Source organism: Vombatus ursinus, unplaced genomic scaffold (assembly GCF_900497805.2).
Source record: "Vombatus ursinus unplaced genomic scaffold, bare-nosed wombat genome assembly UNPS02000580.1, whole genome shotgun sequence".
Taxonomy (NCBI): Eukaryota; Metazoa; Chordata; class Mammalia; order Diprotodontia; family Vombatidae; genus Vombatus; species Vombatus ursinus.
The window spans coordinates 28,316,578-28,388,666 of NW_020940358.1; the positions used below are offsets into that span (position 1 = coordinate 28,316,578).

At 42.8% G+C, this 72,089-nt stretch overlaps 2 protein-coding genes across 4 annotated transcripts in view; both read right to left on the bottom strand.

The window, feature by feature from the left end:
- Positions 1–26,316: 26,316 nt before the first annotated feature.
- On the bottom strand, positions 26,317–47,217 carry LOC114032600 (WAP four-disulfide core domain protein 12-like). Of its 3 annotated transcripts, XM_027847953.1 has the most exons (5): positions 47,059–47,217; positions 45,729–45,887; positions 30,265–30,423; positions 29,601–29,735; positions 26,317–27,066 (listed from the first exon to the last, which is right to left on the bottom strand). In XM_027847953.1, exons 1-5 carry the CDS (start codon positions 47,162–47,164, stop codon positions 27,062–27,064), a joined length of 564 nt encoding a protein of 187 aa, XP_027703754.1. In that variant the 5' UTR covers positions 47,165–47,217; the 3' UTR covers positions 26,317–27,061. The 3 variants fall into 3 exon arrangements, with proteins under 3 accessions (XP_027703754.1, XP_027703763.1, XP_027703773.1); XM_027847962.1 differs by lacking the exon at positions 29,601–29,735; XM_027847972.1 differs by lacking the exons at positions 45,729–45,887; positions 47,059–47,217 and adding an exon at positions 31,560–31,685.
- A 22,488-nt stretch (positions 47,218–69,705) lies between these two features.
- The window catches only part of LOC114032995, a 21,502-nt gene continuing 19,118 nt past the window's right edge, over positions 69,706–72,089 (bottom strand). The window contains exon 9 of the mRNA XM_027848442.1: positions 69,706–70,063. Within this exon, the coding sequence (XP_027704243.1) occupies positions 70,059–70,063 (5 nt within the window). The 3' untranslated portion in view covers positions 69,706–70,058. The remainder of the gene's footprint in view (positions 70,064–72,089) is intronic.

A 72,089-nucleotide genomic window follows, 5' to 3' on the forward strand; every position in this document is an offset into this window, starting at 1 on the left:
CTATGATCCCTATTTTATAGGTGAGGAAACTGAGGCAGACAGAGGTTAAGTGATTTGCCCAGGCACAGGTAGTAAGTGTCTGAGGATGGATTTGAACTCAGGTCTTCCTTCACTCCAGGCCCAGTGCTCTGAGAACACTGAGCTAGGAGTCAAATACTGATGACTTTGCTATGTGACCCTATTCAAGTCATTTAGTCTTACTGAGCCTCAATTTCCCTATCTCTAACAAGGAGAACAATAATCCTTATCGTTATCTAGTTCACAGGGTGGTTGTGAAGGCATAAAGGAGATCCCAGAATCATAGAATCATAGCACTCTAGAACTGAAAAAGACTTCAATCCACTCTAATCCTCTAATCTACTCCCTGCCTAACGTAGGAAATCTCTGCACAGAGTCCCTAAGAGGGAGTAATCCAGCCTTTATTTAAATATCTTCACTTATAGGGAACTCACTATCTTCCAAGGCAGCCCATTCCATTTTCACACAGATGACTGTTAAGAAGCTATTCCCTAGCTGTGTGACCCTGGGCAAGTCATTTAACCCCAATCACCTCACAAAAACAAACAAACAAAAGTTATTCCCTATATTAAACCCAAATCTGCCTTCCAGTGAAATTTTCTAGCTATTCTTAGTTCTATCCTCTGGGATCATAGAGATTTAACAAATATTTGTTGAATTAAGCAACAGGATCAGAAAGAAATCCCAAACTCATATAGCTTGTTAGTAGCAGGATCATACAATTAAAGATTTAGCACTGGAAAAGACTTTAGAAACCACTCAGCCCAACCCCCTCCTTTTACAGGAGGGAACTGAGAAGTCCAGAGAGGGGCAATGGTTGTCCAAGGATATCTAGGCAGTAAGTAGCGGAGCCAAGGCTATTTCAAGAAGTCTCTTCACCCAGCCCTCCTTGCCCATGGCCTGTTCTGTTTTGGCCACTCCTATCTCCAACCACCTTTCTCCTTATTCTTTTCTCATCTTCTCCTTGGAGAGTAGGGCTTTAAGCCTGGTTCCTCTCCATACTCCCTGCCTAAATCCCCCCTCTCCCTCACTAGGTCTTCACCTCAAGCAACCCTTCTTTTACCCAGGATAGCCTGAGTCATTTTGGCATTTGTCGAGGCATGGAGGTGGGATTAGGTATAAAACAGCATATGACAACATGAGGGCCAGTACCTGACTTCCAAGAAGTTAGGCTTTTGGGTTTAGGATGAACCTTGGGTGAAGAAGAAGAGATCTTGTTTGAACCAAGGGGCTTGGCTGGAGAAGGACTCTTAGATACAGGGTGAGGCTTGGTAGGGCTCTTCATGACTTGATTCTTGGATGCTTGATGATGATGCCCTTTAGAAGGGGTTATACCTTAAGGGAAAGAAATGTCCACATTAAGATTGCTGCCTTCACCTGCCAGTTGTTATTCCCCCATCCCATGCCAGTTACCTCCCACAGAGACACCCAAGTCCAGCCTGAGGGGCCTGGGGAGCAGGGAGGGAGAAAGATTATCACCAGCTGGGCCTGTTTGCAGCAGGTTAAGTCATAGACCTGAAGGGCTCAGTGACCTTCAGGGCAGGTCCTATTCTGAAAGGACTCAGGGTTAAGAGGCAGTTTAAGGTAATAGTAAAAGTCTAGGCAGGTTACAGTAATTAATGCAGTAGTCCAAAGACCTGGGTTCAAATTCCAACTCTGCCCCTTGCCATCCATGTGACCTTGAGTAAGTCATTTCCCTATTCTGAAGCTTTCATGGTTTTGCCTGCCCAGAGGAAGGAACTGAGAATCTGGCCTAGTAATGTGGGATAGTGGAAAGAGCATTAGTTTTGATGTCAGATGGTCTAGTTCTATTTCTTACTACCTGTTAGAGTTTGGTCAAATCACTTCCCCTCTCTGGGCCTCAGTTTCCTCAATTGCAAGGTCCCTTTCAGCTCTAAACGTCATGAAACCTCTCTGTCTCTCTGTCTGTCTGTCTCTATCTGTCTCTGCCTCTCTATGTCTCTGCCTCTCTCTCTCTCTCTCTCTCTCTCTCTCTCTCTCTCTCTCTCTCTCTGTCTCTGCCTCTCTCTCTCTCTTTCTGTCTGTCTCTTCTCCGCCCCCAATGCTCTGTCTCTAAACCAACTCTTTTGCCTCTCCCTAGCTTAACTTCCTGCATGAAGGCCATGGTGTAATAGAGCTGAAGTGTTATCCTTCCCCTCAGTCCCTGCCCTGTGATTTCTCCTTTGTACCTCCTGAATGGAGGAAACCATCTCTCTTCCTGGGCTCCTTTCTTTGAATCACCAATAAAGATACCGTATCTCCCCGCATTTCCATTCTGCATTTTGTGACTGGGGAGGGGGGATGTAGGAGATTCCCTGCCAGGCCCCCCGGTTAGGCTCAGTTGACTTCTCAGAACTCCTCCCCACCTCCTCACTATCCAGGTCTGCCTTCTCCCATGCCCACCACCATGACTAACCTTTTGAGGCCTCGGACACCAGGGTCCCAAGGACCAGGAGCAGCAGAAGGGAGAAGAGGCCACTGGAATGCATGATGCCAGAGAGAAGCTCCTGTGAGTGCTGAGGCTGGTTGGCTGTTTTATACCCACCTGATCAGGTGTGCCATGGGGTGGGGCCTCTGGCCTGGCCCAGCCCAGCCACAGGACCAGGTTCGTGCATCCCTGATGAAATCACTTTCTTAGCACTGCCCTTCGTGACAACAGTTTGCAACAGGAGGTTCACTAGGGTCAGCCCTTCCAAGGAGGCAGAGCAGGCTGGAATTTGCCTGGGTCCTGCTGGGGAAACTGGCATGTTTCCTTATCATGTAGTTTCTTCCGTCCTTTTCAGAGAGAATTTAGAATAGGAAGGAACTTTGTAATCAATTAATCTCACCTAGCCCAGCATGATGCATCAGAAGCATCAGAAAACTGGGGTTCAAGTCCACACGCTCTATTTACTAATCATAGGATCTTGGCCAAGGGGCTTGAGCTCTTTTTTTTAGCTTTAGTTCCATCATCTGTAAAAATGAGGGTAATAATGCTTGGTCTCACTGTCTTTCAGGTATATTGTGAGAGAAATGCTTCATAAACCCAAAAGCACCACAAACATGGGAATGGATTTTTAATTATTCATCTTCATAATGGACTTAGACCTGGAAGGGATGACCTCTGGTCTTCTAGTCCAGAACCCTCAAACTTGGGCCTGCGTGCCCTGCAAAAGTCTGCAGTACGGTATGAAACAAAGTAAAATGCAATTGGGAAATGTTTAACAAAATAAATCAAAATGCAACATAGATAATGATAGTTTTCAATGCGGTTTTCTAAGTCAGTACATACAGTCCAGGAACCTGTTTCTATTTGAGTCTGATCACCCTGATTGCCCACCTTAATTAGGAATCTCACCTCTGAGGAAAGGCCCTCTACTTGACAAGTATAAGTGACAGGGAGCTCAGGATGCACCACAAAGGTCTATCTCATTGATAGACATCTCTATACCCTAGGAAATGTTTTTTTATTGAGCAGAGATCTATCTCCCTGTAACTTTCACACACTTTCCCTGTCTCTTCCTTCTGGGGCCAAGAAAAACAAGTCTCATACCTTCTCACACAATGAGGGATGGTAACCATGACCTGCCTGTGTCTTCTCTCCTACATCATAAATGTGCCTCGTTTCATCAAAATTTTCTTACACAAATTGGTTTGGAGCAGTGGTGTCAAACAGGGAGGCGGGGAGTGGGGAACACACTAAATCATATATATAAGGAACACTTAAAGGCTACATATTGATTTAGAAAACCACATGTTAACATTATTTATGTTTTATTATATCTTTATGCATTTTGTTAAATATTTTCCAGTATCATTTTCATCTGGGGTTTAGTGCCTCTTCACCATCCTGGCCGTCTTCCTCTGGATATACTCCATGTGCCTCCCAGACAATATCATCTAATCCAACTCTGTCATTTAACAAATGAGGAAACTGAGGCCCAGAAAAGCTGTAGAGTGACTTGTCAAAAGGTCACATAGTGAATTGAGTGGCAAACCTGGGACTCATTTCCACATGTTCCTCCTACACGGTCATCCCACACCATACATATTTTTTCCTGGACAAAACTGCTCTCCCATTGGGAATGGGGTAAGAATTGCCTTGCCTTGCAGCGTGCAATAAGGGAAAAAGAATTGGCTTTGGAGCAGGCCGAATCCAAAGACCTGGGGTTTGCATTCCAGCTTAGTCACTGGAACCTAATCACATGGCTTTGAGCAAATGAGTCCTTTCCCCTTCTCCGAGTCTCAGTTTTCTCAGATGTCCTCTAAGATATGTTCCACATCTAAATCCATTCTTTGGGACTTCTGGGTCTGAGCCCTGGGGCTCTGACAGATGCATCCTCTGTGATTGACATCCTTCTGGCTCAGCCCATAAGGGGGAAGCAGGCAATTCCTATGTGACCCCTATCAGGGCAGCACGTGGATAAAATTAGAATTCAAGGAAGTTTGTCTTCAGTGTCTATAGAACTCCGGCCCTAAGCCTAAGAGTTTAGCTTCCCTAAGCCTGAGCTCAGAGGAAAGGGTTACCCTGAGAAGTTCCTGCAGAGGTTGGAAAACATGACACTTGGGGTGATATAAAGGAGATTCCTGCTTAGGTAGGAGCCTTCCATATGATTTAGAACTAACAAGGACACTTAGAGAGCTACTTATTGACAAGTTAGGAACCTGTTTTCCAGAGAGGAATGATGTCGACAACAGTGAACAACAGCTACAAGTAGCCTTGCCTTGTTTGGTTGTGTCCAGCTCTCCATGACCCCATTCAGGGTTTTCTTGGCAAAGACACTGGTGTGGTTTGCCATTTCCTTCCCAAGCTCACTTTACAGATGAGGCAACTAAGGCAAACAGGGTTTAGTGACTTGCCCAGGGTTACACCACTACTAAGTGTTTGAGGCCAGATTTGTACTCAGGAAGATGAGAGACTTCCTGATTCTAGGCCCAGAACTCTATCCACTTGGCCACCTAGCTGCCCGAGCACATCGCATTGCTAGAATTTGAACCTAATTCTTCCAATTCCAAATGTAGTGCCTGTGCCCTGCTGACTTTCCACTGGATATCCTCTGAGGTCCTTTCCAACTTGGAGGCTGGAATATTACAGGTTCATCTCAGATGAGTTTTCAGGAATGAGCAGGATTTTGCCTGGTAGAACTGCTTATTCTGGTAATGATTTAAATAATGGCTTCTGGAACCATAGGGATGAAGCTATGCCATAATGACAGGACCTTGGATTTTAAATCAGGGGGTCTGGGTTTGAATCTTGGCTCTGATACCCACTAACTGGGGACAAATCATTTAGGCTATTTGAATCTCATTTTCCCCATCTGTAAAGGGAATGAGTTGAACTGGATGACCTCTAAGTCCCCTCCAGCTCAAAATCTATAGTCCCACAGATAAAAGCTAACATTGATTTAGTTCTTTCCACATGCCAAGAACAGTGCTAAGTGCGTTATATTTACCATCTCACTTGATCCTCACAGCAACCCTAGGAGGAAGATACATCCTATAATCCAAGGCGAACTCTTACATTGTAGGTTGGGCATGTTCTGGCAGGAGTATTGATAGAGAAGGTGACCTCTGTACCAGTGCTTTGACTGACAGTGACCCTGAGCCCAGCTATCTGGACACTAAAAATGAGGGAAGTATTGCCACAAACACATCTTCCCCCACCCCCAACTAACCAGTCTTCTCTCAGAGCCTGCAAGGAAGTGGCCAAAGTGCGAAGTGAGCTTGGTACAAAAGGTTTTGAACAGTCTACCCTAAAGAGCCCTGGAGAACATTCAGAGGAAAGTAACCAGGATGGGGAAGGGTCTGAATATCATGTCACAGGACAATTGATTGCAAGAATTAGTTATGTTTAGTCTGGAGAAGAAAGTAGAATTGGGGAAAAGAAATAGGATTACACTTGTTCTCTTTGGCTCCAGAGGCAAATTTTAGCTCCCTATAGGAAAAAAAAAGTTTCCCAAGGATTACAGCTGTCCAGTAAAGGAAAGGATTGCTAAGGAAGAGAGAGAGTTCCCCATCCCTGGAAATGTTCCAGCAGACTCTGCATGGCCATTCTTCTGGGTTGTTGGAAAAGGGGATCCCTGAGGGGCCGCTAGGTGGTTCAGTGGATAGAGCACTTGCCCTGGAGTCAGGAGAACCTGAATTCAAATCTGGCCTCAGACATATAACACTCACTAGCTGTGTGACTCTGGGCAAGTCACTTAACCCCAATTGCCTCACCAAAAACAAACAAACAAAAAGGAGATCCCTGATTAGGTACTGGTTGAGCCAGATACCCCTCTAAGTTCTCTTGTTTTGATATTTCTTGATTCCCTGGAAGCTGAAAGCCAAAACAGCTGAGGTCAATCGCTGCCTACTCAGAGGATTTATGGCCCTTTGTGGCACCCGAGAGGGCCGGGCACCACATTCCACCAAAACAGAAAGAGAAAGGGATCAGAGCAGAGCCCAGACAGCCTGTCCCAGGTTATCCTGTCCCATGCCTGGCTCTGACGTCCCTTGGCATTGTTCTCTCCCTCCCCCCACTGGCCCTTTGAGACAAGCTGTGAGGGGAAACTGAGGTGGGTGATGTTGTATTCCAGGCAGTTGTCCAGCCACAGGCCAGAATGGGCACACGGATGAATGTCATGTGCTGTGTGATCTGTGAGTGAAGAACACCGCTGCTCTTTTGCCAGCCCTGGGATCTGATCCAGCTGGCACCCAGAAAAGAGGAAGCTGCCCTCAGATTGTCTCCTGCCCACCTCACGCAGTCACACTAATTGTCTCTGCATCATGCTTCACAGTTGTGCTTCAAGACAGCTCACTACTCAAACACCTAGAAGGTAGTGTTCTGTGCACCAGTGAGGATCTGAGTTTTGGAGGCTAGAAGGTATATCAGGTCAAAAAACATGGAATTGTGGAGCAGGAAGGGGACTTACAAAATAGAACATAGAATGTTAGAGCTGAAAGGAATTTAGAATGTACAACACAGAATGTTGGAACTGAAAAGAACCTTAGAACTTTAGAGCAGGAAAGGAATAAACATCTATATAGTATCTACTATATGCCAAGTACTTTTTACAAATCTTATCTCATTCGATCCTCACCTTGCTATTATTATCCCTATTTTATAGTTGAGGAGACTGAGGCAAATAGAAATTAAAGGATGGCACTAATGATTGGTAACAAGGTGATACAGTGGATAGAGCACCAGGCCAGGACTCTGGAAGCCCCGCATTCAAATCCAGCCTTAGACACTTACTAGCTGCGCAAATAACTTAAACTCTATTCACTTCAGTTTCCCCATACTTAAATTGGGGATGATAGTAGCACCTACCTCTCCCCACAGCCAGTTGTTTCGAGGATAATAATCATAAAGCATTTAGCACAGTACTGAGTACATAGTAAGTACTATGCAAATGTTAACTACCATTAAATGATTTGCCAGGGTCACATAGGTAGTAAATGTCTGAGACTGGATCCAAACTCAGGTCTTCCTGACTCCAGACCCAGTGCTCTATCCTCTGTACCACCAGCTGACTCAATATTAAGAAAGGGTCTCAGACATCATCTAGTCCAAGCCCCTTATTTTCTAGAGGTGGACAATGAACCCCAGAGAGGCTGAGTGACTTGTCAAGCATTGATCAGATTTCAGATTCAAACCAAAATCTTCTGACTCCAAAGCCAGAGTTTTTCCTGATAACACTAGGCTGCCGCTGTACATATGGGTTACTGTATGTATGTGTGTACATATGTATATATGGGTTATACTTCATTGTATCAGACAACCAAAATGCTGCCCCCTTGCCCCTCAAGAGTACTTCTAAGACCCTGGAGGGGAGTCCTGACATAGCGACACAATTCTTCTGTGAGAGTGGGAGCCAGGATAAGAATGCTTCAGAGCATCAAAGTGCTGCATCAATAGATTGGAGAAAGGAAAGAAGGAAAGCTGGGAGTTCAAAGGTTGTTACAATAGTACAGGTGGGATGTTGAAGTCCTGAGTCAAGGTGGTGTCCATGTTAGTGGAAAGAAAGGGAATAGATGAGAGGGATGTTGTGGAGGTAGAATCCATAAAACTTGGCAGCTGTTTGGAAATGTGGGGTGAGGGAGAAATTGTTGTCAGTGTATTTGGGGAGCCTTCTGCAATCGTCCTGATGAATTTCTGGCCACTAGGCCTAGGTGGCTCTGGAGGAGAAAGGGAGGCTGGTGACCTTGCACAGCCTTCCCTCTCATAAATCCAATTCACTTGCAAGTCATGTCATCGTCTCCCTGATGTCATGGTCCTCTTCGAGAACGGAGGTGAGGGAGAGTGAAGAGTTAAGAATGTCTCTAAGGCTGATAGGAATGGGAAGATGCTGGTCAAATCAACAGAAGTAAGGAAGTTAAAAAGGGTGGTGTGGTAGGAGAGGGGGCCTAGGGACTGCATTCTATTTTTGAACATGTTGAATTTGAGATTCCTAGGAGGCATCTAGATGGAAATGTTCAGAAGGTGGTGATATAGGCACAGAGTTCAGAGGAGAGAATAGGCCTGAATAGCAATGAAAATTAAACCCATGGGAGCAAATAAGATCACTGAGGGAGAAAATAGATCCAAGAGTGTATTTCTGTTTGTATACCCATGCATGTATTTATGTATGTGCACACAAATTGTATCTGTGATATATACACATATTGTATCCATGTGCAGCTTCCACCCCTGGTACCCAGTACAAGCTCTAGTATTACCTGAGTAGGGTCACACCTACCCTAAAACTTACCCCTAATTGGGCCCCAGGGGCCAGACATATAACCACAGTGCTTACTCAGTGGAAGCTGTGGGCAGCACCTACCTGGGGACATTATGTTATGGGACAAAAAAGGTCAAGGGCACCCAGAAGTGCTGCCCATGCACAATGCACCCTTATCTTGTATTTTTTCCTCGGGGAGTGGGAGGTTGTCAGGTCAGGTGTTTGGGGGAGCAGAGAGAAGAAGCTACACCTCCTGCATGGTGCCCAAGATCTCTTGTGAGTTTAGTTTCAGAATATGCCTGCAGTGTTGATTCCTAGACTCCTAGGGTAGTGGATGACCTGAGAGGTTGCTTAGTTCCATTTCTTCTACTTAATGAAAGAATCCTTTCTGCAAATAATTCCCTGCTACACAGGAATACTCTCACATATACAGATACTACATAGCTATATCACATACCAACTATTTCTATACCATATGTTATGTATCTATACCACAGAGATAGCACATATCTATATATAACTACATATAACATATATATATATAATTATATATATAACATAAAAAGCAATGCACAAACACAGATAGTTGAAAGAATCACCCATAATTTAATTTAATAAATATTTATTAAATGCAAATACAAAAATAAAGTATGATACAGATCCTGCCTCCAGGGAGTTTACAGTCTAATGGGGAAAAAGGACAGGTGTACAAATAACTATAATATTAAGGAGAGTGAAAAAAGGACAGAGAGATGCAGGCAGAGAATCAGGAGGAGGGAAGGAATGATTTTCACCCAGGAGATCAGAGATACTTTCATGGAAGAGGTAGCATCTGAGAGGAAATTTCAAAAAAGAAAGAAACGTAAGCAGATGCAGGTGGGAGTCCAATACAGACATGGGACAAAGGATAAGCAAAGGCATGGAGTTAGGAGAGGGTAGAATGGAAATGGACATATAGACAGGGCACAATCATATGCACTCGTCCCACTCATTGGGAATTAAGGTTTATGTGAATATGGTGTCCTAATTGAGTAAAGTTCAGAGTTGAGTGGTGTAACTTGGATCTTTCATATGAGTTGAAAGTACATTGAAACACCTATATGAATTGATACAAACGGAAGTAGGGAGGACCAGGAAAACAACATCCACAATGGCTATAACAATGGAAAAGGAAAGGATGACCACAGAACAATGGAGCAATTATAATGCCCAGGCTTGACCCCAAATCAAGGTCCTTCATTCCATTCTTGGAGCAGAATGTCAGGCTTTTTCAATGTGTTTGTTAGTTTTACTGAACTGTTTTTTTCCGGTTTTGTTTATAAGGAATGATCTCTGGGAGAGGGAGGAATGAAAGAATACATTGGGTAGCAAGAGATGGTGGTAAGACTTTATTTTAAAAAACAAGTTCATGGGGTAGTATTATTTCATGTATGTTTAAGAAATTCCCATACCTTGAAAGGAGGCATAGACCAGCATCTTACACCATATACCAAAATAAGGTCCAAATAGATACATGATTTAGACATAAAGGGTGATACTCTAAGCAAATTAGGAGAGCAAGGAATAGTTTACCTGTCAGATCTATGGAGAATGGAAGAATTTATGATCAAACAAGAGATGGAGAACATTATGAAATGCAAAATGGATGGTTTTTATTACATTAAGTTAAAAAAGGTTTTGCACAAACAAAGCCAATGCAACCAAGATTAGAAGGGAAACAGAAAGGTGGGGAACAATTTTTACAGAGAGTGTTTCTGATAAAGGTCTCATTTCTAAAATATATAGAAAACTGAGCCAAATTTATAAGACTACAAGTCATTCCTCAATTGATAAATGGTCAAAGGATATGAACAGGCAGTTTTCAGATGAAGAAATTAAAGCTATCTACAATCATATGAAAAATGCCCTAAATCCCTATTGGTTAGAGAAGTGCAAATTAAAACAACTCTAAGGTACCACATCACACCTATCAAGTTGGCTAACATGACAAAACAGGAAAATGATAAATGTTGGAGAAGATGTGGGAAAATTAGAACATTGATGCATTGTTGGTGGAGTTGTAACTGATCCAACCATTCTGGAGAGCAATTTGTAATTATGCCCAAAGGGCTATAAAACTGTACATACCCTTTGACCCAGCAATACCATTTCTAGGTCTGTATCCCAAAGAGATCATACAAATGGGAAAATGACTTGCATGTACAAAAATATTCATAGCAGCTCTTTTTGTGATGGCAAAGAATTGGAAAATAAGAGGATGCCCATCAATTGGGGAATGGCTGAACAAGTTGTGGTATATGAATGTAATGGAATACTATTGTTCCATAAGAAATGATGAGCAATGAACTGATGCTGAGTGAAGTGAGCAGAACCAAGAGAACATTGTATACAGTGCAAGCAATACTGTGTGATGATTGAGTTTAATAGACTTAGCTCTTCTAAGCAATACAAGGACCTAAGACAATTCCAAAAGACTCGTGATGGAAAATGCTATACACATCCAGAGAAAGAACTATGGAGTCTGAATGTAGATAGAAGAGTACTATTTTCTCTCTCTTTTTTTGTGTTTCTTCTTTCTCATGGTTTTCCCTTTGGTTCTAATTCTTCTTTACAGCATGACTAATGTGGAAATATGTTTAATACGATTGTACACATGTAGCCTATATCAGATTGCATGCCTCTTGGGGAGGAGGGAGCAGAGGAAAGGGAAGAAAATTTAGAACTCAAAATCTCATAGAAGTGAATGTTGAAAACTAAAAATAAATTAATTAATTAAATTAAAAATAAAAAAAAAGAAATTCCAGTGCCTCGCCTGATCTTATCTATAAGCATCCATTTACACTAAGGCTTCTGAAATAAGACCTACCTGAATATAAGAAATCAGCATTTGAAATCTCCTACAGGCCAGGAGATTTCCATTGAATATGAGGAGGCATTTTTCTAACAAGTGGAGAACTTCAGCAACAGAGGAAAGTAGGGAACTCCCCATGGCTAGAAAAGTTGAAGTGGAGGCTGGTATCCTAATAGGGCAGCTGGCATTCTTGTGAATAACCAGCCTCTGGCAATGGCTGGCATCTCATCCAATTCACTGCCCCTCATCAAGAGGGAAAAGCGACTACCCAACTGGCCTTGGGTAAGACAGCACAGCTGTCATCTCCAGGCCCAGAGAAGGGCATCTTCACATATGTTCTTACCTACCCAGAGTTGCCCCTTACTGTTGTTCAGTCATGTCTGACACTTTGTGACCCCATTTGTGACCTGTTTACCTCAATTTCCTCAAATGTAAAATGAGCTGGAGAAGGGAATGATGGCAAACCACTACAGTATCTTTGCTAAGATCTCTTGCTGAGGATGTTGTCATTATCATCACCATCACCATCCCGTATCTCAGTGAGTTTAAGGGAAGAAGGATTTCATGCTTTGCTTTGACCAGGAGAGCTAAGGGACTTTAGTCAGTATAAGGAGCCAGGCACAGAAGGAAGGCAGTCATTGCAGATGGATGTCTGCACCTACATTTTGTCTATTAAAGCAAACAGCGTAATAGACAAGGACTGGGGCTCATTTGACAGGCCATGGCAGGAAAGGGTTGGTAGGGCTAAAAGTCTGAAAGTAGATGCTAGAGACGAGATTCATTCACTTCAAACTCTGGCCAAGGGCCAGCCCAGAACCAAGAGTCATGGTTAGAATTATGATTATAGATTATTAGAGGTTGAAAGAACCTTAAAACATGGAATAGCAGATCTTCCAGAGCTACAAATGACTTTGTTATAGAGAACATAGAAAGTCAGTGCTAGAAAGGACCTAGAACATAGAACATGCAATGCTAGAGTTGGAAGGGCTCTTAGATCACAAAAGATTTAATGCCAATGATACAAAGGATCCTAAAATAGAGACCCAGAATGTTAGGACTTGAAGAGGCCTTGGGCCACAGAATACTGGAGTTGTTAAGGGATTCTGGGACTATCTAGTCAATCCTTTCATTGTATAGAAGAGGAAGCTAAGGGAAGGGAACCAGACCTTGAGGATGAGGCAATGAAGAGGACTGGTGAGGTTATTCCATTGGTGTGACAAAAGGCAGGAAGATAGGAATGAGCCAGTGGGAGAAAGGATGGGATCATAGGTGGGAAGGCCAGTGAGAACACCAGGCCAGAGTGTGTTAGTGTGGCTAAAGGTCAGAATGGAAATATAGAAAGCATTAGGTGAGTTGGGTCCTTGAAAGCCAGGCAGAGAAGTTTAGACTTGATGCTGTAGAAAATACAAGGGGAAGGGTGGTGTAGGGAGAGCAAGAGAGAGACAATAGCTGGAAACAATGTCATGCAAAGATCAGTTGAAAGTCTGGGGGTGTTTAGTCCAGGAAAGAGAAGACTTGGGTGTTGGCAAATATACAAAGCCCTATTACATGGGAAAAGGTGTAAGGTTGTTTTGTCTGGCCTCAGAGGGGAAAGTGTGGGGCCAAGATAGGGAGTAAACTTATAAGGAGGGAGATTTCAGTTCAATATAAAGAGGCTTCCTCCCCAAAAGAAAACACTTAGGAATATTGTAGCCAAATTCCATAATTCCCAGGTCAAGGAGAAAATATTGCAGGTAGCCAGAAAGAAACAATTCAAGTATTGTCAAACACAATCAGGATAACACAAGATTTAGCAGCTTCTACATTAAGGGTCTGGAGGGCATGGAGTATGATATTCTGGAGGCAAAGGAGATAGAACTACAACCAAGAATCACTTACCCAGTAAAACTGAGTATAATCCTTCAGGGTAAAAAATGGTCATTCAATGAAATAGGGGACTTTCAAATATTCTTGAGGAAAAGACCAGAGCTGAATAGAAAATTTGACTTTCAAACACAAGACTCAAGTGAAACATTGAAGAGGTAAACAGAAAAGAGAAATCGTAAGAGACTTATTAAGGTTGAACTGTTTACATTCCTGCAGGAAAAGATGATATTTGTAACTCATGAGTCCTTTGTCAGTATTAGGGTAGTGGGAGGGAAAAAATTATATGTATGGATAGCTAGATAAATAGAGGGTACAGGGTGAGTTGAAGAAGAAGGGGTGATATCTGGAAAATAAAATTAAGGGGCAAGAGAGGATTATACTGGGAGAAGGAAAAGGGAGAAGTAGAAGGGGGTAAAATATCTCACATGAAACAGACAAGAAAAGGCTTTTACAATGGAGGGGAAATGGGGGAAGGTGAGAGGGAATGAGTGAATCTTATTCTCATAGGATTTGGCTTAAGGAGGGAATAACATACACAATGGGGTATGGAAATCTGTCTTACTCTACAGGAAAATAAGGGGGGAAGGGGACAAGAGAGCAGGGGGTTGATAGAGGGGAGGGCAGATCGGGGGAGGGGATAATCAAAAGCAAACACTTCTGAGAAGGAACAGGGTCAAAAGAGAGAATAGAATAAATGGGGGGTAGGATAGGATGAAGGGAAATATACTTTGTTTTTTATAACATGATTACTATGGAAGTGTTTTGCATGACTATATATCTATAACCTGTATCAAGATGCTTGGCTTTTCAATGAGGGTGGGTGGGGAGGGAGGAAGGGAGAAAATTTGGAACCCAAAGTTTTAAAAACACATGTTAAAAATTTTAAAAAATTAAAAAAATAAAGATGGTACTTTTCCTATAATAATATATACATACTATATCTATATCTATATCTATATCTATCTGTCTGTCTATCTATCTATCTATCTATCTATCTATCTATATATATATATAAAGAGGCTTCCTTGATAGAGTGTTGTCCCCACAACCAAAAAGACCTGAGTTCATATCCCACATCTGACAGTAACTTGCTTTGTGAACAGAAGAAAATCACCTAACTTCTCTGAGGTTTGCTCACTATAAAACGGGAATAATAATACCTGTAATATCCACATCATTGGGTTGTGAGGCTCAAATGCAATAATGTAAGCCAAGTGATCTATAAACTTGGAGGTATTATATGAATTTTATAAACTATCTAATATTATCTATAGCTATTATCACCATCTTTGGGCAGCTAGGTGGTGAAGTGGATAGCCTGCTGGGCCTAGAATCAGGAAGACTCATCTTTGTGAGTTCAAATATGGCCTCAGACACTGGTTATTTGTGTGACCCTGAGCAAGTCACTTATCTCTGTTTGCCTCAGTTTCCTCATCTGTAAAATGAGCTGAAGAAGGAAATGGTAAACCACTCCAGTGTCTTTGCCAAGAAAACCAGTGATAGCGGTGATGGCAGATGGGTGTCTGCACCATTAAAATTTTGTCTATTAAAGCAAACAGCATAATAGACAGGGCCTGGGGCTCATGGGGTCAATGGTCATGAAGAGTTCGATACAACTTAAATGGCAAAACAGCAACAACATTATCATCTTTACTATTTCTAACAATTAAAACAGTTCAATCATGGAATGAGGATGTTTTAGGGAAAAGTAAGTTTCCCATCACTGAAAGTATCTGAACAGAAAGGTCTCCTATCAAGGATGCTGCAGAAGGGGTGAAGTTGGATCAGAGACCTGTGAGGTTCCTTTTAACTGTAAGATTTTAGAACTGGGGTCTAGGGAGTCATTCTACAGCAGGCTGTTTAGCAGGTGACATGATAACAGTTCCCTAGTGTCCTTCCTGTCCCCCTGAAGTCTTCTAGCTGGAAGCCAGAAGTTGGACTTAACTGGGAATGTGGTTAGCGCTCAGTGCAGTGGGATGGTTACCATAAGCCTGCCTTCCCAGCAGCATCCTGATATCCTTAGCTCTAATGGTACTTATCTGCCTTCTGTTAAGCTTATGGTCCACTCAGACCACACAGTTCCTCTTCTGGCCTCTGGTGGGGCCTCTTTGTCTGCTCACAGTACCTGAAACACCTTATGTCTTTGGCCTTTTCCTCCTTCTCCACCCTTGGCTAAGAGCCCTAGTCTTGCTGCCCTATATGGCCTCATGTGGGCTGTACTGAAGGTATGATCAGCATGGACATGCCCAGGCACTAGGGGCCAGGAGAGCCAACCTTTTGTCAATGGTATTAGGGATTTCCTCCTGAGCCCTCTCTGCTGTCTAATGGTTCCCTTCCTGCCTCTTATGAACATGCCCAAGTTTCTTCCATCCTCAAAAACTCTCTACTATCTGCTCAAACTATCATACTATCTTTCTCCTCCCTTTCATTGCCAAACTACTTCAAAAAGCTATCTACCCTTGTTCATTTCTCAACCCTTTGCAATCTGACTTCCAAACTCCTCACTCCATTCTCTTGCCTAAGGTCCCAGTAAGCTCTTACTTGCCCACACTCATGGCTTTTTCTCAGTGCTCATCCTTTATGACTCTCTGCATGATTTGACACTGCCCATTTTCACTTTAGGACTTGAAGAAGATTTAGAACCTAAATTGTTGGAGCTAGAAAGGACTGAGGGGTCACTTAGTGAACCCCTTCATTTTACAGAAGTGGAAAATAAGGCCTAGGAAGCTAATAGGTCGGTAGGTGGTACCACTGATAGAGCATTGGGCTTGGAGTCAGGAAGACCTGAGTTTGAATCTTGCCTCCCTAACTTGGAAATGATAGGTACATGAACTTTAACCTCTCTCAGCCTCAGTTTCTCCTACTGGATAACCTTTCCCTTCTAGTGCTTCATAAATCCTTCGTGATTGATTGATTTTAGCCCTGGTGATGTCATTGACTGGCCATGTTTCAGTTTCTTCTTCTGTAAAATGAAGGAGCAGGACTCAAGGAGCTCAAAGGTCCCTCTGAATTCTGACCTCCTGTCATGGTGACCATGACTCTTTTCAACTGGAAGGTTTTTGTAGAGGATTTAACTTCTCAGGACAGGGAGCAGGGTAAGAAGAATGGGAACTAAATATTACAGCGTCTGGCCCTTCCACTGATTCCAAAACAGAGTGCTAGATTTGGGGTCATTCTAGTCCATGGTTATAGGGATCATAATCCTCCCTTACATCCTCCAGTCTTTAACTATTCACAGAGCTTTCTTCTTCATTATTTAATAGTAATAATAACAATAATAGCTAGCATTTATAGTGTACCTACTATCATTCACATCCAGTTTTTAACTATTCACACAGCTTTCTCATTCCTTATCTAATAGAAATAATAATAGTAATAATAACAATAATAGCTAAAGCTTATATTGTACCTACTATGTGCCAGGCACTGTGCTAAGAGCTTTAAAAATATTTGATCCTTACAACAATCCTGGGGGGTAAGTGCTGTTATTATCCCCATTTTACAGATGGGGAAAGTAAGTTAGGAGTTAAGTAACATACTCAAGATCACACAGCTAGTTAAGTGTCCAAGGCTGGATTTGAATTCAGGTCTTCCTAACTCTAAGGCCAGTGCTCTATCCACTGTTCCACTTAGCTACCTCTTTCTATCCCAACCACAGCTTTGTGAGAGTAGCACAACAGATGGTATCATTGACATTTGACAGAGAAGGAGAAATGATTCATCTAAAGCCTCAAAGCAATTAGTAACAAAACTGGGTGGATCCTGACAGCAGAGTATTCTAACCTCCCCTCCTTGTGAGGATTCCCATCAGCTGTGGGAAGAGTGCCTGGGAAACTCCCATTCTGAGAACGCCAGTGCCCATCAAAGAAGAGCCGCTCTTGCATGACAGGCACAGGGAGACAGGGCAGGTGATACGATGAACAGTGCATCTCTCTATGGATGACAGCACAATTCTGAGATTGGCTCCAGGTTGGCTCAGGGCCTTTTTTTCCCCTTCAGTTGAGAGGCAGTGTGCCATAATGGAACATAAACTGGAGCTGGAGTCAGAGATCCTAAGTTTAACTCTGACTTTTCTACTTAATACTTGTGTGACCTCAGGCAGAATATTTCCTCTCTCTGGGCCTCAGTTTCTTTATCTTTAAAATGGAGGGGCTGGACTAGATGAGTCAGTCAATAAAATTATTAAATGCCTACTACATGCCAGACATGGTACTAAGCAGTGGGGATACAAAAAGAGGCAAAAGACAGTTTCTGCCTTCAAGGAGCTCACAAGCTAGTAGGGGAAACAGCAAACAAACAAATATGTACACACAAACTATAAACAGGATAAATGTTGTGTTTGTTCAGTTGTGTCAGTCGTATCCAACTCTTCATGACCCCATTTGGGGTTTTCTTGGCAGACACTGGAGTGGTTTGCCATTTCTATCTGCAGATCATTTTTACAGATGAGGAAACTGAGGCAGACGAGGTGAAGTGACTTGCCCAGGGTCACACAGTTAATAAGTATCCGAAGCTGGATTTCAGCTCTGGAAAAGGAGTCTTCCTGATTCCAGTGCTGACAATCTATCCACTGTACCACCTAGCTGTTCATGGGGTAAATAGGATATGATTAACAGTGGAAAGGCAATAGAATTAAGAGAGGGGAGGGAAGGCTTCTTGTAGAAGATGAGATTTTAGTTAGGACTTAAAGAAAGATGAGGAAACAAGCAGATGGAGATGAGGAGGGAGAGTTGCATGGGGAACAGCCAGTAAAAATGCCTACAGTGGGGAGATGGAGTGTCTTGTTTAAGGAATAGAAAGTTCTTTGAGGCCAATGTCACTGGATGGAAGATTACATGGCAGAGAGTAAGATATAAGAAGACTGGAAAGGTAGGAGGGGACTAGGTTATGAAGGATTTTGAACACCAAACAGAGTATTTTGTATTTGATTGTGAAGGCGATAAGGAGCCACTGAAGTTTATTGGGTGGGGGTGGGAGTGTTACATGGTCAGACTAGATGATCTCTAATGTCCTTTCTAGTTCTAAATTTTAGGGTCTCATCTATTATTTTGTGAAGTGGGAGAGCTAGATAGATGATGAGTATAATAGTGAGAGAGCCTCAGGCTTGGGGGAGGGCAGTCAAAGTTCAGAAGCCAAAGAGAGCTTTGTCTGGTCCCCCATTCCATTACATTAATCATCTAGTCAGTCACCTGTTCATTCATTCCATAAATATTTATTAAACACGTACTGTAATGGAATATTGTTGTGCTATAAGAAATGATGAGCAGGCAGACTTCAGAAAAACCTGGAAAGACTTAAATGAACTGATGCTGAGTGAGGGGAGCAGAACCAGCAGAACATTGTACACATTAACAGCCACATTGTTTGATAATTAATTTTGACAGACTCATCTCCTGTCAGCAATGCAAGGATCCAAGACAACTGCAAAAGACTCATGATGAAAAATACTGTCCACATCCAGAAAAAGAACAATGGAGTCTGAATGCAAATGAAAGCATACTATTTGCTCTCTTTATTTTCTTTTTCTTTTCTTTTTTGTTTGTTTCTTCTTTCTCGTGTTTTCTCCCATTGGTTCTAACTCTTCTTTACAACACGACTAATGTGAAAATAGGGTCAATATGAGTGTATATGTAGACTCCTGAAAAGCAATTGCCCAAGGTCACACAATCGTATGGTAGCAGTAAAATTTAGAGCAAAACCCAGATCTTCTGACTTCTAAGTCAGTGTTCTTTCTGGGAGCCATTAGAGTTTATTGAGCACGGAGAGGAGATAGGTGAGAAAGTTGGGACTAGAATCTAATTCTCCTATTTCCCAAGGCCAGTGGTCTCCAAAGTAGAGACCCATATCCCTTGAGGGGCTGTGGCATTAGAATGAAGGAGGCCTGGGGGCAGCTAGGTGGTGCAGTGGATAGAGCACTGGCTCTGAAATCAGGAGGACCTGAGTTCAAATATGGCCTCAGACCCAACACTTGACATGTACTAGCTGTGTGACCTTGGGCGAGTTACTTAACCCCAATTACCTCACTAAAAAAAAAAAAAAAAGGAGGCCTGAACTGACCCCTAGAGGTGTGTGATTAGCCATTTGGAGGGTACATGCCCAGGATGGGGGCTGGGAAAGAAAAGGGAAAGGAGAAAGGTAGAAGGTATAAGAAGACTGGAAGACTAGAAAGAAGAGACAGCAGGTTATGAAGGGCTTTGAACACCAAAGAGGGGATTTCATCTTTGATCCTGGAGATGATAGGAAGTCAGTGCAATTTATTAAATGGGGGTAGGGTGGGGTGGTGACATGGTCAGACCTGTGCTTTAGGAAGATCACATCAACAGCTGAGTAGAGGATGGACTGAAGTGGAAAGAGACTTGAGGCAGGCAGCCCCATCGTCAGGTTACTGCAATAGTTGGCATGAGATGGTGAGGGCCTGCACCAGAGTGATGGCGGTGTGAGAAAATAGAAGGACACATATGCAAGAGATGTTATGACAACAAAATCAACAAGTCTTGGAAACAGATTGGATATGGGGGTGTGGGGATTACCCTGTTATAATTTCTATTTATAATAACCTAGTCTTTTATTGCTATCATGAACCCCTCCATTTCTATAAAAATAATACACATAAATCAACTATTAGTTCAATCAATCTTTGTTGACGTATTAGTGGTTGTGTTCTTTGTCAACGTCATCCATCAAGGGGTTTTCCTTCTATTCTTGCATGTCAGCCCTTTCATAGACTTCATTCAGAGGGAAACCAATATTGGTCACCTTCCAAATATGTGTGTACCCATTGTCAACTTTTTCTTTGTGTAGTGCCGTTTGCTTCAGAAGTACCTCTGTGGATTTTTGAACTATTTATTATGTGACTTAAGAGCATTTATCAGTTTCCCTTCTGTATTTTGATGAGGAAGTTTTCATCAATAGCTACCTTGAGCTGATGGCACCTATTTTCTTATTCTCATTATTAATGCTATCTCATCATCACTATCATTATCCTGTGTCTCAGTGGGTTTACTTTAAGAAAAGAAAGTTTTCATCTTTTGCCTAGGCCAGTAGAGCTAAGGGCATTTAAGGTACCTCAGGGAGTCATTGAGGGAGTCAATGACGGGCATTTATGACGGAAGGGCTGCTCAAATAGTGATTTGAGATTTGATGAATGAAAATAGGTGTGTTAGAGCACACAGCAGCATTGAAGAGGGAACTCTCACCTGGGATATTTTTTGCCAGGTTCTTGAAGGAAAGGATTGGAAGTACAGGGCTCTGAAAGAGGGAGCTGGACATTATTTCTCCTACTTCAAACTCTTGCTAAGGCCCAGCCCAAGGCAGAGGCAGAGACAGAGACAGATTTATGGCTGTATAGTGTCAGAGGTGAAAAGGACCTTAGAAATCACCTCCTCATTGAGCAGAGAAGGAAACTGAGGCCCAGAGGAAACTGTGAAAGATTCAATGTGTGTATATTTAGTATATACATACCACTATTCTAATAATTATATACATTATAAAACAAAAAATTAGGAATTTAAGAAGAGTGAACTAAAGCTGAAATAATATTTTAGCATCAATAGGGAGCTATTAGAGTTTATTGAGTAAGAAGAGGAGATTGGTAAGGAGAGCTGGAACTGGAACCTAGATCTCCTGGTTCCCAAGGCCAGTGGTCTCCAAAGTATTTGCTGGGCTGTGACATTACACTGAAGGAGGCCTGGACTGACCTCTAGGGATGTGTGATTAGCCATTTGGAGAGTAGATTTTCTTCTTGTTCAGTTAAGTCAACTCTTCATGACCTCATTTGGGGTTTTCTTGGCAAAGATAATGGAGTGGTTTGCCATTTCCTTCTCCAGCACATTTTACAGATGAGGAAACTGAGACAAACAGGGTTAAATGACTTGCCCAGGGTCATATAACTAGTAAGTGTCTGAGGCCAGATTTGAACTCAGAAAGATGAGACTTTCTGACTTCAGGCCTAGCCCTCTATCCACTGAGCCACCTAGCTGGCCTTGGAAGGTAGAAAGTCAGGTCAAATCCAAGAGTACCTGCATTAGCCAACCGAAAGACAGTTATAGCAGTTATTACCAACATAATCCCATCTACCCTTATTCCCTAATACTCTTCCCCCTCCCTCTGCTGTCAAAGCTCCCTTTCTTCCCCTTCTGATCCTGCCATTAGCTCCTCGAGGTAGTTATCACCTAAAATAGTTGCTACTTATAGCAGCTGGGCAGCTGTCATTGGAAACATTCTACCTCTTCCCGTGTCCCAAAGATCACCTTGTGGCTACAGCAGGTACTCCTCAGAGGGCAGGCTCTGTGCTCTGGGGCAATGACTAGTGAGTGAGAGCCCTGTCTCTACCATCTTTTTTTTAATTTTGAGGGGTTCAGAGGGAATCACACAACATGAGCAGGCTAGGATGGACTATACTTTGCATTACAGACATTATTACATTATTTGTCCTCTGAAACCCACCCATCTTCCAAACTTCCTGTCACTGTAGAGGGCACAGTAGCCTTGCAGACATCCAATTTTTCATCACTTTGGTGACATCTTTAACTCCTCTCTCTCCATCTCACACATCAATCAGTTTCCAATCTTGCCAACCTCCACATCTCTCACATCTGTTCCCTTCTCTCCACCCTAATATCGGGAAGGAAGGAGATCATACATTGTTAAGGCTAGAAGAAGCCTTAGAACATGGAGTGTCAGAGCTTGAAGGAACTTAGGAATTATAAAATTCGGTCCTTTTATTTTACAGAGGAGAAAACTAAGACCCAGGGATGAAGAATGAGGAGGAAGAGAAGTTTGAGGAGGACATTACATGCATGGGAGCAATATGAGAAGGCAAGATTCAAGTCCCAAAGGGACAGTGAGGAGACCAGGCTGGTATGTGTTGGTATGTGGTAAAGGCCAGATTGAAGAGATAGAAGGAGTCAGATTGAAGCAGCTCTTTTATGGCCAGACAGAGAAATTTGGATTTGATGCTATAGAAAAGAGATGGGCCATCAGGGTAGAAAAGAGACTAGAAACCATGTTATCCAAGGATTAATCGAAGGTCCTGGGAATGTTCAGCCCAGAGAACAGAAGACTTGGGTGTTGCATGAGAGGATTGTCTTTAACTATATAAAGCTCTGTTAGATGGAAGATGCAGTTATTTTGTTTGGCCTCAAAGGGTGAAAATAAGGGCCAAGGCAGGGAGTAAAGTTAGAAGGAGGCAGATTTCAACTCAATATTATATTGTCTCTAACACAAGGACGACCTTGTAAGTTCATAGCCTACATCTGACATTAACTTGCTCTGTGACCATGGGCAAATTACCTAACCTCTCCGAGCCTCAGTTTTCTCACCTATAAAAATGGAGATAATAATATTTGTAATATCCACCTCATAGGGTTGTGAGACTCAAATAGGGTAAGGTAAGTCAAGGGATCTACAAACTTTAAGGCATTAGGTAAATGTCAGCTATTATCATTTTTGTTATGTCTAACTATTAGAACTATCCAATAATGGAATGGGCCTACCTTAGGAAAAAATGAATTCCCCATCACTAAAAGTATCCAAATAGAAGTTGCCTATCAGGTCTCCTATCATGGGTGATGCAGAAGGGATTCCTGCACTGAGAGAGAGTTGGACTAGAAATCTCTAACGTTCCTTTTAGCTATGAGATTTTAGGGTCAGAGGCTAAGGAGTCATTATATATAGCCCTTGCCTCCACATACTACATTTACATGTGTAGTATTCCTTTACTTTGTTTTGCTATACCATTATAATATTGATAATCAGGATAATAAGCAGATGAAGAAGAGAGTACAGATGCCTGCCTCTGAATAAGCTTATGGTCTACCCTGATCATCCAGCTCTTCATCTTACCTCTAGTGTGGCCCACAGTACCTGAAGCAGCACTTTTTTCTCCTTGACTTTGACTTCTCTGAACTAGACTGAGAACCCTAATCTTGCTGCCTAATATGACCTCATCAACATGGTCAACATGGTCATGGCCAGGCACTAAGTGCAGGGAGAGGCAGTCCTGTGTAAAAGGTGCCAGGGGATTTCCTTTGGAGTCTTCCACTGCTTGTGTTCTTGTCCTGATTCTGTCACTGACTTGCTGTGTGACCTCAATCATGTCACGTCCCCTCTCTGAACTTTGGTGTTCTCCTCTATAGGATTCTAAGGTCCCCATCAGTCTACATCTTATGACCATAATTATGTTCAAATAGGAACCTTATGTAGAGGGCCTATCCTCAGAACCTCAGGACAAAGAGTTGAGCATGAAGGAATGTCAAGGGTCAGAAATCTCATCCTACCTTTGAATTCCTGGAGTCAATGAGTCAGCTAGTATTTCTTAAGCACTTACTATGTGCCAGGCATTGTGCTAAGTGCTAGAGATACAAAGAAAGGTAAAAGACAGTGTCAGCCCTCAAGGAACTTACACTCTAATGAAGGAATTCTGGATATTCAAATGGAAAGGACCTTAGAACATAAAATGTCAGGGCTGGCAAAGATACAAAGGACTTCAGAACCTTTGGTCATAATTCTCCCTCACACTCCATTCCAGTTTTCAACTTCTTATGGAGCATCCCCATATATTATCTCATTTTATGCTACCCACAGCACTGTAAGGGAAGGACAAGGGATGGTATTATTAATACCCTTTTTTTTTAAAGGCAATCAGAGTTAAGTGACTTGCCTAGGGTCACACAGCTATTAAGTGTCTAAGGTAGAATTTGAACCCAGGTCCTCCTGACTCCAGGGCCAGTGCTCTATCTACCAAGCCACTTAGCCACCCCATTATTAATATCTTTTGAGAGAGGAGACAAATGAGGTTCAGAGAATGGAAGGGATTCACCCCAGACCACCAAGCCCCTTGGTGACAATCCTAGAAGTTCTTGATATCAGAGGGAAGGGTTCTATCCTCCCTTTGTGAAGAATTTCCCCCTCCCCCACTTCTGTACTTTGTGCAGTGGAGAGGACTGGCCTCCAGGGCCAGTCCAGAAGAGCATGACAAGGACAGAGAGCTAGGGCCAGAGGTACAATGGACAATGCATCTGTCTACGGATCACAGCATCTCATGATTAATTCTTTGTTCACTCAAGTGCTACTTTGGTTTTTATCTTTTCTTATCTTTTTTTCTTTAGACATAACATAGTTCAGTGGGAAAGCATCAGATCTGAGGTTAAATAACCTGGTCTTGACTCAGACTCCATTACTTCCAAGTTGTATGACTTGGGGTGAATTATTTCCCTTTTCTAGCCTTCAGTTTTCATCATTTTTTAAATGAGATGGCTTGGCTAGATGATCTCTGTAGTCTTTTCCAGCTCTGTCTGAAATCTGTGATCTCACTATCATCCTTGTGCAGTTCTGCCTCAGTTAAACCCAATTCACATGCGAGTCAAGGCATTACCCTCGTGACGTCACCAGTCTTCATCAAGAACGAAGGATGAACAACAACAACAAAAACAGCACCACTACCAGCAGCATCAGCAACAACAATGAAATGGGGGTAGTCGAATGGAGAAACTGGATGCTTACTTAAGAAAAGTGTTAGTGAATGGGAATTTTTTGGGAGTTTTGTGGAAACCAAAGACAACACAAAGCCTATCACCAAATAACCCAAATTTTACAATAAGGTATTGTAAACACCCCCATGAAAGAAAAAGAAAAAATTCAGACTTTTTCTCTGGTATGAAAGGGGGACCAAAAAACTTTATGCAGATTTTCCAAATGTGGGGGCACTGTGCCCCTAACTCCCTTGATGTGGAAAGGATAACTATAATTGTAAAGTGCTTAGCACAGTGCCTGGCACATAGTAAGCAGTATATAAATATTAGCTGTTATTATTATTATCATAGCATTTTTCAAACTTTCAAGCAATATATAAATGCTAGCTATCATCATCACCCTCATTTCAGAGTCTGTGCTAGGGGAGGAAAAAAGAGAAAGCCAATACATGAAATTACTGTTTCTAAAGGAGATTTATTAAATGATATGTTTTACAGTCCACCAAGGCCTCAGAAGGCTAGAGACAAGAGGGTGAGGTGGTAGAATAATCAGTCCCAAGACAACCTTCCAGCTTTCTCTTGCTGTACAAGAGAAATCCCCTATCTGATGGGTGTTGGAGTGCTCCTTGTTTTCAGTGGTTCTGTGATGGTATTTGGTGGGGAGCAAGGCTCCTAGATCAAGATGTATGCTCCTATTACTGCTGCTTCCAGAGCTAAGATTTGGGACAATTGAATACCCAAATTGGTTAAAGGGGATGCCAATCATAGGATGGGGGATTCTCCCATAGACTTAAAGTAAAGAAAAAAGGGGATGCAGAAGATCTTAGCTATGGCCTCAGGTAGTATGAGGCCATTTGTGCCCAGGTGGACCCTTATCCATGAAGTTATACTTGGGGAAATTTCCTTGGCTCGTTTTAGGGGTTAATGCAAAAGAAAGCAAGAAGAAATTAAACTACACACATATGCATATATATGTATGAATATATACATTATGTGTACATGAATATAAGCATAATAATGACATCCACTTCCCAGGGTTGTTATGAAGATCAAGTGAGATAATACAGTTATCTCTTCCACATCACAGCTTTCCCCATCACAGTTTCCATATATCTCAGGTCAGCATAAGAAATTAAATGGGAATTTTGGGGGAGCTTTGTGGAAGTCAAAGACAACACAGAGCCTATGATCACATACTGAGTATGTGTATATACATAAATGTATGTGCATATATATTTTACATGTATATTATAGTAACCAATTAATATAGGTATGAGTCTTTCCAGGGAATTTTGCCTCTGAATTGCCTAACCTTGGCCTTGGATTGTTTTCTTCAATGAGGAGTGAAGAGGGGCAGTTATGTGGTACAGTGGATAGAGCACCAACCCTGGAGTTAAGAGGACCTGAGTTCAAATCTGGCCTTAGACACATAACAATTGTGACCCTGGGAAAGTCACTTAACCCCATTGCCTAGCCAAAAAAACAACAACAACAACAAAAACAATGAGGAGTGAAGGCCTTAGGTTGGAGGTGCTTCTAGCTTTTCCCCTGAGGATTATACATGTGAATGCTAACTCAGATTCTATGAGAAATAGGGATGCAAAGATTCTAACATGGAGAAAAAGGACTCAATTATGAATATTAATTAATATTAATTGGTTGCTATCATATATGTGCATAAATGTGTGGATGCATGCATGTCTCCTCCAGCAAGCAATATCAATTCATTCACATTCACCAGAGGAAGGATGGCAATCACAGGTAGAAAATCCTAGTAAGCAAATATATTTTCATGCCTATCATGAGCAAATGTATAGAAACCACAAACCAGACACCACGTGGTCACAGCGAAGTGGCCCATGTAACACCAGAACAACCGATAGCCCACCCCAACCCCCGCCCCATAGGGCCAGTGTTTCATACTGCACTAAAGCTTGGGGTGCGGGTTACCCCAAAGGTGATTTACTGAGTGTATACTATATGCTAAGCTCTGTACTCAGGCTGAAAGGAATACAGAGAAGAAGATAGGGCCTTTCAATCTCTAGAAGTTATTGGTGACAAGCCCTGGATATGAGAGATACTCCCCCACTTCCTGGAGAGAGTCCTGATGGCAGAGAACATTGTCTTCATGGAGTCTGGGTCTACGGAGTCTGACTTCATCTCAAGGGCAGAAATCAGTCTAAGGAGAGAAAACCAGAGCAGGGCTTTGAGGTTCTAAACTATGACCCCTCTCCCCCACCCCCAATCCGGCCCTGGCTCTCTCAGATGCTAGCCTGTCTGTCCAGGAACAAAGAAGATGGAAGGACAGGACATCCTGAGATCATGAATTGCAACATTAAGTGTACAAGAAAATGGTATCAAACTGTATCTAGTCCTGGGTAAAGAGAAATTCGCTATAGAAGATGTGAGTGTTCTTGCAGGGACCTAGGACCAGCAGATCCTGCCATTAGCTTTAGAGCATGCAAAACCGAATTCACTACTCCTTTCCTTCTTTCAACCAAATGCTACTGCATACTTTAGTTGTCAATCAGTAGTGACAATTTAATCGATTAAAATCATGGTTGACTGGCAGATTCTGATTGACTGTTGTTGTTTGTTCGTTTCAGTTGGATTCAACTCTTTGTGACCCCATTTGGGGTTTTCTTGGAAAAGACACTAGAGTGGTTTGCCATTTTCTTCCCCAGCTCATTTTACAGTTGAGGAAACTGAGGCAACAGCTTGTAAGTGTCTGAGGCCAGATTTGAATTCAGGGAAATGAGTCTTCCTGACTCCAGTCCTGGCACTCTATCCACTGCAGCACCACCTAACTGCCAAATTGATAGTTCAGCCAGTCAACATAGCTTCATCCTGTGTTGGCTGGTTAAATGTCAACAGGCAGCCAGGTGGTACAGTGGATAGAGGGCAAGGCTTGGAATCAGGTAAGACCTGAGTTCAAATCCTGGCTGTGTGACCCTGAGCAAGTCACTTAGCCTCAGTTTTCCCAACCGTAAAATGGGGATAATAATAGGATCAAACAAAATAATATTTGTAAAGCCCTTAGCATAGTACCAGGCGTATAGTGGGTATTTAATGAATACTTATTTCTTTTCTAGATCAGAAGATGAAGGTCCAAGGTAGAAGTCAAACTACTAGGAAAATAAACCCTGCTCAGGAAACATTGGGCACCGGGGAATTCTCAGAAGGCCACTTAGTTTGTTATAAGTTTCAAAGGATTTAGCACTAGAAGGAATCTTCAAAATAATCTAGTCCAACACCCTCCTTTTTAGGAGGAAAAATGAGGCCAGAAACATGAAGTGCTGGGATTTGAACCCAGATCTTCTGGCTCCAGATTCCACGCTCATTCCACAAGCCAACATCTCATCACCTTAGTAGCTGGAAATGAACTGTGGGAAGGATGTGTCTAAACCGAGCATTGGCTTAACAGTGGCTCAGGAGATGGTGGCTTTGCTTGGGAGGAGAGTCCCTGTACCCCCTCCCTCTCTCATCTGCCCACTCATGTAGGATGCAGAGAGAAAGCTCCCGGGTCAGAGAATGAGGGGAAAGGAGATCTGGGCCAAGGGTCCTGCGTGGGTGTGAGGGCCAAGGGTATTGAACAATGGGAACAGCTGGATGCTATTAGTTTGGGGGAGGGGTGGGCTGAAATCACATAGATTCCATATCTTCTGAGGACATGGAGATGTCCCCCTGCATCCCCTTATACCGCTTCAAGGGGGCCTAGCACTTCCTTTACCCCTCACAGTGACTGTGTTACACTGGCCCTGGAGTTTGGGGTGTTTCCCTGGCTTTGATTAAAATGGAGAGGGAGGAAAATTCCTCAGAGGGCATTTCCTACCAGGGCCAGGGGTCTTACCCCAGCTCCCAATCCCTGGAATCAGCTGGAATCTCTGTTCCTTCTTTCTACTCTAGCAGTCTCAGGCCTAGGCCCAAAGGCCTCTAGAACTGTGGTCTTGCCTTCTGTCCTTGGCCTCCCCAGCCTCAATTCTAATGCTTCTGGCCTCTCTTCTTTCCCTCTCTGATGCTGGTCTGTCCTTCTCTACTGCGGTCTCCCCAGCCTCATTCTCTGGGGTCTCTGTGCCCTTTTCCTCCTTGCCCATAACTCTGATCCAGCCAAGGTTTCCTCATTTCAGTCTTTAATATCCTCAGGGCTCACGCATTAAAAGTCTCAGTGGTAATCACAATATTTCTGCTTCGTTGGACACTGCTCAGCACTGTGGCACTGGCTGGTTTCAGCATGAATAGAGCAGAAGGAATCTAGGGAGAGGTAGGCAACTCCCAGCTTTCTTGGATCCTGGAGAAAGTGTAAGCATGGGAACTAGCCTTGTACTTCCATCCATGCTTATGGCCAGGGCACCTGCCTAGAAGTCTAGGCCCTGGCTGAGTGATCTATACGTTTTGTTCCCACATTCCATCCCCAAGTCAAAGTACCTGTCACATCAGGAAGGAGTCCCAGGGCTGGAGCTCTCAGACTGAAAAATCTGTAATGGACAGTCCTATTTCCTAGGATGATTGGTTTGGTGGTTGGAGGTGGAAGGGGCAGAGGGAGATGGTGCAAGAGAGAAAGGGAGAAAGAGACATGGAGAAGAGAGAGATACAGAGAGAAAGAAAGAGAAGAATTGTGCCCTCCCTTTGGGATTCCAGCTCTGAGGTTAGGAAAAAGGGATAAATAAAGGAAAAAGAGGAAAGAAGGGGACTGAGCTTAGGCACCCTCCATACCTGTTACTGGAACTGTGCAGACCTTCCCACACATGCCCTCACAGCACTTCATGTTACCCAGACAGTGCCCATCATCTTCACACTGGTTTGGGGTCAGACACAAGTTCGTCTTAGGTGGACACTGCCCTGCCTTTGCTGGAGTTAACAAAGGTATGACCAAGACAAGTCAGTCTCTAGGATACATCTCTTCAGCTCACTTTCTACTGGATGGGCCACCCACAGGGCATCCCTATCTGGTCCCAGAGTAATCTGATACAATCCAAATTTGGAGCTCCCACCTCCTGCCCTGATGGGCAGGCTGACCCAACAGCATCTCTCTCCAGTGCGAGGAGGCCCGCCATAGCTAACATCTGGAACCTCATCACAACCCACATCTTAAGCCTTCAGTTCCTGGCTTCCTAGGGAGAAATCTCCCTTTCCCCTCCTGCCTCCTGCTCCCAGTAGTCTCAGACCTAGAAGATTCTAGGACTGTGGCTCATTGCCTTGGGGGCTGATCTGTCCTCTCACTATGTCCTCTACCCACAAGGCTGTCCATTCCTTCCTTGGGCATTGCTGTGACTGGTGGGACTCCAGAGAAACCCTGGATGCAGCCACTCCTTCCTGGGAGAGGCCTTCCCAACCTGAGGTGCTTCTAGTACCACCCCCCAGCCCCGAGCTTCCTTACCTTTGTTGTTAGTCTCCTTGGGGTGCACACACTTGAAGCCACAGTGATAATAACAGCATTTCTGATTCTGGGGGCACTGCTCATCTCCCACACACTCACTGGGCTCTCCTCGAATACAGCGGAAGGGATCGTCAGGGCAACTCCCTGCTTTCTTGGTCCCTGGAGAAGAAGACCAAAGGTGTGAGGACCTGGACTAGGCCTGAGCTCCCACCCATGCTTATGGACAAAGCCTGGACTTTCACATTTGGACTTGTCTCCAGAAATCCAGACTTACCTATTTATTAACTCTCTAACCACGGGCAAGTCATTTCCCAACTGTGTATTTCAATTTCCTCCTCTCTGACATGATAGGGATGGACTAGAGTATCTCCATAATCTCTCCCAGCTCTAAATTCTATGATTCTAAAAGCAGAAAGGTCTTGAACGTGAGGTGTGGGGTTGGGGAATGAGGGAAACCTTGGTAATCAACTCTAAGGAAATAGGATCGCAAAATCATGCATTTAGAGCTCCAAGGGACCTCAGAGATCATTTTCCACTCAAGGACCCAAAGCCCAAAGATGGTAAGCACTCCTCCAAGATCACCTAAGTCATGAGCGGCAGAGCTGGGATTCAGACTGAGGTCCTCTGGCTCCAAAACCTGCCCTCTCTTTAATAGCGCAGGAGGGGAAAGGTAAGTCTTTCAGCAGATGGCAGCCAAAGGGAGAGACATTGGTAGGCAAAGGGTGACTGAGAATGGGGGGTGGTGGGATAATAGCTCTCAATTTCTATAGCACTTTCAACTTAATAAATGGCTTTGCCCACAATAATCCTGTGAGATAAAAGCATTAGCATCCCATTTTGTAGATGGGGAAACCGAGACTCAGGGAGGTTAAGAGCCTTACTGAAGTAAGGAATGGATTCAGGCTTCCCAACTCAAAGAACAAATAACCTTGCATTGTGTCATGCTGCCTCCCAGAGAAAAAGACAGAAAGAGGCAATGGCAAGAAAACCAGGGATAGGTAAAGAATCAGATAATGAGAATGAGATAGAGAGTGATGGTGACAGGGATAGAATGATGAAGAGAATGAACAGGAGAGCAAGAGAGATAGGAAGGAAGGAAGGAAGAGCCAAACAGAAGCTGAAAGTAAGACTGAGAAAAAGGTTGAGAGACAGAGACAGACAGTGAGATTCAGACAGAGAGACCCACAGAGCATGTGGATGAAGCTGAAACCCTGGACAATAAAAAACTTAATGAACAATTTGGAAGGGTATAGGGAATCCCCTGTTCTCCATCCTGATGACTCCCCTGACCTCACCTTTTTTAGCAGGTTTAAGGGTCCCAGATGATGCCAGCATCACAAGGGCAAGGGAGGCCACAAGGAAAAAGAGGCTCCTGGACTTCATGGTGAGCTGAGACAGAAAACACTGGGGCAGAATGTGCAGGGGGCTGGCATTTATATCTACACAAACAGGTGAAGTTTCAGTGTTGGGTTTTTCCAGGTGGAGTTTCACAAGCAGGAAGTTCGGACTTAAATTGAACAATCTTAGAATTCCATTTCCCTGAGAGCCATTTCCCTGTTCCCAGGAGCCTCTGAGGCCCCAGGTATCAGGCCTCACATTTTGGAAGAAGATGAGAGAACAAGGGAGGAGCAGGATGATACACTGCCTGCTAAGCGCAATAGTCATAATATTAGCTCACATGTCTAAATTGCATTGCTATTAGAAATGTCTTTACTAGATTGGAAAAAAAGAGCAAAGGGAACAAATTGTGAAACCTTGGGCAAGTGACTTCCTCTTCCCTAGCCTCTCTAGAGTTTTCTCACTTGTAAAAATAAGTAAGGTGTTGGCTAGGGGTGTGGGTGGTGTGTGGGGCGGGGAAGACAGTGACCTAAATAATTTTCAAGATCCCCTCATGTCAAATGTGAGAGCGTTTTCAAAGTGAGAACTCTCTAGCAGGTTGCTTTCAGATGAGGTCTTCAAGCTTCTAGCTGGATGACCACTTGTTGGGACTGCTGCAGAGACTTTTTCTTTTTAGTTATTGATTGTACCCAATGGCAGCAGAGGGAAATCCTTTCTGGGAGGGCAAATCCCTGTACACTCTACTAATCCTCAAGAACTGTCCTTGAAACAAGCCTAGGTCTGTGGTTTCTGGAAAGGGCAGGAGCACAGGGGTCCCTGAATGGTGGTGGAGTGCAAGGGGTGCTGGAGCTGGATGCACCCTGGGTGATGCCAAAGCAATGTCCAGGACTATGCCTGAGTTGATGCCTGGGCCAATTCCCAGGGCTAAGTTTCTGGTGGTGCCTGGGGGCAGTCTCCAGGATTATGCCATAGTTGGTGACTGGGGCAATGACCACAGCTAGATTCCAGGTGTTGCCTGGAAGTGATGCCCAGGATGATGCCTGGGATGATGCCCAGGGCCGTTCCTGAGTTGGTGCCTGGTGGCACCAAGGGAACTACCCAGGGTGATGCCAGAGGTCTTGCCCTGGATGATGCTATGGGCAATGTCCTGGTCAGTGCCTGGATAATGCTGGGGGCTATGCCCAGGACAATGCCTGGGGAGATGGGTAGTGGGGGCTGAGGAATACTTGAGCTGGTCTCTAGGTCTATGGGGGACAGTGCCCTGTGTTGGGTGTTGGGGCGCTGCTTGTTCTGTGTCTCCTGGATAGGGTGGGTCTCTGTGAGGATTATAGGACAGATGCCATAGAACATTTGAAAGGAGCTACTAAAAATTAGGGGATGGCAGTGGATGAGATAAAATATATGAGCAAACAGTTCTCAAAAGAACTGAAAATTATTAACAACCACAGATTGCTGCTGCAAATCACTGATGATCAGAGTGCAGATCACAAGAAACTGGTGTTTTACCTCACATTCCAAACATTGGCAAAGATGATATAAGACAGGAATAATCAATGCTGTAAGGAATATGGAAGGACAAGCACATGGATGCACTTGTTGGTGGAGCTGTGAATTGGTCCAATAATTCTGGAAAGCAATTTGGAATTATGCTGAGAAATTACCTTTGACCTATAAATTCCACTTCCAGGCATATACCCCCAGGAAGTCAAAGAGAAAAATAAAGACACGATACATAACAAAGTATCTTTGAAGCCCTTTTTTGCAGCAGCAAAGAACCAGAAACAGTAGATGTACACTGAGGGGGAAATGGTGAAACAAATTGTGGTAGAAGAATATCATCTACTATTACTGTTCCATATGAAATAATGAATCCATAGAGTACAGGAAGGCATGGCAAGACCTGTGAGAAATAATAGAGAATCAAGTAAGCAGAACACAGACACACCAACTAAACAGCGTAAATGTGAAGATGATGAAAAGAATTGAAACTGAGTGCAGTGAAATGATCCAGGTTGACTCAGGAGAGGGCATGGGAGAATGCATTTCTTTCCCTTCTTTCTTTGGGGCAAATGAGGGAGGAAGACAAATGTGGAACACTTCATGTCTTGCTTGACTTGATTGATGTCTTGATTAGTTTTACTGAATAGCTTTTTTCTTTCTTATCTTTTTAATTATTTGTTATTAGGGATGGCTCTCTGGTGGGACAGGGGAGAGCTATATTGAGAGATGACGATAATGTAAAAACAAAAGCTATCAATAAAAATTAATTTTTAGGAACTGGAACTGAAACCCTAGAGGGATGAGACCTGAGTGGAAACAGTGCTAGCACAATAACATAATGGGAGCTTTCCTTTAGGGCTTTTGTACATTATATAGGCATCATTCAGGTAGTCTATCTTTCTGGCCATTAGTGATGATGGCTCATCATGGTCCTACTCTTCTACCATCTTTGCCCCACCCAAAACATGGATTCCACCTGCCCCCCGCCATGAGTGAGCCTTAGCCTTGTCTGGCCAGGACCCAAACCTCCACACCCCTTCTAGCCCACATTCCCCATTTTAAAGAACCTATTAATGTGTTTTGTTCCCTTATTAACACATGATCTGCTTGAGAACAGGGACTGTCTTGTTTGCTATCTAGTACTTAGCGCAGGTATCAGCATACAGCAAGTGCTTAATAAATGCTTTGTCCATCTATCTATCTCATCTCTGATAAGGGCAGCTAGATAATGCAATGGATTGGGACTTGGAGTCAAGAAGACCTGAGTTCAAATCTGGATCGAAATACTTATTAGCTGTAATGACCCTGGGCAAGTCACTTAACCTCTATTTGTCTCAGTTTCCTTAATTGTAAAATGGGGATAATAACAGCACCTACCTCCTAGGGTTGGAAGGATCTATTGAGATAATGTGTTAAGCACTTAGTACAGTCCCCGGCACATAGTAGGTGTTTAATATATGCTTATTCCCCCTGACCTGAGACAGTTTTTTTTTTTCAACATTTCTTCCTGCGCCTAAAATTGAGCTGGGTAGTGGGATGAATACTCTGACAATGGAAGATCCGGTTCTAATCGTGTCTCTCTGTGTGACTTCGAGCATATCAGTTATCCCTTTCACTCTTCAATTGCCATATTGGTCAAATGGAAATAATAATACCTCTTCTGATATGATAGCTCTGAAAGTTTTTTTGAAATTGCCAGTGAGATTGCCTTGCTCCCTGAGATGGCCAAAAGGGTGACTGGGGTGACTCTTGGCTTCAAAATAGACTGAACTCATGGGCTTGCACAGTTCTATGTGGTAAAACTCTATAAAATAAGACTACAAATGGGTGGACTTTTTTATGTCAAACTTCTTTATTGTTTCAGTATTTCGAAGTTTTATATCTAGGATTGTCTAAGTAAACAATCAGATCATATATAAGTGGCAATAATTTTGTTTCTTTCTTATGCTTATTACTTTAATTTTTTTTCCTTGGCATTGCTACAGGCCCTGTTTCTAGATCTATATTAAATTTTAGTGCTAACAATGAACATCCTGGCTTTCCTATAAGACTTCTAGAGTTTTTCCATTACCATAATGCTAGTTCTTGGTTGTCAATGGATACTGCTTACCATTATACAGTGGTCCATTTATTCTTATGCATTCTTGCATTTTTAAAATAATATATAATATTTTATTTCTGCCGACGGGTGGACTTTTAAGTAAGATTGATTTAAGCTCAAGTGAGCTACACTCTATATACTTACTCTGGGAACCTGTAATAGCACATCTGTATTTAGAGTGTGCCTTGATTAATCCTCTAGCCTGTATTTGATCAAATTTTATTGCTGCTGAACTAAAGATTTGGCCTGGGATGCTATTGCAACAAATGGCTGGTGACTAAAGAAGAGGAAGGCCAGACCTCAAAGAGAGAAACTCCAAGAGGAGCAGTGCATTGAAATAGAATGTTTACTGAACTTCCCAGAAATTCTGGGCTTGATTTGAGGTTCTAACCCTTACTGGCTTTGGGGACAATGGACAAGTCATTTTTCCTCTTTGATTCTTATTTTCCTCTTCTGTGAAGTGAAGGAATTGGACAAAAGGATCTCTAAAGTCCTTTATAATCCTCCTCTTACATTCTATGTTTGAAGGTCCCTTGTCACTGATTCTGAGTTCTGAGGTGATGGAGAAAAACATTGAAAAAGGCTGGAAGTTTTTTGTATTTTGTCACATCTATTCCCACCACTCTCCTCCCACACACACACATCCCACAACCCACAAGGAAAAGGCCAGCTCCTTAGCCATTCTGGAAGGAGAAAAAATGTCTGAGAAGGTGAACCCATGCAGCCATCATCCCCATGTCTCGCTAAAACTTCCACTCATGCAAGACATGTCCCAGACTCCCTGTGTCCAGGATAATGCTGTCAATAACCCACTTCACACCAGCAGGTGTAGCTGTGGGGCAAAGTTTATTTGAACACTTCAAAAAAAAAATTTTAATTCTTTCTTTCCAAAAGAAAAGGGGAGGAGTCGATTCCTAGAGTCATTGAATGTGTGAATTGGAAGAGACTTCCAGACCATGCTTTTCTCCTTCCCATGATACGGCCTTCATTTTGGTCCTGTGCCTCTAACCCTGCCCCTTGTTCAGAGTCAAGAGATTTGCCAGAGACAGCTAAGGTCTAAGACGGCCGGCTCCTTGGGTGAATTTTTCCCACTTGGGCCATCTCTTTGCTATTTTAGAAGCTCATAAAAGGGCCACTATGTTAATAATAAAGTCATCACCATTTCACACTTGTAACTTGTGGAGCTTCCAACTATTTTTATAGCGATTTCAATCTCAAACCTACTTAAATTTTGTGCATTTCCACCTAATCATTCACTTTCATCCCACAGCTGCTTTCCCCCAGTGCAGAATGAATATACAGACATGCATCACATAGAATTTAGGGTAGATCATAGTTTTTTAGGTCAAGGGAAAATGACTTTGGATACCAATTCAATCAGAAGTTACAAACAGACTTAAAAAACCAGATCTGTTGAAGAATGGGGAAAAGTTGACCTTTTGTAATCACTCAAAAGCTCATACACAGAGACATTAATCTCTAGTCTTGAAATCAATATTGCAAAGATTTGTGGAGGCTTCTTTCCTGCATGAGGAGCCATCATACGTGCTGCTTTGGCTACTACCATCCATTCCCCCCTTTCTTCCTGCCACCATCTGATTTCTTCTCTCTCCTCCTATATACTGGCACAATTAGTTCCTCCTTTAGAGGAACTCTGATTCTGATGAAAAAATCTCTTCTAAGGAAGAGAATGAAACTTTGTTTGAGCTATAACTCCCAATATTCCCCATTAGTTTCAGAACTTTTCCACTGCCCACAGAGGAAGCAGTCCAAATACATTCATATTCCCTGTTACACTCTGATAACCCAACCAATGTATAAAAAGATACCTAAAGACTCCAACCTAAAATGCAGGATACATACAGTCTCTAGTTTATCAACCATCTACACACAGGCAGCTGATATATCAACCAAAGGTGCCCCGTGCTTCAACCAATAAGACATAAACTGAACATTAATTGGAATTCATTTCTTTATAATACAAAAAGGGGGTCATCAAGGCAGAGGCATTCTCAAATGAGGTCCCTCTGAAGTCACCAGACTGTGATAAAGTCTTCATTTATCAGGCTGTTCCTCCACTGAGAAAGCATGAATGGTGAGGATAATTCCACAACAACCCAGGGAAAATACCAATCATCTGGAAAGGTTGGCTCCTTCCTCATTCCCCCCCCTCAGGAAGAGGGAGTTCCTGAACCCTTACAGCTCCCTATCTGTCACAAATGAGGAAACTGAGGCCCAAAGAAAGCCTCTGATTTGCCCTAGGTCACCTGGCCAGGAAATGTCAGAGTTAGCCCCAGGACTCCACTTGAATCTTGTATCCCAGAGGAATGATTCCTTTGCAGCATCCTGCTGGGACTGAGTCCACCAGTATCTCTGTTCCTCCTAGGTTGCTCAAAAGGCCCAGCCACAAGAATTCCCTAGGAGGTTAGGTGCCTGTTGTTCCTAATGCAAAAGAAAAAACTACTGGGCAGAGACAATGAATTAACATCATCTCTTGCCTTATTGGGACTGAGTGCCAGCTTGGCATAGCCTCTGCATTTTGAGACCCTCGAACCCTGGAGACTTTGCTTTCAAGAGAGGGTTATATAAAAAGATGAAGAAAAAAGAGGGCTCACTCCCCAAGATAGTCCTGGGATTGAGGGAGGAGCAGAGAAAGAAGAGGCAAGATTATGAAAACAACATAGTAAAGGAGGAAGAACTCTAGATCAAGAGTCAAGAGACCTGGGTTCAAGTTTTACCTCTCTCCCTCATTAGTTGTGTGACCTTAGGTAAATTACATTAATTCTTTGAGCATCAATCTCCTCTATATAAGGTGAGTGTTGGTTTAGAATGCTCCAGCTCTATCTATGAAGCAATTTCCCACCCTCTACCCCTCAACTTAGTTGGCATACTCACAGAAGGTAAGGGGCAGATAACAGGGGTAACAAGGTATTACTATGTGAAGGAAATGCAAAAGCATATCTATACCTTGTTATCCTTTTAGAAAGTATGACTAAGTGATCTGATTGAATTAGAAGGGGAACTTGGCATTGGCCAACTGAAGACTGGCCAAGTCCCTGGAGGTTTTTTAAAAAACAAAATCTGCTTGGCTAACATGACAAAAGAGGAAAATGATAAACATTGAAGAAGATGTGGGAATGGAACACTAATGCATTGTTGATGGAGTTGTGAACTGATCCAACCATTCTGGAGAACAATTTTGAACTGTGCCCAAAGGGCTATAAAACTATGCATACCTTTTGATCCAGCAATACCATTACTAGGTCTTTATCCCAAAGAGATCATAAAAAAGGGAAAAGGACCCACATGTACAAAAATATTTATAGCAGCTCTTTTTGTGGTAGCAAAGAATTGGAAACTGAGGAGATATCCATCAATTGGTGAACGGCTAAACAAGTTGTGGTATATGAATGTAATGGAAAATTATTGTTCCATAAGAAATAATGAGCAGGAAGACTTCAGAAAAACCTGGAAAGACTTGCATGAACTGATGCTGAGTAAAGTTTGCAGGCCCAGAACACTGTACACAGTAACAGTAACATTGGGTGATGACTGACTTTGTTAGACTTAGCTCTTCTGAGCAATGCGATGATCTAAGACAATTCCAAAAGACCGACGATGGAAATTGCTATCCACATCCAAAGAAAGAACTACAGAGTCTGAATGCAGATTGAAGCATACTGTTTTCTCTTTTTTATTTTTTGTTTTTTTTTCTTTCCCATGGTTTTTCCCTTTTTGTTTTGATTCTTCTTTCACAATATGACTAATGTGGAAGAAAAATCAGCCAAGCCCTGAAGTCAATTGCAGATAGCTGAGCAGTTTGAAGCAGGATGCTTCTGTATGGAATGACTTTAGAAGATTCCAGAACCTTTACCAGACAGAATCACTGGGTGTAACAGATTTTCCCTCCTCCCCATTCCACAAGCCACAATCTTTTTTTGGAGCTGCTCACCCAGTAGGAGACACTGTATCCAGCAGGGAGCAGAGCCAGACAAGAGAGGCAGCATTCTAGGAAGAAAGCTTCAAAGAGCATGACCCTTGGCTGCAGAGAAGAGAGCCAACCAAGGACTCAAGGGAGAATTAAACCTGGCAATTGGCGGTTGACCTTCATAGAGAAGCCTGCCTGGGAAACTCATGCGAGTGACCAATCCAGAAGAGACTTTGTGCCCAGCAAGGAGCAGAGTAAGAGCATGAGAAGATGAAGGGCTTCAAACCCTACAGTACTAGAGGCATGGGTTGCCTTGGCCATATGTGTTTCTTAGATGTATGCCTCACTATCTAAGTGTGTGCCTCCTTTTCTCATGGATGCTGTGTATACTTGTGGAGGTAAAGGGTGGGGTGGGGCTGGGGAGTGCACCCTGGGTATGTGGATGGAGAGATGTTTTACAGCTACTGTCTTTGTTTTGAACTACTTGGGTCTTCTTGGTGTTCACTCATTTCTGAGTTGTGTCCAACTCTTCTTGATCTCATTTGGGGTTTTCTTGGCAAAGATACTGGAGTGGTTTTCCATTTCCTTCTCCAGCTCATTTTATAGCTGAGGAAACTGAGGCAAACAGGGTTAAGTGACTTGCCCAGGGTCACATAGCTAGTAAGATTTGAACTCAGAAAGATGAATCTTCCTGACTTCAAGCCCTGGACGCTATCCACTGCACCACCTAGCTGCCCACATTGGGTCTACTGGCTGATTATTAAAGGTAAGCTCACTAGTGGGGATTGCTAAACTATAGTCTGGGGAGTGTAGACCCACAGAATTCCCCTTTAAAACCTAGGAGAGTAGTTCCCTCTTTAGGAATCCAAGCCGTGAATCTCTGATCGCTGAGTTGAGGAGTAGATATGGGGTGGGGGACTGGGTGGGGCTACACATAAAATAGGGCAAATATTTGCAGTAACTGTCTTACAATATTGTTATGAGGTAAGTGCTTTGTAAGCCTTAAAGTCCTAGGAAAAAATGGGAATTATTCTTGTTCGGTTATTGGCAGTAGCTGCTAAGAATTTCTTGAACTAGTCTGTCCTGATTCCTGTGAGAGTATCGTGATGTTGAGAGAGAGAGAGAGAGAGAGAGAGAGAGAGAGAGAGAGAGAGAGAGAGAGAGAGAAGAAAGAAGAGAGAAGAGAAAAGAGAGAGAGAGAGAGAGAGAGAGCGAAGAGAGAAGAGAGAAGAGAACTAGGATCAAGCCAATGCTTTTAGAAAAAGGCGTAGGGGAAAGATGGGAGACATCACTGTTGGGTTAAGCTGGTGTCCTTCTCTGGGTCATCCATGCCTTGACAAGCTTCCCCATCAACTCAGTGACTTGGGAAGGCTTCAGTTGCTATTTAAAAACAAGAACAAAACAAAACAAAACAAAAAATAACACCCCCCCCAAAAAATCCACCTTAAAACTCATATACACATGGCTCATTCTATTACAATCCCTATCTCTAGGACCAAGGCAGGGAAGACCCCCTTTACCTTCCCTCCTCCATCTACCTTTTACCTTCATGTTAACTGGGTAGTAATGGTGGTTTTTCTATGTATGTTTAGGGATTTGAGGGGTGGGAAGGACACTGTGATTTGCCCTAACTGACCTCCCTAGAGATGGTCCCAGACCCCACAGTCCACTTAGAACAACCCCACCTCCAAGCTTTTGCCATCCTAAATTCTTAACCAAATCATATCCATCTCTTCTTCTAAAACCTGTTTCCAAGCTAACCCCTTCCTGGAAGCCTTAGAACATATAACTTTAGAGTTGGGAGGAACTTCAGAGATCATTACATGTTCATTTTGCAGTGAAGGAAGCTAAGTCTCCTAGAGTGGAGGGTCTTGCCCAAGCTTAAACAGGTTAATGACAGATCTGAGACTAGAATTCAGGTCTTTAGACATCTAGGCTGGGGCTCCTTCCACCACTACCATGCTATAGCCTGCCTACCCACCTATCCACCTCAGACCACTTTGTGAGCCCTCCTCTGACTGCAAGACTTGACAGGGGTGGTCCATACTCAGACTAAACGATACTCCTTTTCATCTGCTTGGAGTTTCCTTCGTTAGTAAACCATGCATTCTATGAAGCAGAGGAGCAACTCTGGCTCAGCTGCTGTTAAGACCTGAAGTTTCTTTCTGGAATGGTAATGAGGTGTGGTGTTGGGCCTTATTCCTCCCGGGCAGTCCATAGACCAATGACTCAATTGCCTTCCTGCCCCAGGCTTCTATCTCCCTATGACTATGCTAACCTAGCAAGGTCTTCTCTAATTTCCCAACCTCACTCCGACTCCCCAAATTGCTTCGGTTCTAGGTGAAATGATTCCTAGGTAGAACTCTGCTGCCTAATCAGCTAATAATCACCTCTAACCACCCCAAGGATGTGACTGAAGAAGTGAAAAATAGAGTGAGAAGGAGCTGCTTCCACTCTAGTAATCCTCCATGCCCAAGGAAGAAGTCAGAGGCTGAATCCTTGGACACCACCCTGACTCAGCCAGCTGGGCATAGGCTGGTCTCTGGATGACTTCTCCTTTCCCCACTCTTTCAGAGAGAAGTCCACGAACCTCAGAAATCATACATGCTAGGAGACTCTGGTTCATACATAGATCCCAGTCAAGCTGAGTATTTATTATGCATGTACAATGTGCCAGGGATTCTGCGAGGCCGGAGAAACAAAGATTGAAGGAAACAATGGTTGACATCAAAGAACTTGCATTCTGCTGAACGTAAAACAGTTGGGCCTCTCCTCATGGGGCCCAATGTTTTATTTTGCACTAAGGGTTATGGTAAGGGTTACAACAACAGGGGTTCAGTCAGTCCCTTCTACATATGAAGCCCCATCTCAAGCTGGGCTCTAAGTACAACAGATGTAATCAGGTCTTCACCCAAACATCTTGCTTGCGGTAACACAAAGAAGAAGAAGAAGACAAGGCCCTCCACCATCCAGGAATTGTTGTTGATTGTTCTGACCTATGAGAAGTGCTCTCCCACAGATAGCCCTACTTCTCAGAGTTGTAGGGCCAGACAGTGAGAGTGCTGCCATTTCAGAGTCCAAATATATGAGTCCAACCACCTCAGCTTAGAAAGGGAATCAATCTAAGGAGAAAAATCCAGATCAGAGACTCATAGTTCCAAACTGCTTCTCTCCCCCTGCGCCCAAGGCCCAGTTCTGATCACCTGGATTCTTAGCCTGTCTACACAAAGGAGAAGGGGAATAGAGGGACAGGTTGTTCTGAAACTAGGAATCCTAACAGTTAAGGACATAGGGGAAAGGTATCAAATTGTACCTAGATCCGGTAAGGAGAGCTTAATTATAAAAGAAGTATTACTTCTTTCAGGAACTTTGGACCAGTAGGTTCTAAAAATAGTGATGAAGCTCATTAAATTCTAATTGAAGAAATCACATACACACACACATATACACACTCCCCTCCCCCCCCATTTATCAATCTAGGTCAATGGATGATTTAGCTGGGGATTTAAACCCAGCTCTTCTGGGTTTCTTCTCCAAATTAAGTGCTCTTTCCACTATACTACATTGCCTCCTGGACACCATGAAATTAACTGGGAAGAGAATGTTCCCCAAAGGTCTAGAGTGCCCATAACACCCGAGTTGATCTTAGATGGGCTTGGGACAAAGGCCCTGGCATTGGGTCACTCATGTAGTGATCAAGAGAGCTCCTTGCCATCAGGAGAGACCCCTACTGGGGAGAAAGGGAGTAGGTAGGCAGGATGATGGATATGGGACACAGAGAGCACATAAATGCTGGGAATTTGGAGGGGGTGCTGAGGTCACATGGATGCCATACCTTCCGGGGCCATGCAGACTCTCCCACACATTCTCTTACGGCACTTCAGGGGGTCTTTGCACTGCCCATCTTTCTCACAGGTGCTTGGGGGCTGTTCATGTGGCACCTCCCATTTGGACACTTTCCTGTCTTTGATGAAGCTGGAGAGAGAAAGCTGGACGAGTTAAAAGAGGCTTCCCCAGAGGCAGGGGCATGCTGGTAAATGTTTAACAACAGGCTTGGGGGTAAGGGTATACTAGACATGCTTTTAAGTATAATCTGCATTATTAACATTTTCTTTATCACTTTCTTAAGTTTGGATAAATCAACAAAACTAATTCAAACCCTAGTTTATAGCATTGCTTATTTCTGAGGCTCAGTGGATAGAACACTAGGCCTGGAGTCAGGAAGTCCTGAGTTCAAATCTGGCCTCAGTTACTAGCAGTGTGACTCTGGGTGAATAATCTAACCCTATTTACCTCAGTTTCCTCATCTGTAAAATGAGCTGGAGAAGGAAATGGCAAATCACGCCAGTGTCTTTGCCAAGAAAACCCAAAATGGGATCATAAAGACTCAGACATGGCTGAAAACAACTGAACAACAACAACAGCACTCATAACGAAAATTTACAATCCAGTCTCTCATGCTGACTCTAGCACTGTCCCTCTCTGGGTCCAGGGGACTTGTCCCAGTTCCCAACCTGTTGAGGTGGAATCCTTGGCCTCCCTCTCTATCCCAAACAGAATTGAGTACTAGAGTACCTTTCCTAAAGGTATGAGGTCTGATCATGTGACTCCCCCACCCCCTCAGTAAAGCCCAATGGCTCCCAATTGCCCCTAAAATGATATATAAGCACCTCTGCTTGAACATTTAAATGCTTTCCACAACCTGGCCCTTTCCTACATTTTCAGGCTTATTCTTTACTCCTCTCCTTCTGCTCTGGGGTCTAGCCGTGTCAGCCTTCTCCTTGGTCCGTGTGTATAACACTGCACAAGACACAACACAAATCTCCCATCTCCAAGCCTTTGCGCCTTCTCCTCACCCTCACCTTTTGGAATCGCTGGTTTCCAATAAGACTCAACTCAAGTGGCACCTTCTACATGAAGCCTTTCCTGACCACCTCTGCTGCTAGTGTAGCTTTCCCCAAACTACCTTGCATCCATTTTAGATATACTCTGCACATACTTTTAAGTGTAATTGTTGTCTTTCCCATCAGAATATGAGTTTTTTGAGGTCAGGCTCAGTTCTACCTTCCTCCCTGTTCTCTCCAGTGCTTAGTATAAAGCCTGACACATAGTAAAAAATAACCCATTGATTGATTGGTTGGTTGACTATGGTTCATGCCCTTGAGTCTGGTCTGTCTTTGCCTCCTTGGCCTCCCCAGTCCCAGATGCCTTCCCAACCTCACCCTCCAGTACTCCTGACCTCTCTTCTCCCTAGCCCTAAAGCTGATCTGTCCTTCTCTCCTACTTCATCTCCTCAGTCCCAGAGGCCTTCCCTACCTTGTCCTCTCTGGGACTAGTCAGCGGCTCTTCTTTTCAGTCTTTAATCTCTTCAGGGCTCACACACCTGAATCCACAGTAATAATATTTCTGCCTCTTTGGGCACTGCCCAGCACTGTGGGTGGCACTGATTGGTTTCAGCAAGAAGACAACAGAAAGGAGGTGTGGGGTAGGTCTCTGCTTTGTTGGCTCTTGGAGAAAGAGGTCAAAAGGGTGAAGATGTAGATGAAGCCTGAGTTCCTATGGAGAAGGAGCCTGAACTCCTAAGGCAGATGAAAGAGCTCTCACACAGGGACCTGTCACCAAGAATCCAAACATCTCTCTAATTACCATCGTGCCTTTGGGTAAGTTACCTCTCCATCCTGTTTCTCCTATTGCAACGGGGTTGGACTAGATGTTCTCTAAGATTCAAGCCAGCTCTAAATCCTATGATCTTCAGGTTAGGGGAAGGTACCAGGAAGGAAGAGGCCCTGGTAGAAGAGGGGCTGAGTGCAGCTTGACCTCAAACAGGGAAGAGTCATTATGCAGGAGGATGGGCTAGTCCTTCCAGGCAGGAACACTAATTGGCTAGAAGGAGAGACAACAGATGGACAATGAGGCATTCACTCAGTGAATAAGTATGAGACAAAGACAAAGGAGAGAGAGAGAGAGAGAGAGAGAGAGAGAGAGAGAGAGAAACTAGCTCTGTCTTTGCTGCAACCAGTAAGGGCAGAACATGGGCAATTCATCAGGATGACCCCAGGGCTCTTCCCTAACAGCCTAGGTCATAGTTTGGTAAGGTTGAGCAGTCTCTAGGGCACTTCCTTCCAAATCCAGGTTCCACCTGAGGTGCCAAATTTCCATCCTGCTTGGTGGGCTGACCAGAGAATATCCATCTCTGGGCCCCGAGAATTAACCCCCAGAGCTCCCACCTCCTGCCCTTTTATCTAACATCAATTCTCTCTGGTCTCAGGCAACCTGACATAGCTAACATCTGGAGCCCAACACAGTACACATCTAGAGTACATCACCATCCCCCCCCTTCCTAGAAGGAAATCTAATATCCTGCTTCTGACCCCAGTAGCCTCTGAGACTGAAGCTCTTCTCTTTAGTGGCTGGTCTCTCCTTCCTATTTTTCAGTCTGTACCCACAAGCCTGTCCATTCACTCCCTGGATGCTGCTCCAATGAGGGCTCCATGAGAAGCCCTGACTATAGCCATCCCTACCTGGGAGAGGCCTCCTTAGCCCCCAGGTACTTGCAGCTTCCCTCCCCTCCCTGCCCCAGCACCAGAGCCTCCTCACCTGGGTCCTTTGTTCCGCTGGGCTCCACACACTTGAAACCACAATGATAATAACAGCATTTCTGCCCTCGAGGGCACTGCTTATCATAGTTGCACTGTGGAGGATCTGCCTTAAAACAGCGAACATTGTCTAGGGGGCAGCTCCCTGCCCTCACTTTACCTGGAGAAGGAAGTCAAAGGTTGGACTATGGGGCCTAGGCCTGAGCTCCCATCTTTGTCCACAGACACAGAAGCCAGACTCTTAGGAGAGGAGGGATATTCCACTCTTACATAGGTGGAATATCTCCTAGAATCCAGACTCACCCATTTACTGTCTCTGTGGCCAGTACCTTCTCCACTTTGGCCTTCTCTTTCCTTTTCTATAAAATGAGAAATTTGAACTAAATGCTCTCCAAGATTCCTCTCATCTCTAAATTTTATAATCTTTTGAGCTGCGGGAAGGCTCTGGGACATGAATTGGGAAGGCAGTGTGGATACAGGTTAGGAGGGGAGGTTCTGTGAGCAAGAGACAGCTCACCTAACCCTGAGCAGGGAGGAGTCACTATTTTAATAATACAGGAAGGAAAGTCAGGATTTCCAAAGAGCCACAAAAGGGAAAGATGCAAAGAAGCATCACAGAAGACAGAAAAAAAGGGGTGATATGATAGCTCCCAATCCTGTGGAACCATAAAGTTTATAAAGGGCTTTTCCCACAACTACCCTGTTAGGTAGTCCCTAAAAAGCATTGTTATCCCATTTTGTAGATGACACACTGAGACTCAGAGAAGTTAGGTAACTTATATAAATAGGTAAGAGAACAAGAATTTGAACTCGGATCTCTTAATTCAAAGAACAAATCCCAGAAAAAGGCAGAACCAGAATGACAATGGCAAAAAAAAAATCTCAGGGACAGAGAAAGAGTCATCAACAAAGGATGAAATAAGAGGATGAGAAGAGAGAGAAAGAATGATGGAAAGAGAGAATGAACTAGGGAGTAAGAAAAAGAGAAAGAAACAGAAAGAGATGGAGGAAAAAACTGAGAGAATATGATTGAGACAAAGGATGAGGAAGAGACAGAGTGTCAGAATGAGACTCAGACAGACATACAGAATACAACAATGAAGCTTTTGGATCCTGGACCCTTAGAAACTTCTCAAACAGCATCTCTGCTTAGGAATTGGGGGATGTGGGTAAGAAGACTGTGATGGGGTGGAAGGGAATGTTGGAATTTTCTGTCTTTGTCCACAGCATCCAGAGGGCCAAAGCTCCCTACCCTGGGAAGCTCAGTCTTATGGAGGCAGAGGGAGTCCTTAATCTTCCAACCTGCAGACTAGCCCTGGCCCTGATCTCACCTATTTTGGCAGCATTCGGGCTCCCGGAAGATGTCAGGAACATAAGGGCAAGGAATGCCAGGAAGAAGAAGGGGCTCCCGGACTTCATGATGAGGGCTGGGGCCATTGAGGTGACTGATGGAACGACCTGGCATTTATAGCTAATCCAATAGGTGCAGTCCCAGGAGAATTGCCTCAGTAATTATATTAATTCTTTTGGGGTGGGGTTGCACAAACAAAGCGCTGACCTGAATTATATTTTGCTGACTTTCAAAAATGCTGATAACCACTTTCCTTTTCCCTGGAGGTGACCTTGAGGTCCCAAAGAGAAGGGATGGGCCTAGTGGGGAAGGGATGTGTAAGAGAAAAGGGTTATCCATCAAGTTCAATAATGTGAATGCAAAATATTCATATTTCTAGAGTGCTTTATAGTTCAAGGCACTTTATTAAAGCACACTTTTGAGTCTGAAGTCAGAGAATCTGGGTTTGAACTATGTGACCCTGATTAAACTTCCTCTCTCTGGGCCTCAGTCGCCTAATCTGTAAAAGTCACTTTCAGCTCTAAAATAATGATTCTTTGATTTCTAAAGTTCCTCCCAGTTGTCCATCCATGATCCTATGATCTCTGATTCCTCCCAAACCTAAATTCTGTGCTCCTATGGTAAACTAGAAGAGGCCTTGTTCTAAGTCTCATGTATGTGGTGAGGGTTGCAAGTTAGGAGTTAGGGGTCGTGGAATTTGGCAAAGAAGCTGTTTAGAACTGAACCTGAAGCCATGGTACTTCATACGCGCTTGTAGATTGATCAGGCATATATATAGTACTTCTCTCGCACAATTACTCCTGACCTTGCTGGTGTTGTGATACCCTGCTGTTGGGTTTTTCAACCCCCTCTCCCACACCTAAACTTGGGTCAAGTAGTGGAATGAATGCTCTTCCTCTGGGAGCCCAGACTTGGGGTCTAATCTTGTCTCTGCCATTAACTTACTGTGTGACATTGCCACATCAATTAATTACTTTGGTCTTCAATTGTCCCATTTACCACACTGGAATAATAACACCTCCACTGCCTACTTAATAGAGCTATGAGTGTGAAGGATGGCTATGAAAGCTTTTAAATAAGGCTTATGAAACTGACCTGCTTCCTAAAATGTCCAAAGTGATCAACAGAAGTTCAGGGAAAGCTGGACATGGTACAAGAGAAATCATGGGACTGTATGAGGCATTGAAGGATTTCAAAGTAAGACTGATCCAAGCCAGACTAAATTGGACTGTGTACCTGTACTAGGTATCAGTAATAACTAAGCTATATGCAGTTGATTGCATGCCTATTCCTTTTGCCACACACTAAATGGGGCCTTCCATAGTAACAAAGAAAAACAGTAAAGCAAAAAGTTAAATTAAATTAAAGTTAATGCTTGGCCTGGAAGATTGTTGCAACTGATATCTTGTGATGGAAGAAGAGGGCCTGCCTGACCCCTAAGAAACAGATATTACAAGAATGCCTATCAATTGGAGAATGGCTGAATAAGTTGTGGTATATGATTGTGATTGAATACTACAGTACTATAAGAAATAATGAACTCAATGATTTTAGAAAAACATAGAAAGATTTACACAAAATAATGAAGTGAAATGAGCAGAACCAAGAGAACATCATATACAGAAACAGCAACATTGTTTTAATAATGACTTTGAGTGAATAACTTGTTTTGACTGTTATAAATACCCAGATTAACTATAAAGGACATATGAAGAAAGATGCTATCTACATCCGGAGAAAGAATTGATAAATAGAAGTATGTGTAGAACAATTTTACATACATATATTATATATTATATTTTTGTGTCTAATGGTAGCCATCTTAGGGTGAGGGGAGGAAAAAAAGGGGAAAAAGGAAATTTATATGATTTGTTATATATTTGAAAGGAATAGCAAATTGTGCATAATAGATTTGCAGTTTCATTATGCAATCATCTTTTTTATTGTACTATGTTATGGAAATGCTTGTTTTATTCCATAAATTAAAATTTTTAAAAATTCAATTTAAAAAAAAAAAAGGAAGAGACACCAGGAGCTGTACTTTATATAGCCAGGTGAGGGTATTGGTCCTGTGTGTTTGCCTGAGCAAACACACCAAACTCCACCTCTCACTGCTACTTGCTCATTTCTTTATCAAGTGTTTTTCCAGGTCCACAAAATCTAATGGGTATCAAGATCTCAGAGTTTACTAAAATTTTAGAAAATCGCTACTTGGTTCACTTATAACTACGAAACAAACTAGGGAGAATCTCCTCTCCTTTTGGGATTAGATTCACATAGTTGTTCTTGTTGTTTGATCATGTCTGACTCTTTGTGACCCTATTTGGGGTTTTCTTGGCAAAGATACTGGAGTGGTTTGCCATTTTCTTCTCCAGCTCATTTTACAGATGAGGAAACCGAGGCAAACAGAGTTAAGTGACTTGCCCAGGGTCATATAGCTAGTAAGTGTTTAGGCCAGATTTGAACTCAGGAAGATGAGTCTTTCTGACTTCAGGCCTGGCCCTCTATGCGCTGTGGCACCACCTAGCTGACTTTAGATTCCCCTATTCCAATCACACCTATAGGCTCAGACAAAGATCATTTTCAATGGCTGTGTACTTTAATATCACTTTCAATATGCAGATAGGCATTAAAATAAAACATAGCAGAATCCAATACAAATAACATCAAGGGAAAGGGGTTTGAAACTTTTCCCCTTCTTCCTTCTTCAGGAAGAACTGGGAAGAGTAGTCAGGATGACTTTGCTAGGCAGTACTCTAGGAAATAGGGGGAATAAAGGTGCTGTTCCTGGACTAGACTCCAGTGTTCTCACCAGCTTCAATCTGTGAGTTCAACATGATTTTCTCTTCCCTCTCATTCACTCTTGCTGACTCATGTAGTCACATATTCCCTCATTCAAGTCAGCACTTTTCTACTCTTGACCCTGTTGCCTGAGCTGTTCCCTGCTTTCTATAGCAAAGGTGTTCTGTGCCTCCCCTTTCTCAGCGAGCTCACCAGGAAGAGTAGGGAAGCTTTGGTGCAATCCCACTTTCTCCTCCCCATCTCAGTTGCACGATTTCTCCCCAGAAGGATATTCCAAAAAGTCAGAAGCTGCCAGAAACTTGAGATCTATGTATAGACATTCTCTTTCAACCCTCCCAGCCTCCACCTGGAGTTCCAAAAAGCCATAGCATGCAGAGCAGTCACACCCCAGTAAAATATCTCAGCAGACAGGCTGAACCCGGTTAACAGTAACCAACAGCCCTCAAACATATCAGTGAGTTAGAGGAATGTACCCCAAGCACGTGAAGACATCTGCTGTTGAAATGGACAGATGAGAACAATTGACTCCAACAGCCATGAAAGTGGCTAAAGCAGACTCTGTGGAGCACTCAGAGCCTAGTCAGACACTGAAGACACCGAGGTCATCCAATGCATCCTGGGATGTCTCCCCACTGATTTTTGTCTCCCCATTGGACTTCCAGGACTCTGGAAGAGAGAGTGAAACTGATGACGTTGTGCAACTCCACCTCATTAAGCCAGTAAGAGTGGCCCACTTCCTGGACGTTAAAACAAAAGTAGCTCAGCCCTTTGCCTCTTCTTCCTAAGATACTCCATCTCCTAACTGGGCTTTTTCCCAGGCTGTCCCCCATGCTTGGAATGTTCTTTCTTCTCATATTTGCCTTCTGGCTTCCCTTACTTCCTGTAAGTCCCAGATAAAATTTTATCTTCTACAAGAAGGCTTTTCTGATTCTCCCTTAACACTACCTCCTTCCCTCAATTATTTTCAATTAATCCTATATATAGCATGTTTGTATGTAATTGCTTGTATACTATCTCCTCCATTAGACTGTAAGCTCCTTGAGGGCAGAGACTGTCTTTTGCCTTTCTTTGTATCCCCAGTTGACTCTCTGGATGAGGCAAATAATTCTTCCTTTCCCCACCTCCTTGACTCCCCTGCTCTACACACACAGCAATAGTAAACTTATATGGGGCAGCTAGGTGGTGCAGTGGATAGAGCACAGGACCTGAGTTCAAATTCAGCCTCAGACACATAACACTCAATAGCTGTGTGACTCTGGGCAATTCTCTTAACCCCAATTGCCTCATCAAAAAAAAATTAGTAAACTTTTAAAATGTGAAGTTAAGGTACATACGTGGGTTTGGAAGAGTTTGACACTTGGCCTTGGTACCCTGAATGCTACTTCTGTTTTATTTATTTTTTCCTGAGTATAGGTGACCAAAGAGTGGTCCTGAGATGGACATGTTCAGCCTTGGAGACAACCTTGTGAGTTCAAGAGGTCCAGAGATTCTTTGTTCCTTGATCAATGCTGATGGGCAGGGGGAGCCCTGGGTCAGAGAGAATAACCACCAACAAAGAGAGGTGCTCAACCCCTAGCCAGGCTTGTCAGAAGACATAGAAATAGAGGGAATTATTTGGATAGTGCAGAGATGAAATGAAATATGAAATGTTTCTTCAACAGCCCTATAAACTACATCATATCTTGATGTTTTAAGTATCACCCTCCCAGGAGACTATAATAACTTTTCTAAGTTACTGCTTTTCACTTAAACTTTTCTGTCCATGTGTATTTGTGGATCTTGTTTGTGTTTTGTGTAGAGGAAATAAAGAATTGACTTATACTTGATCCATATTCCAGATCGAGTATCTTTCTATTCTCTTACACTGGAGACACCCTAGACATGAATCAAACCTAAGCTTTAAGTCATTTTCCCTGGGGATCCAAGATTAGGTTATAAAAAGCCACTGTCTGTGACAAAAGGAGCCTGACTTCCCATGGGAGACCAGGCACCCCTAGGACTGAACCTGAATGCTGCATGCATGGACTTATGCATGCAGGGCTTCCCTCATGGAGAGGGAAATAATAGGGGAACCTAGCCCCTGGGACCCAGCAGCAGTTACTATTATTTGATTTTTATCTTGAAATGTTTGTGGAGTTTTTATGACCGTCAAGTTCACAGTTTTTAAAATGAGGAAAAAGAATAAGAACAAAAACAAAAGTAGATGAGTGTGGTTCCTGCCCAAACATAGTATAAAGCCTCAGGCATCATTAGTGGTGAAATAATTCATATGTACTCAAAATACCATAGCATGACTCCACTGAGATTTTTGTTAAAGTTTCAGTCTTCCTAATATGTTTTATCATTGCACAACTGGAATGCTCAGGCTGTGCGTCTCCTTGGGGATGGTACAGCCTTCTTGATGCCTGCCAAAGCTAGCATTTCCTCAACCATTTTGCTCTCAAAGTTTCTATATTGGCCAGAATGGACATTGGCAATTGACAAAGCACCAACCCTAACACGGACTGCAGCTAGGTCCTGATTAGCATGAATAATGAATCCCATAAAGTGGTAGCATTATTTGGATTTGTACTATTCAAAGTTATAATATATATAAAATACAGTCACTAGTTCCAGTCCAGTGAACATATTCAAAGAAAATTCAAATAATGGAACTTCATGGGAGTCAGTGCTGTACTCATTAGGATCTAACTGGAATCTTTCCTTTTCTTTAAATCCTTCACAGCTCTTTTCAATGATTTTATAATGTCCTTATTTTTCTCAGTGGCAACTCTCAATATCAAGAGACCTTTGTGTGTCTCTCCAACCATACACACATCATACAATTCAGTCTCCATCTTTTCAGGTGTTTATAAAATAACATTTCTATTCAGCAAGTCAGGTCTTCTGGACTTAGCATTGGATACGTAGCATCATACAGTGATCATATAAAAACATTCACATAATAAACACATGTTGGATTACACAGGAAAATATGAATGCAAATTCAAATGCAAAAATGTCATTATGAAATTATATTTGCAGCATCATGTAAAGGCAAATACCATAACTGTTTACATATACCATCAATTAATACATGAACAAGCAATGTCCACTAAATTAGCACCACACACATGCACACAACCTAGCAAAACATATAACTGAATGCCACCCACCTTTTGGCATTCTCCTTATCCCCCTTCTATTAGAATGGACTCTGCCCTGGGACCCTGAGCCTCACTGTATCTTGTTCAGAACCTAGCCTCCATATCATTTCCCAGCTATTACCAAATAATGTCCTTGCTTGCTAACCATTGCTCACCATACCTCTCCTTTATGTGTTTTCTTCCCCTGATTAGGTAAAGGCAAAAACTGTTTTTTTTGCCCATGTATCTTAAGAGTTTATAGAAAGTGCTTGATACACCGGCCCTGGAGTCAGGAGGACCTGAGTTCAAATCCAGCCTCAGACACATAACACTCCCTAGCTGTGTGACTCTGGGCAAGTTACTTAACCCCAATTGCCTCACCAAAAAAAAAAAGTGCTTAATAAATACTTCCCTCCCCACCATGCATTTGTTCATTCATTCAATATGCAATAAGAAAACTTTGCATTTATAACAACCCCTTGAAGAACAGTGGGTCAATTTTTTAAAAATTTATTTTTGGTTTTCAACATTCACATTTTTATTTTATTTTTGCTTTTTGGTGAGGTAATAGGGGTTAAGTGACTTGCCTGGGGTCACACAGCTAGTAAGTATTTAAGGCCAGATTTGAACTTAGTTCCTCCTGACTCCAAGGCTGGAGCTCTATCCACTGTACCACCTAGCTGCCCCTCAACATTCACTTTTATAAGATTTTGAGTTCCAAATTTTCCCCCTCCCTCCCCTCCCCTTTCCCCAAGATGGTAAGCAATCTGATATAGGCTATACATGTACAATCTTGTTAAACATATTTCCACATTAGTCATGTTGTGAAAGAAGAATCAGAACCAAAGAGAAAACCCACAAGAAAAAGAAAACAAATAAAAAAAGAAAACAGTATTCTTCAATCTGCGTTCAGACTCCATAGTTCTTTCTCTGAATGTGGATAGCATTTCCCATCATGAGTCCCATAGAATTGTCTCAGATCATTGTATTACTGAGAAGAGCTAAGTCTATCAAAGTTGATCATCGCTCAATGTGGCTGTTACTGTGTACAACGTTCTCCTGGTTCTGCTCACTTCACTCAGCATCAGTTCATGTAAGTTTTTCCAGGTTTTTCTGAAGTCAGCCTGTTCATCATTACTTACAATACAATAATATTCCATTACATCCTTTTACCACAACTTGTTCAGCCATTCCCCAATTGATGGACGTCCTCTTAATTTCCAATTCTTTGCCAACAGTGGGTCAATTATGAGAAAGGAAATAACTATGGGATAAAAGCAGGTTAGTAAAAATCCTGGGACTAGAACTGGGGCTGGAGCTCCTTCTATTGTTTGACAACTCATCCATCTACCTTCCACTTTGGACCACCTTTTGAGCCCTCCAATGGCATATTGTCCCTAGTCCAGTCATATGCTATTCTTCCCCCCCACTCCAATTTGGAGTTTCCTTGGTTAGCAAACCATGCCCTCTATGAAACAGGGAGGCAGTTTGGGCTCAGCTGGCATTAACAAACACCTGAAGTTTCTTTATAGAATATTAACTAGGTGGAGTAAGTGGGACTTTATCATAGGCACCAGCATGGGTTGGAACCTGGTTCTTCCTGTGGAATCAGGAAATGAGTGACTCAGATTTCTCCCCATCCCAAACTGACTCTGCACGGGGCTGCCCTCTCCCTCTAACCTAGGACTGTGTTCTCACCTCCACCCTACCTCTCCACTCCATAGTTGTTTTGTCTTCGAATGAAAGGAGTACTAGTTACATCTCTGCCCCTTTACATGTTACTGATTCATAATCACCATCAAACTCCACTCCCTTGTCTATCCCACCTGTTCCCCCAAGCTTTTTTAAAGCCTCTCCAGGCTTAGTTCATATATTTATAAGGGAGTTCTTCCCTCAACATGATTGTGAGCTAGAATTACAGAATTTAGAGGTAGATGGGTTCTTAGAGCTTGTCTACCTTTTGTTCAAACCACCTCATTTTAGAGATGAGCAAGCTGAGACCTGGAAAAGATAAGTAACTTGCCCAGGGTCATAAAGGCAATAAGTAGCAGAACTGGGTTTCAAAACCAGCATTTCTGAATACAAAGTCAGTGTTCTTTCCATTCTACAACATGACCTCAAAGCTTCTTAGATTCAGAATTGCACAGTCTCAGTACTGGAAAGACTCTTAAAGGCCAATCTAGTCCAACCCCTACCTGAAGCATTTCTGTTCTCTACACCATCTGATCTGCAGTCATCTAACCTCTGCTTGAACATCTCCAGTGATGGAGAACTCACTACCTTTCAAAGCAGCCTATTCCTTGTTGGAAAGTTATGATTGTGAGGAATTTCTTATTTATAGCCACAGTTTTTCTTCTAAGAATTTACCTCCATTGATCCTCATTCTACCTTAAGTGCCAAGTGGAATTAACCTTATCTTTCTTTCTTCCTGTCTTTGACTTTCTTGGATCATATGCCTCACCATGAAATCTCTCACTAAAAAGGGCATGAACATTTCAAAAATTGTTTTAGCATGATTACGAATTGTCTCGGTTGGACCAGTTCTCACCTGGTCCAGAAGTTTATTACTTGTCTGTCTTGCCAAAGTGTCTCTAACACTAACCATTCATCTTCACCAATTTGCTGGTTGTGAGATGAGACTTCATTGCTGTTTTGATTTGCATTTCTCGGTGATTTGGAACACTCTTTCTTATGACTGTTAATCATTTGCCATTTTTCTTTTGAAATAACAAATTATTCTCAAAAATTGAGAAATGAAATACTCTATCAAACATATGTTATGAGACAAATATGCTCTTCATATCTAAACCAGGGAAGGATAAACAAAGAGAGCAAAATACAGATGAATATCATTAATGAATATCCATTACAAAATTTAAATTTAAATCTTGGCAAAAAAATTTATAGTAATTTATAGCAAACAATAGCAATTAATAAAAAATCATTATAAAGTTGGATTTATACAAGAGATGCAAAATTAGGAAGAACAATTAACATAATCATGTTAAAAACAAAAATACATAAATCCACATGATTATCTCAATAGATGAAAAAAAAGCCTTTGACAAAATCCAATACTCATTTGTGCTAAAAACCCTCCAAAGTACCAGTATAAGGGAATTTTTAAAATATGATAAAAAATTACCTACTGAAAACTAAACTAGTGTTATATGCAATTGGAGAAGATTTAGAGGCTTCATGACATGATAATATACTTTGAAAATTCTGGGAAATTGGAAAAAAAAACCTTGTTGACAAAATATCTTCAGGAAAGTTGCAGGCTGCAAAATAAAGCCACAAAATCAATAGTATTTCTTTATGTAACAGTAACAACATTCAGGAGACAGGAATAAAAAGGCAAGTCTCATTCAAAATGACTATAAAATACTTAAAATAAGTACCTGGAAGTCATTTTTAACAAAACACACTCAGTACATATTGAGATACAATTACAAAATGTTCTTTAGAGAAATAAAGGAAAACTAGAGAGTAGCTCCATGATTTTACTAATATGTGAAAATCCCAGATGAGGAAACTCCCTCCAAAAATGTAGGTCAGCACCTTCTCTGCAAATTATAGTCTTAGAAAGCTGCCCAGAGCAATGAGAGGTAAAGTGACTTACCGGGGATCACACTGCTAGTATGGGTCAGAGGCAGGAACTGAGAATCTAGGTCTTCCTAGTTCCCAGGCCAATTCTCTATCCACTATGCCATACTGCCTCTTCAAAGTAGAAAGAATAGCTTAAATAATATTCAGAATATTCAGTGGTCATGGCTGTGCCATAATAATATAATATCAACATATCAATCAAATATAATAAAATCACAATTACAATACTGCCAAAATTAATTTATAAGTTAGGTGCTATAGCAAACTATGGATCGATCAATCAACAAGTAAAAGTGCCTGCTCTGTGCTAAGCACTGTGCTGAGCACAGGGGATACAGGTACCAAAAGAAAAATAATTGCTGTCTTTAAAGAACTTACCTTCTAATGGAAGAGATGCATTCTTATATAAATATATGTACATATACAACATCAACATGCATACATACATCTATATGACTTAAATACAAGATAACTTGAGAGAGATGGCAGGTGGGAAGACCAGGAAAGGCTACATAAAGAAGATGGTTTCTAAGCAATATCTTTTTTAAAATAATATTTTATTTTTTTCCAATCACATCTTTAAATATAATATTTTATTTCCCCCAATTGCATGTTAAAACAATTTTAACACTTTTTTTAAAGTTTTGAGTTCCAAATTCTATCTCTCCCTCCCTTCCTGAGACAGTAAGCAATCCGCTATCGGTTATACATGTGCAATTATGTAAAGCATTTCCACATTAGTCATTTTGTACAAGAAAACTCAAAAGAAAGAAAGAAAGAGAGAGAAAATAGCATGCTTCAGTCTGTATTCAGACAATATCAGTTCTTTCTCTGCAGGGAAGATAGCATGCTTCATTATGAGTCCTTTGGGATTGTCTTGGATCATTGGATTGCTGAGAATAGTTAAGTCATTCACAGCTCTTCATTGTACAATATTGTTCTTATTGTGTACAACATTCTCCTGGTTCTGCTCACTTCACTTTGCATCAGTTCATGTAAGTCCTTGCAGGTTTTTCTGAAATCATTCTGCTTGTCATTTCTTATAGCACAATAGTATTCCATAACCACAGCTTGTTCAGCCATTCCCCAACTGATGAGCATCCCCTCATTTCCAATATTTTGTCCAAGCAGTATCTTAAAAAGAAAGTGGATGACTGTATTAGGCAAAGGTAAAAAGGAAGAGCATCCCAGGCATGTGAGAAAGCCAGTGGAAAGGCAAGAAGTTGGAAGGTGGAGTATCATGAAGAAGAGAGAAAAGGCCAGTTTGTCTGTATTAAGTAGGTAGAGAGTGGAGGTTAATGTACAATGAGACTGAAAAGAGATCAGGGCCAGGTTGTGTAGGGCTTTAAAAGCTAAACAGAAGAATTTCTATCTTATCCCAGAGGCAAATAGGAAGCCACTGGAGTTGATGGTGGAGGAGCAGGGAAATGTCACATGGTCACATATGCACTTAAGAGAAATGACTTAGAGGGGCAGCTAGGTGGCACAGTGGATAGAGCACAGGCCCTGAAGTCAGTAGGACCTGAGTTCAAATCCAGCCTCAGACCAAACACTTGACACTTACTAGCTGTGTGACCCTGGGCAAGTCACTTAACCCCTATTGCCTTGAAAACAAAAAAGAAATTGTTGCAATAACATGGGCTAAAAGTGATGAAGATCAGAACTTAGGCTGTGACTGGATGTATGGAAAGAAGGGCTTAGGTGAGAAAAAAATGTTTCAAAGATAGATTTGTCAACTGATTGAATATGTGGAGTGAGGGAGTCTGAGTAGTTGAGGATAATACCAAGGTTACAAATCTATGGAACTGGAAAAATAGGGGTGCCTTCAACAGAAATTGGGAAGTCTGTGAGGAAGGAAGGTTTAGGGGAAAAGATACTGAGTTCAGTTTTGGACATGCTGAGTTTGATAAGTCTCAGAGATGTCCAGTCTGAAACATCCAATAGACAATTGGTGTTGCAGGGCTGGCTGAAGGCCAGGGTAGAAATTGGGGCTGGTGATACCCGCACCCATGCATAAATGGAAATGTGTGTGAGTATATGAATGCACATACATATACATGTTAATCATCTGAATAGAATTGATAGTTAAACTCATGAAAGTTGATGGGGTTACCAGAAGAGAGTGTGTAGAGAGAGAGAGAAGGAAAGAGGACAAAACTTTGGGGAGCTCCCATAGTTAGAGGGAGTGATATGATGATGAGATCATCAAGGATCATCAAGGAGCAGTCAGGCAGGTAGGAAAAAAAAACCAAGAGAGAGGGGTATCATTGTAACATAAAGAGGAAAGAATGTCCAGGAAGAGGGGGTGGTCAACAGTGTCGAAAGCAGCAGATGGGTCAAGAAGCAGGACTGAGAAAAGACCATCAAATTTGACAATTAAAAGATCACTGGTATTTCTTTGTTACAAGGAATACTACCCTCACACCCCAGGAAGAGGCAAACTCTCGATCTAATTCCTTATTTGAACCTCCCTTGTGGGCAAAAAACTGACAGTCAGAGATGCTGTAGGACCTGGCTAAGGACATGGAGCTAACACAAGCAAAGGAACCAAGATTCTTACTCTCTTCACTCCAAGACCAAGGATCTGGAAATACCGGCAATATCTGGCCGCCTCTTTGACTTTTGTAAAGTTGAGGGGAGGAGGAGGAGAAGATTGGCGGCTCTGGGAGACCAACAAATAAGCAACTTCTAGGGGTAAACTTAATCACCAGGGTTTTGTGCTGGCATTGGTTTAATAAATTCATAGGATAATAGCTGGAAAAGTCCTTTGGAAAGCCTCTATTAGGAAAAAATTGATTTTAACCCCATTATTTTATGGAAGAGAAAACTGAGGCTCAGTGAGATTGTGACTTCCTCTAGATCATCTACAAAATAAGTGGAATTATTGTTATTCAGTTGTTTTCAGTCATGTCTGATTCTTCGTGACCCCATTTAGGGTTTTCTTGGCAAAGATACTGGAGTGATTTACCATTTCCTTCTCCAGCTCATTTTACAGATGAGGAAACTGAAGCAAACAGGGTTAAGTGACTTACATAGGGTCACACATTAGTCAGTGTCTGAGGCCAGATAAGTCTTCCTGACTCAGGCCTGGCGCTCTATCGACTGCACCGCCTATCTGTCTAAGTGGAATACCCAAGATTCAAATGTGTGACTTCTGGGACCCTTCTCACTGTACAGAATTGTCTTCCTACCTAAGCAGAGAAAATAATTGAACTTTGAAAATCATTGATATAGTCATAATCAATTATCATTATCATCATCACCACTATCCTGTATCTAATTGGGATTAAAGGAAGAAGGAATTCATGTCTAGACCAGGAGAACACCATACAGCTGGTGGCGGCAATGGCAGAGAGGCCTCTCTACCTTTGTATTTAGGGGGAGTTAAGGAAGCTGCAGGTCCATGAGCATACAGAGCACCAGGGAAGAAGGATTGGGCCTCCTATACACACATGGGGTCAGGGTGGAGGGTTCTTTGCTGGGTAATGGCAGAAGAGGCCGGAGAGGAATGGGTTTCTGAAAGAGAAAGGGAGGGGGAAAGAAGGAAGGGAATAAACATTTATGTAGTGCCTACTCTGTGCCAGGCATTGTACTAAGCCACTTAACAAGCATTATTTCATTTGATCGTCACAACAACCCTGTAAGGTAGGTGTTGTTATTATCCCCGTTTCATAGCTGCAGAAACTGAGGCAAATATAGGGCTAAGTGATTTGCCCGGAGTCATGCAGCTTGCAAGTATCTGAGGCTGGATTTGAACTCAGGTCTTTCTGAGGTCACTCTATCCACTGTACTACCTAACTGCTTGAAGTTTCTCCTATTTCCACCTTTCACCAAAAGCAAAGAGTCAGAGTCAGAGTCATGGTCATACAATATCATAGTTAAAAAGGACTTTAGGGAGTGCCCTTGCCTACAAGGGAGGTTCAAATAAGGAATTAGATCGAGAGCTTGCCTCTCTCTCAGTGGCACAATAGATAGAGTACTGGGCCTGAAGTCAGGAGGACCTGAGTTCAAATCCAGCCTCAGACATATAACACTTACTAGCTGTGTGACTCTGGGCAAGTCACTTAACCTCAATCGCCTCACCAAAAAAATAAATAAATGAATAAAAGTAGAAAGGACTTTAGAAATCACCTATTCCAACCTCCTGATTAGACAGAGGAGGAAATTGAGGCAGTTTCTAAGCCAAGAAGCAGCATGACACAATTGATAAGAGAGCTGGCTGTGGAGTCAGAAAAGAAAGACCTGAGTTCAAATCCTCCCTCAGACACTATTAGCTTTGTGGCCCTGGACAAGTCACTTAACCTGAATGAGCTTCGGTCTGTCATGTGCAAAATGAAGGGGTGAAGCTAAATGACATTTAAAATCCATTACAGCTCTAAATATATGATCATCTGATCCAACGTCATGTAGCAAGTTAGTGGCAGAGCTAGGACTAAATTTCTTGCCTGCCTAGACCATGTTCTTTCCAGTAGGTTTACTCTGAAGAGACAGGCCTATCCTTCCTCAGGAAGGCCTGTACCACTCCCTGTGAATAAGGGCCTCCCATCTCTGATCCTCACTTCCTTCTGACCCTCTACTTACCTGCTTCTTCCTTGTTCCCCTGCTGCCTACTTGGTTACCTACATGCCCTACAGCAGGTTGAGGGCGTTTGCAACTTTGGCAGTCATCCAAATAGGAATCACCTGTCCCGGTATTAGACAGATCAAGAAAGACACTGTCAGTATAAGAGAGAAGCCCCAACATCAACATCAGCATCGTAGCTAGCATTTATGTAATAATACTTCAAGGTTCATGAACAACTTTACAAATATTATTTCGTTGGATCATCTCAACAACCGTAATTCTCGCCATTTTACAGATGAGGAACCTGAGGCTAGGAGAAGTTAGTTACCTGCTCTAGGTCACACAAATAATAAATGTCTGAGTCTGGATTCCGATGCAGGTCTTCCTTACTCCAAGTCCAGTGCTCTTTCCATTTGATATAGGTTATATATGTGCCAAAACATGCAAAACATGCAAAATGAAGGGGTGTACTTCTAGCTAGCTAGAATGTGATAGTTCTCTGTCACTGGAGGATGGGGGGCATTTAGTCTGGAAAGGAGACAACTCAAAGGGGGTATGAGAGCAGTCTTGATGTCTTATATGATGGACTACCCTGTGGACAAAAGAGTAGACTTGTTCTACTTACTACAGAGGGGCAACTAGAAGCCACAAGGGGATGTTATGTAGGAGCACATTTGGCCTTGATGTACAACTCATCTTCTGCAAAATCAGAGCCATCCAAAAGGGAAATGGGCTGCCTTGGGAGGTAAGGAGTTTCTCATCACTCAAGGGTTCCAGCAAAGGCTGAAACATCTTATTGGCTGTTTTGTAGAGGGGAGTCTTGTTCTGATGTGGATTGGACTGAGTAGTCTCTGTGGTTTCTTCCTGAGATTAGACTTCTGTGGTTGTTTCAATTTTGATCCCCAAGAGAAGCTGGGTAGGACAGAGGAGGCTTGCTTTGATCGTATTTTATCTATGCATTAATTTGATCTTAGACCTAACCAAACACAAATGTATGAGCTAAGGATGCCTCGTCCAGGAAGGTCGGAATGTATCTGGACAAGCTGCACAGGCCCAAGAGGAACCAATAATAAACTATAGGATTTCTGAACTGGAAGGCACCATAGAAAATACCACCTATAATATTAGCACTGTAAGTAGGAGGATGCTGGAGCCAGTTTGAACTGGCTCAGCAGAGCTGAGCCACACATTTTTAGTGTGACCATTTACACCCTGGAAATTGACAAATGCTAAAAATCAGGGCTTGGTTGATTGTTCTGTTGATTATCTTAAGAAAGTGATGGATAAAATGTTAACAATGCAAATTAAATATGGAAACATGTTTTGCATGACAGCACATGTATAACCTATATCAAATTGCTTACCCTCTTAGGAAAGGTGGAGGGGTAGGTGGGAGAGAATTTGGAACTCAAAATTCTAAAAAAGCAAATGTTAAAAATTGTTTTTATAAGTAATTGAGAAAAAATAAAATATTTTTCAAAAAACCTAATGCAGATTAAACTTTAAATTGTGTCCTATGTATATATTCCCCTCACCCAGAGAGCCAGTTGTTAAATATTTACTAGCACACCTCTGGTTGTAAGGGATTTTAGAACACCAGATGACAACTCTGCAAAAGACTTCAGAACATAGAACCAAGTGTCAGGGCTAGAAAGAACCATAAAGCATAGAAGAAACAATGCTATATCTGGAAGGGAGCTTAGATCACACAACACGGGATTCTAGTGATACAATGTAGTAGCAGGTAATAGACTGTTAGTGCTGGAAGAGAGACTGTAACTTCGAGTGTTTGAGCTTTTCATTTTACGAAAGAGAAAACCAAGACCCCAAGGATCTAAGTTTGAAGGGATGGGGAGTCAGACTAGAGAGCTCATTCTATGCAGGGGAACAATGTGAGTCCAATCAGGAAGGTCAGAATGCTCAAATTGGCAGAGGGAAGGGGAGCAGGTGCAGATGGGGCTGCCCTGGGAGGATAGCAAGGAGACCAGGCTGGTATTTGCTGGAGTGGCAGAAGATCAAAATTGAGTGCATGACATGGGAGACACTAGCGAAGGATCGCCTAGCATGGCATGCCCGCATCAAAGAAGGTGCTGTGCTCTAGGAGCAAAGCAGAATTGCAGTAGTTCAAAAGAAACATGAGATGAACAAATTTAGAGATATCTCCACCCCAAATGTTCATATGGACTTTTTGTGCCCGACCTGTGGTAGAGCCTTTTAAGCTTGTATTGGTCTGATCAGCCACAGTCACACTGTACCTTCACTCTGACATAGTGATGTCATTTTGGTTCTCTTTGAGAATGAAGGACAACAACCATCCAACCAACCAGAAGGTCTGACTGAAGAGGTAGAAATAACCAGATAGATGTGGGTCATTAAAAGCAAAACAGAGAATTTATACCAACCAACCTTGGCCCCAAAGAAGATATACAAGAAGATATCCTCTGTCCACATCTCTGCTTACATGGGGAATCCTGAATGTGAAACACTGCATATAACGTCAGACTTTTTTTATACATTGGGTAGTTTTGCTGAAATAGTTTTCTTCCTCTCTTTTTTATTCTTTATTATAAGGAATAGATCTCTGGGAGAGATGAAGAAAGGAAAATGATATAAAAACAAAAGCAAAATCTTTTTTTTTAATCTAGATGGGCATAGTTAGGTGGCACAGTGGATAGAGCACCCACCCTGGGGAATTAGGAAGACCTGAGTTCAAATCTGGCTTCAGACACTTGACACTTATTAGCTGCATGATCCCAGACAAGTCACTTAATCCCAATTGCCCGACAAAACAAACAAACAAACAAATAAAAATCTAGACAGACAAATTTGGAATTAATGCTATAGAAAATAGATGGGTAACCAAGATGATAAGGGTTTGGAAATCATGTCATATAAGGGTTAATTGAAGGCATGGGGGTTGTTCAGACTTGAGAAGAGAAGATATGGGGAGGATAGAGGTAATGAACACTATCTTCAAGCACTGTGGTGTGAAGAGGGTTCAGAGATGTTCTGTTTGACCCTAGAAGGCAAACTTAGGAACTAAGTTGTAGGCAGTTAAAGTTATAGATCTCAGCTCAATATGAGGAAGTTTAATGCATAGAGTGCTGACCCCATAGCCAGGAAGACCTGAAACACTAGCTGTGAGGTCATGAGCAAGTAAGTCATTTAACCACATTGAGTCTTCTCACCTGTAAAATTGGAAAAATAATGACAGCAGTACCCATGGCCCCTGGTTGTTGTGAATCCATAAAGTGCTTTGCAAATTTTAAAACACAATATAAATGTCAACTGTCATAGGAGCAACATCTATCCTATTCAGGCTAGGCTATTTTTTCCTTAAAAGGTATTGTAGAGGAGGTAGGTGGTGTAGTGGATAGAGCACTGGCCCTCGAGTCCAGAGGATTTGAGTTCAAATCCGACCTCAGGCACTTATCAGCTGTGTGACCCTGGGCAAGTCCTTTAACCTCAAATGCCTCCCAAAAAGGGGGGTGGGGTATTGTAACTATCCTTAAGACTTAATTGGTCAAGAGGGCTAACTTTCAAAATCATTCATATAGCTTTCTGACACCTAAGTATAAAAACTAGCCAATGTGGAGCCAGGATCTCCTCCTCCGGCCTTGACACAAGCTTCTGACTGCTGTGTGAGCATGACCAACATAGAGATAGGGAAGCTGTCTGTCCTGTATCCTTCCTGAATATGCTGTTCGTGCTACGGCTACGTATATCTGATGACTATTACTAAATTACCCAACCAGGAGGAAAGTACCCTTTGTTCCTTTGGAATTTTCACTATATCATCCAGTGTGTCTTGGTACTCCTTGTGAGCCCCAATTGGTTTACTTGCATGCTGTGCTATAATTCTCTCAATGGGGACACTATGGTCTTGGACATAATGGTGTCAATGCCACTGGTCCGGAAGTCCTTGCAGAAAAAGTTAGCCCATCTTATTGTGGTCACCGAAGTAGTTGAAGGTAGAGTTGGAGGTAGGAGACTGGAAAATCAGGGAACACATTGTTGCCTACACGGGGCCTAGTAACTGCTCAGATCAAAAGGTCATTAATTGTTGGTGTAAAAATGAAATGCTGCAAACGTATTGTCATATCGCTACTAATTTGCATTTTCATTTTGCTATTCTTTGCAATATACACATTTTATATATATGTACATATACACAAATATATAATATATAGATATAATATGTACACACATATTATAGATATACAATGTATATATTTAATATATACATGCATACACTGGTGTAGCTGCCCCCTGTACTCTGGGTGGGCCCCCAGCCCAGTGTTCCAGACCTTTTCTGGTGACCTCCTAAATTGTCCGAGGCTAGAAAAATCTCACTCCTACTTTTTGTAGACTCTACCATTCCAGAATGACATTTGACACATTAGTCATAAAGTTGTTTGGAGGGGGAATGTGGGAAGAGCCTGGCTGGGTTGGTATCTCTATTCTGCCATCTTGGCTCAAAACACACACAAAGCCCATTATTGCCTAGGTCAAATCAGGGTGAAAGCCAACCTTTGGAGGGTGCTGGAAGGGAAGGAAGGGAAGGAAGCACAAAGAGCAAGCCTTCTCTGGTGGTCTTAGTGATGGCTGGTGCCTTACATCCTGTGCACGTAATAGAACCTGGGGAGGGGGGCTCCACTATCACCAGAATAATCATCAGCACACCCTACATTTCTATAACACTTTTAGGAACTTAGGTGAGTACAAGGATTATTATAGTCATTTTGCAGATGTGGAATGGAGGTCCCCAAAGAGATGATTTTTCCTAGGGTCACATGACCCATAAATCTTGGAGCTGGGACCAGAACCCAGGTTTGCAGACTCCAAGGCCAAACACTTCCCATGCATCTGAGGCACCAAACCAGAGGGAGGCGATATACTCCCATTCAAGGGAAGGGTTGGCACCATCCCCAGTCACAGTCAGGACAGAACTTCCACAGTCACTCCTCAACCAGGCCAGGGAGGAAGCCAGGCAGAATCACCAGCCCTGGATTGTCTCTGGTGCCAGTTCTATGGGTATCAGACTTAATCCATCAAGGTGAGACGACTGTGAATTTTGTAGTCTCCTGGAATCCAGGAAACTTTTAGTTATGGAGTCCATGTTCTAAGTGCACTTCCAGCTCAGCTCTAAATCCTATGCCAGAATCTTGTCTTTAACCTGGGCCATCCTGTATCTGTGTTGTCTTTAGGGAAGCTGGGACCTGGTCCAGAGGTAATATATCAATGTATCAAGACAGATCCCCGCCAGCAAATCTCATACAGGCAGAGAATGCCTTGGGACTCTGAAGTGTTGCCCAGGTGTTTGAGGCAAAAAGTGCATGGATGCTTTGAACCCTGACTTGCCAAAGCGGGACAAGAAAACCGCTTACTCTTGCTTAGGTCAGGAGGGAGCCCTTTTCCTTCTGCAGTCTTTACACATTGAAGGATCCTTAGAGCTGTGAGGTCATCTAGGGTAACACCATCATTTATAGAGTAAGAGACGGAATCTCAGAAAGAATGGGATTCTCCTGAAGTCACACAGCTAATGAGGGGCAGAATGAGGAAGGGAAACCTGGCTGCTTAACTCGTAGGCCAGAGCTCCTTCCAGTAGACTATAGTGTCTTCATGGCCTTGGTTCTTTCCCTCCTGCTCCCTTCTGACTTAGTTGCTGAATGGACTATCTCTCCCTTTTTCTCTCTTTAGCAGGGAAAATTATCAGAAAGGTTGGAATTGTGTATGCAAAACTAACCAAGTCACAGGAGGAAACGGTACGTTTGCTGGGGGGGGGGGGAGTTCCCTGCTTTGTGACATTTTTTACTTGGATTGGGAGAAATAAGTGGTTGAATTCCCTGAAAATTGTCAAGGCTTGTCCTTCTTGGTGACCAAGGGAATAGGGATGCTGGGGAATTCACTTGCAGCCAGAGCAGGGCCAGGTCCCTAATGTTTGGAGCATACTTCAAGAGATAAGATTCAATTGGTGGTTCTGGTGTCCAGTTCATATAGGCATTAACTGGCTCTAGGACCTTGGGCAAACACCTTTCTCTCTTTGGGCCTCATTTTCCTCATCTATAAAAGGAGCTAGGTTAGAAGATCTCTAAAGTCCAATCCACCTCTAAGATTCATGATAAACCTTGATCTCTGGAGAGACTCCAGGGGGAGGGATCTTTCCCTACTCTTCCTGGGGAGTGAAGATAGGAATGGAGCAGAAGGAGTCAACCTACACAGGAAATAGGTACTTTTCCCTGGGGGACTGTGGGATCAACCTTTTCCGCTTGCACCTTCCCAGGTGGAGGAAAAGAATGATTAATGAAGACCTTGTAGTTACCAGGAACCTAGAAGGAATCTGGTTTGAAAGTTACCACATTGATAACTCCTTCTCTGTCCAATAAAGAATTGCTTTCCTATTAGTATTCTTCCTGGGTGTGATTGGTTGGGGGCAATGAACACTTGGGCCTGGACTGGTTGGCAAATCAGATGTCTTTTGTCTGGTTGGTTTATGAGTTGGGTACCTATGTCCAACAGGTTAGAGTCGTCAGACCTCCCTGTCTGATTGGTTGTGGTTCTCAGTGGAGTTTTAGCTGAACCACTGGGGCCCCAGGGAGTCTGAAACCCTGACCTGAAGAAATGTGAGTTCTGATGAAGATGAGATGATAAGAAGTCACTCTCTCTGGATTTTCTCTCCTTTCTACAGCTGAGAGGGGTTGGAGTCAGGAGGTGGTCCTTTCCTTGGCCATTTTTGGAAGGTAGCAAAGCTTGATGTGGGAAAACACCTTTTGAAGTCATTTACCACCCTAGAACTCAGAATTATAGCTTGCCAGGAGCAGGGAACCTTATATAGAACCCCTGATCAGTTTTGTTGGTTTTTCAATTCACTTGATGAGATAATAGGGTATAGACTTTTGGAGGAAGGGGGCATAACCACTGTAGCTTGGTATAGTCCCTAGGCCCTTGCTGTGAGGACACAGAGAACTCCCTCCATTGGGCTATAGTTACTGAACTGTACCAGGATGACTGTTAACCAGGGTTCAGGAGAATAGCCTCTCATTGGAGGTGCTGCCTCCCCTGTGGTCTCTTGGATAGAGGAGAAATGACCCCAACCCTTAGGAGAGGGGATCTCTTTTCCTCATACTTTCTCTCTCTTGTATTTCTAGACTACAGTGCAGTAAGAGGATATAAGAGGAATTGTCATTCCTCCCTAAGTGACTTAAGGCAGAAGCACATGGCAAGGAGAGACATGGACTTTCCTTCATGAGCCTGACTTTCCTTCCTAGACATTCCAGTTCTTGGTGGGCTTGTTGTGCCTTTCTATTTCCTTTTCTGAGCACAGGCCTGTGATCACCAAAGGCCTACAAAACTATGCATACCCTTTGACCTAGCAATACTACTACTTAGTCTAAATCCCCCCCCCCAAAAAGGAAAAGAACCTATATGAACAGAAATGTTTAAAGTAGCTCTTTTCCAGTGGCAAAGAATTGGAAATTACGGGGATGCCAATTAATTGAAGAATGGTTGAACAAGTTGTGGTATATGATTATGATGGAATGCTATTTCATGATGAGAAATGGTGAACTAGATGCTCTCAGAAAAACTAGGAAAGACTTATATGAACTGATGCAAAGTTAAATGAGCAAAACATTGTAACACAGTAATAATAATATTGTATGATGGTCTAGTATGAATAACATGGCTGTTTTGAGGAATAATAATGATCCAAGACAACTCTGAGGGACTTATGATGAAAAATGTTACCATCCCCACAGAGAGAACTGATGGAGTCTGAATACAGATAAAAGCATACTTTTTTTAACTTTATTTTTCTTGGATTTTTATTTTTGTCTACATTTTCTTTTACAATATGACTGATATGGAAGTATATTTTGTATGACTATTCAGGTCAGACCTGTATAAAATTGATTGCCTTCTCAATGAAGGGGCTAAAGAGGGAGGGAGAGGATTTGGAACTCAGTTTTAAAAATGAATTTTGGGGGCAGTTAGGTGGCGCAGTGGATAGAGCACCGGCCCTGGAGTCAGGAGTACCTGAGTTCAAATCTAGCCTCAGACACATAACACTCACTAATTGTGTGACTCTGGGCAAGTCATTTAACCCCAGCTGCCTTACCAAAAAAAAAAAAAAAGAATATTGAAAGTGGCCTTTACTTTTAATTGGGGGGAAATAAAATCCTAATCTGAAATCCTATGACATCTTCATTGTTCAATGAAATGATAAAATTAGGTAGGGGTCAGTGGATGTTGAGATAACAAAAATTGTCATAAGAAGGCAATATGAGTGTAGTACCTGAACACAGGCTGCTCTACTCCCTCACTCATATATTCATCTCTTCATTCACAATTTCATTCATTCCTTCATTCAACTACTTTATTGAACATGTACATTCCTACCCCCTTCAGAGAAGAGTCCATGACCCAAGAATTCAGAGGTGCCAAGGAGAGCCTCATTTATTCATATAGACAATACAATGTGCAGAAGTTGCCCACATACACAGAGCCTGTGTTTTATGTTTCACGAAGGATTTTGATATGAGTTATATGAGCAAAATTTGATTGAGCCAGTACTGCAGGAGAAGCTATACAAGGGAGGAGAAGACAGGAGCCTCCAACCTACAGGTATTATTGGTGATAGACCTGATCCAGGGGTGGAGAATCTGAGGTCTTAAGGTCACATGTGGCCTTCTAAGTCCTTAAGTGTGGCCTTTTGACTCAATCCAAATTTCTTCCAGAAGTTCCCCGCCCCTGGTCTATGAGAAGCTCTCTAGCACAGATATTTTGGCTTCTCCCCAAAGGCCCAGCTATAGCAGAGGGAAAGAACATTGCCATCCTAGAATCCAAATATATGAGTCCGACAGCCTCAGCACAGGAACCGGAATCACTCTAAGGAAGAAAAGCCAGATAAGAGACTCAAGTTAGAAACTAACCCTCCCCAACTCAAAACCCAGCTCTTGCTGCCCCAATTCCTAGTGCTATCTGCAAAAAGGGTATATGAAGGCATAAGGAGTCATGACATTAGGAATCTCAACAGTTAAAGATTCAAGGGAAAAGGAATCAAACTGTACCTAGGCCCAAATAGGGGTTATTGAGTGATAAAAGGAATGTTATTTATACTAGCAACTTGGGACTAATGAGCTTTTGGAGCATGTAGGCTCGGAGAGCCTACAAAATGCTTGGGGAAGACATCACCACTCTTCTCTATCTCTAAAACAATGTAAATGGATGGATTAGTACAGTATCAGATCCTAAGTCTTCTGACCCTAAACCCAGGGCCTTTCCACTACAACACATCGCCTCCATCAACACTTTGAAATCTACTAGGAGAAGGAGGTGGTGTTGTCTTTGCTTGGGACAAGGGGGCTGGCATAGGGTCACCTCTATAGAGGGAGCAGAGGGTGATACTTTGTCTAATGGATGATGGAAAGGGAGATCAAAACAGAAGCCTATTCTAGGGGTCAAGGAAGGATATTGGACAGGGAAAGCAGTTGAATGCTGGGAGTTTGGGAAGGGGGGAGTGCAAAATCAGAAAGATTCCATAATTCCTGTGGACTAGCAGACCTTACCACAAATTCATCAATATGACTTCAAAGGGCCCACAATTGTCCATCATCCTTACAGTGGCTTTTAGGGTTAACCTTATTACCCAGGTCCAATGTTCTGGGCATTTCTCTGACTTTGAGGAAATGTAGGAGGCAGAGTTGAACAAGGTAGAGGAGGCTTTCCTCAGGGCATCCCTCTCTGGGCCCAGGGGACTTGCCCCACCTCCCTCCCTCTCTACCCCAGGAAGAACAAGACCAAGATCCGATTTTGGAGCTGAGACTTCACCTTCAATTTGAGTCTGTCTTTTCCTGCCTGGTCTTCCCACTCCCAGATATCTTTCCAGCCTCACCCTGCAGTATGTCTTGCCTCTCTTCTCCCCCTCTCTGAAGCCTCCTCTGCCTCCTCTCTCTTCTCCCTCACTATGGGGCTTGTCTGTCTTTCCCTCCTCTTGTCCCTCCAGCCTCACCCTCTGGAATCTCTGGCCCCTCTTCCTCCCTGCCTCTCCCTGCCTTGGGCAGGCTCTGATTCTAGGTTTTAGTTTCTTCAGGGCATGCACATCTGGAGCCATAGTAATAGTAACATTTCTGCCTCTCTGGGCACTGCCCAGCCCTGTGGGTGGCACTGTTTGGCTTCAGCATGGAGACACAGAAAGGAGGTATGGGGCAGGTCCTGCTTTGTCAGCTCCTGCAGAAGGAGGCCAACGGGGTGAGGGCACAGAGGCCTGAGCTCCTATATCTGCCAGTGGAGAGGGAAGCTTGACTCTGAGGACGGCAGAGGGGACCCTCACACAGGGGGCTGTCCCCAAGATGCAGGCATATCTCTATGCATATAGTATTGTAGCACTGTGACTTTGGGCCAGTCACTCCTCTGCTCTAGTTTCTTTTCCCTCTCCTGTAACGTGACAAGGTTGGACTCAATGATGACGTCTAAGAACTCTCCCAGCTGCTAATGTTATGACTCTCAGGGTCTGGGAGGTCAGGGAGGGGAGATGTCCTGGTGGAAGAGGGACTGAGCCCAGCCTGACACTGAAGAGGCAGGAGTCACGTCGCAGGGGGATGAGCCACACCGCACCTCCCAGCCAGGAACATTGGCTAGGAGACACACGGATGGATGACAATAAGAGATTAGCACAGTGAGAGAGGAGGAGACAGAGACAAAGGAATGGTAGATGGACAGAAAATGAGATAGAGATAGAAAGTCACGGGCACACACATACAAAGACACAGAAAAATTAACTCCTCTTTGCTGTAGCCAGTAAGAAAAGTACTGAACAAGTGGCTGGAGAGACCTCAGGACCCCTACCTCTAAGTCCAGCCCATAACTGGTGACCTTGCCAGAACCCTCAGCTCCCATTCTGCTCCCCCATCCC

Excerpts from the sequence above, each read along its gene's own strand:
- LOC114032600 (XM_027847953.1), bottom strand. The coding sequence starts at position 47,164 with ATGGCCCCAGCCCTCATCATGAAGTCCGGGAGCCCCTTCTTCTTCCTG. Across the intron at positions 45,888-47,058 it reads CCCGAATGCTGCCAAAATAG|GTAAAGTGAGGGCAGGGAGC; the intron begins GTGAGATCAGGG and ends TTCCTTCTCCAG. Across the intron at positions 29,736-30,264 it reads CAAGGAGACTAACAACAAAG|CAAAGGCAGGGCAGTGTCCA; the intron begins GTAAGGAAGCTC and ends TGTTAACTCCAG.